Genomic DNA, 72,089 nt, shown 5'->3' with positions numbered 1-72,089 from the left:
ATATATGCATGTAGTGATAGCCTTTATTCATCATTGCTCTATGGTGTGAATTTGCCAGTACATTCAATGTACTGACCCTTTGTGGCTGCAACGTCTCATGTTGCAGGAATCTTACGATGAGTAAGTGATACGTTAGGGTTACGATTTCCACACTCAACTTTGCCGTTAGTGTTGATGGGAATCCACAACCTTGTTGTTACTTCCGCTATTTGGATTGAGGTAATAGTATTTATGTTACTTTATACATGTGATTTACCTCTGTTATAAATCCTCGAGTACTGTGTGTGTCAGCATACCGATCCAGAGATGACACTTAAGCACAGAGACTTGACCGTCTGAGGTCGGGTCGCTACAATATGTGATATCACTAAGGAGGGAAGTCACCTCGTTATTGAGAGCTCTAGCTCGTGCTCATGTCATCGGTCCTCTTGGCACTTGGTGAGACGATGGTAGGTCCATGGGGATGACCATAGGATGCTCCGCATCATCTCCCCTCCCTTGGGAACGATCCGACCTCGGATCGAAATCCTCATCACCATGGTACGGGGAGAGATCTTTGACGTTGAAGATGTCGCTCACGGAGTACTTGTCGCGTGGGATGTCTATCTTGTAGGCATTGTTGCTGTAGCGTGCAAGCACCTTGAAGGTTCTATCGGCTTGTGGTAGAAGTTTGGACTTGCGTTCATTGGGGAAGCGGTCCTTGCGAAGGTGTAGCCACACAAAATCTCCAACGTTGAATATCATGGGTTGCTTGTTGACGTTGAGCTTGGTCGCGAGTCATTGTACGTGGCGCTCGATGGTGTGACTTGTATATTCATGCATCTTCTTGAGGTAGTTGACTCGGGCACTTGTGTCCATGTTTGTGCGCTCTTGTAGCGGTGGAGGAAGAATGTCCAATGGGGACAACGGGTTGAAGCCGTAGACGACCTCGAAGGGGGACTTGCCGGTAGTCGAATGTCTTGCACGGTTGTAGGCGTACTCGGCGATAGGTAGGAACTCTTCCCACTCCTTGATGTTCTTCTTTATCAACACACGTAGGAGAGTGGAGAGTTTGCGGTTCGTCACCTCCGTTTGGCCATCGGTTTGAGGATGGTATGCCGAAGAGAACAAGAGCTTCATTCCGAGCTTGGCGCATAAGGTCTTCCAAAAGTAACTCAAGAACTTGACGTCGCGGTCCGAGACAATCATATTTGGCACTCCATGTAGGCGCAAGATTTCCCTACAAAAAAGATTTGCAACAGGTGAAGCATCGTCTATCTTGTTGCATGGTATGAAATGTGCCATTTTAGAGAATCGGTCCACAACAACAAAGACGAAATCCTTTCCATTTCTAGTTCTAGGCAAACCAAGGACAAAATCCATGCTAATATCTTCCCATGGTTGGTACGGAATTGGAAGAGGCATATAGAGTTCATGAGATTGAGCTTTAGACTTAGCTTTGCGACATGTAGAGCATCGGTTGGCGAAGCGGTTGACGTTGCGAAACATATTGGGCCAAAAATAGTTCTTGGAGAGCATAGAAAATGTCTTGTTGCGTCCAAAGTGTCCCATTAGTCTTCCTCCATGAGATTCTTGCAAAAGCAACAAACAAAGAGAAGACTCGTGGATGCAAAGTTTGTTAGCTCTCATAAGATAATCATCTTTGACGTAATAGCGTTCCCAAGATGTATGCTTGGCATAAGGAATAGCAAAAGTAGGATCATGCGCATACAAGTCTTTTATGTGCTCAAAGAAAATGACATTCAATTCAAGTTGAGTAAAGCATGCATATACGGGAAAGTGCATCCGCCTCAACATTCTCATTACCTTTAATATACTTTATGACATAAGGAAAAGACTCAATGAACTCACTCCACTTAGCATGACGCTTGTTCAACTTAGTTTGACCCTTAAGGTATTTAAGCGTTTCATGATCGGTATGGAGGACAAATTCATGAGGGCGAAGATAATGTTCCCATTCACGCAAAACTCGCACAAAAGCATATAGCTCTTTGTCATAGATGGGGTAATTGAGTTGCGCTCCGGAGAGTTTCTCGCTAAAGTATGCTATGCGGCGCTTCTCTTGCGTTAACACACCTCCTATGCCATTACCACTAGCATCGCAATGAATTTCAAAAGGTTTGTCAAAGTTGGGTAATGCAAGCACGGGAGCATGAGTAAGCAAATTCTTAAGCTCATTGAATGCGCTATCTTGCGATGGTCCCCAAACAAAGGGTGAATTCTTCTTGCTCCAAGCATGTAAAGGAGACGCAATAGTGCTAAAATCCTTCACAAATCTATGGTAGAAACCGGCTAAACCAAGGAAACTACGCACTTGTTGCAAATTGGTTGGTTGGGGCAAAGTTTTAATAGAATTGATCTTGGATTCATCAACATGAACACCCTTAGAAGATACTACAAAACCCAAGAAAACAAGCTTATCAACGCCAAAAAGGCATTTGTCCATGTTAGCATAGAGACACTCTTTTCGAAGAGTTTGTAACACGGTGCGAAGGTGGGTGACATGATCTTTGAGAGATTTGCTAAAAACAAGGATATCGTCGAAGTAGACCACAACGAACTCACCAATGTAATGGCGAAACACATAATGCATAAGACGCATGAAAGTACTGGGTGCTTCCGATAAACCCATAGGCATGACTAACCACTCATACAAACCGAACTTTGTTTTGAAAGCAGTTTTCCGTTCATCACCCTCGTGTATGCGTATTTGATAGTAACCACTTTTGAGATCAATTTTGGAAAAAAATAGTGGCACCGCTAAGTTCATCTAGCATATCATCAAGGCGTGGAATGGGGAACCTATAGCGAACGGTGATAGCATTGATAGATCTACAATCGGAACACATGCGGAAGCTACCGTCTCTTTTTGGCACAAGAATGACCGGTACGGCACAAGGACTCAAACTTTCACGCACATGTCCATGGTCTATGAGATGTTTTACTTGCCTTTGTATTTCTTTGGTTTCTTCGGGGTTGACGCGGTAGGGAGCCTTGTTTGGAAGTGGTGCTCCGGGGATGAGGTTGATGTGGTGCTCGATGCGTCGTAGTGGAGGTAGTCCCGGAGGTAGCTCATCAGGGAAAACGTCTTGGAATTCCTGCAATAGAGAAGATAACACTAAAGGTAGATTGTGAGAGTTGTTAGTTTTTGGTGCCTCATCTTTGCACAATAGGACGTAGTGCATGACACTTGATAGGTTCTCACACACTTCTATCATCTCACTTTTGGTGGCAAATAGGACTAAGTTCTTCTTATCGCTCATCGTGGAGGCACTCAATTTGGGCTTGTGGCGCCCACTCTCTTTTTGGTGGTTCGCTCTCTCACTATTCTCTCCATGATGGGTGGCTTGCTTGTCGGTGATAATCCCCAAGTGCAGGGAATCATCATAGCAATTTCCAAAGGTGGAAGTGATAAGTATGGAGTGTCGAACCCACAAGGAGCTAAAGGTAAGATCAATATTCTTTCAAGCCCTATCTACCACTGATACGACTCTACGTGCACCGAACATTTGCTTCCAACTAGAAATGAGAAATAAAACTACGTTGTGGGTATGAAGAGGATAACTTTGCATGGTATCGGAGAGCTAAAATATAAAAGTAGGTGTTGTTATCATAAAGTTAGAACTAGTGGTGTGACCCGCGCATTTGTGCGGCTAGATTTCTTTATGTTTTCTTCCATTTATATCTTCATTTGTACTATATTAGACTTGATATACTAATTTATATTTTTGATTTAGTCACACGTATTACAGGAGCAATATTTTTTATTACTTTATGGTTTGCCATTATGATATGTTTTTCGCTTTTTGGAACCTTTATCATAAAATATTGGTTATTGACTTGTTGATTAAAATTAGTGAAATAATAATATCTATTGGATTTATTTCAAGTAAGTACATGATCAACCGTTAAGGTATTATAAATATGAAATTTACCCTTTTGTGATGAAAAAACTCATCTATGGTTTTAGGCATATAGATTTTAGTCTGGTTCCGATGAATGCACTGTGGTATGCCTATTAATATTATCATAACATATATACATAGTTAATTTTAAAATTCTACTTTATTGTTTTTAATAATTTCAATATCAGTTGACATTAAATTGTTACATTTTGGTTCTCCCCTTTGCATCAACTTTACATGCGGGTGTGGCACCCTTTTTTGTTTCACTATGGGTTTTGGAAGTCCATCACGCTCGATCGCAATATTTTTATACCCTTCCATTAATTGCGTGGGTTGAGCAGTTGACTGTGAGGTCGGCCATTCTCACTCCCTCGCTGTCTTAACATTCAGTGTCTATGGTTTCCATCTGACATTTTTTTTTGCTTTATTGGTACATGACTCGGCTCACAACAATAAGATTTTGAAATTGATCCAGCTATTTTTCCTAAACAATGCCATGCATGTGGTATATCCAATGCTTATGCATGTATATACTCTATGGTTCTCCCTAGATTTTGTGAAACCTATCTCTCATCACTTATTTTCATTAGAGAGGTTGATCGCTAATTCTGCATGACTCGGCTCATCTTTCTAATGCCAGGTTTTTTTTATTTCCTTGTCTTCTTACGAACCATCGCACATGCCTTTAGCCTGGTCCTCATATGTATATATTTTTTATTCACCAGAAGGTGCCTCCTTTTCCCGCTATAAAACTATGTGTGGCCGCTAATCGTTTTTATTAGGTGCCACATAAAGACACGAACCATCGCATATATTTTTTATTCACCAGAAGGTCCCCTCCTTATTAGTTGTAGTATCCCTTCTTGAATAAAGATCGGTAATAGAGTATAGCTCTATGTTTGGACCCATTTTTTTCTATAGGACAACACCAAAATAAAACATGTGTATTAATATTCTGATCAAACGGTGTAAATAATATTAGCATATGTGGACAAACATGATGGCTTATTTGACTCTAATTTTAATTATATAATAGATATATTACTAAATATTATAAATAGCGAGTGTGGAATAATGGTGGATCGGTGTGCGGAATTGTCCTAGGCAATTGTTAACAAGACCGGTAGTCGTCATTGCAATTTCATATGAGGGAGAGGCATAAGCTAACATACTTTCTCTACTTGGATCATATGCACTTATGATTGGAACTCTAGCAAGCATCCGCAACTACTAAAGATCGTTAAGGTAAAACCCAACCATAGCATTAAAGCATCAAGTCCTCTTTATTCCCATACGCAACAACCCCCTTACTCGGGTTTGTGTTTCAGTCACTCACCAACCCACTATAAGTGAATCATGAACGTATTGCAACACCCTACAGCGGGAATCCCTCACGCTTGCGCGACACGGAGGGCACCATAGGACAGCACCAAAATAAAACATACAACTCGTACCAATCTAGATCATCAATCAACCCAAAGACAAAGGATATCTACTCAAAACATCATAGGATGGCAACACATCATTGGATCATAATATGTGGCATAAAGCACCATGTTCAAGTAGGGATTACAGCTGGGTGCGGGAGAGTGGACCGCGTAAAAGAGATGAGGATTGTGATGATGGTGGTGATGTTGATGAAGACGATCACCGCGGCGATGATTCCCCTCTCGATGGCACTCCGGTGCCACCAAGAGAGAGGAGGAGAGGTTCTCCCCCTTGTGCTTCCTCCTCCACGGCCTCCCCCTAGATGGGGAAAGGTTCTCCCTCTGGTCCTTGGCCTTCATGGCGATGATGGCCTCTCCGGGATACTCCTCCATGGCCCCCGGTGATGATGGCCCCCTCCGGCAGGGTGCCGGAGAGGGCCTAGATTGATTTCTCGTGGCTATAGAGGCTTGCGGCGGTGGAACTTCCGATCTAGGTTTCTTTCTGGAAGTTTGGGTATATATGAGAGATGTTGGCATCGAGAACAAGTCAGGGGGGTCTCCGGGCTGTCCACGAGGCAGGGCGGCGCGCCCAGGGGGGTGGGCGTGCCCCCCACCCTCGTGGGCAGCCTGGGACTCTTCTGGCCCAACTCTTTGACTCCTTGGCCTTCTTCTGGTCCAAAAATAAGCTCCGTCAAGTTTCAGGTCAATTGGACTCCGTTTGGTTTTCCTTTTCTGCGATACTCTAAAACAAGGAGAAAACAGAAACTGGCACTGGGCTCTAGGTTAATAGGTTAGTCCCAAAAACCATACAAAATAGCATATAAATGCATATAAAACATCCAAGGTTGATAATATAATAGCATGAATACTTCATAAATTATAGATACATTGGAGACGTATCAGCATCCCCAAGCTTAATTCCTGCTCGTCCTCGAGTAGGTAAATGATAAAAGAAATAATTTATGAAGTGTGAATGCTAGCAAGTGCACAAGTTTGATCAATGATAGTTCCAATCACTTTTTCTAGCATCATTATATGTCATATCAGTAGCTCATCTTCATAAAACTTTTCATGATCAAGTAACAAGCTATTCACATGTTAAATTATAGATCATAAACTTTCTTGAAAACTAACAAACAGTGCCCTTAGTCATCAAACAATTGCAATTCATCTTATTTTCAGGAAGGGTCTATGTCAGAGCTTTGATTCAGTAAACTCCACATACTCAACTATCATTTAATCTTTCATAATTGCTAACACTCATGTGATATTTATGGGTTCAAAGTTTTAATCGGACACAGAGAAAGATAGGGGCTTATAGTTTCACCTCCCAACCTTTTACCTCGGGGGTAATGTCAACAATAATAACTCATGAAAACCTACATCCAGGTAGATATATATATCCGGATCGCTCCAACACAAAGTGCTTGCCAAAGGAAAAAGTGTAAAAAGGAAAGGTGATAATCACCATGACTCTTGCATAAGGTAGAAGATAAAAGTAAAAGATAGGCCCTTCGCAGAGGGAAGCAGAGGTTGTCATGCGCTTTTAAGGTTGGATGCACAAAATATTAATGCAAAAAAACGTCACTTTATATTGCCTCTTGTGATAGAGACCTTTATTATGCAGTCTGTCGCTTTTATTTCTTCCCTATCACAAGTTCGTATAAAGCTTATTTTCTTCGCACTAATAGATCATACATATTTAGAGAGCAATTTTTATTGCATGCACCGATGATAACTTACTAGAAGGATCTTACTCAATCCATAGGTAGGTATGGTGGACTCTCATGGCAAAACTAGTTTAAGGGATATTCGGAAGCACAAGTAGTATCTCTACTTGGTGCAAAGAATTTGGCTAGCATGAGGGGGAAAGGCAAGCTCAGCATGTTGGATGATCCAAGACAATATACTTTATTTTGGATATAAGAAAGCATAACCCATTACGTTGTCTTCCTTGTCCAACATCAACCTTTTAGCATGTCATATTTTAATGAGTGCTCACAATTACAAAAGATGTCCAAGATAGTATATTCATATGTGAAATCTCTCTTCCTTCAATATTCTTTCATGAATTGTTCAAGTGACCAATTCTACGTTTGCTAACTTTCAATGAGTTTACTACCTATACTTATTATGTGTGAAGTCATTACTCCCCATGTTGTAAGAATATGAAACATATATAAATTCATTTATGACATTCAATTCATTCAACCTTTTACTCATAGGATATACGTGAAGCACGTGAGTTATTAACAAACTACTCCAAAAAGATACGAGTGAAGAACACTGAGTAGTCAAATAATTAGCTAGTCATGGGAGGATTATTTTTCATTCGATAATTCAGACCCAATGATTTTATTCAAACAGCAAGTAAAATTGAAAATACGCTCCAAGCAAAACACATATCATGTGACGAATAAAAATATAGCTCCGAGTAAGGTATACCGATAGTTTTTGAAGGCGAAAGAGGGGATGCCTTCCGGGGCATCCCCAAGCTTAGGCACTTGAGTCTTCCTTGAATATTACCTTGGGGTGCCTTGGGCATCCCCAATCTTAGGGTATTTCCACTCCTTATTCTCCTCATATCGATATTTCACCCAAAGCTTGAAAACTTCAATCACACAAAACTTAACAAAACTTCGTGAGATAGGTTAGTATGATAAAGAGTAAACCATTCACTTTGGTACTTTCAAGGACAAGTTTCATAATTGTTCTCTCACAATGCCTATTGTACCATATCATTTCTACAATTTATATTGAGAAATGTAAGTCATAGAAACTAGAAAACAAGTAAACTATGCAATGAAAACAAAATCTGTCAGAAACAGAACAGTCTGTAATGATCTGAACATAAACCATACTTATGCTACTCCAAAAATTATGAAATAAATTGGTGGACGTGCGGAATTTGGCTATTAATCTTCTGCAAAAAGAATCAACTCAAAAGCACTCTTCTGTAAAAAATGACAGCTAATCCCGTGAGCGCAAAGTTTCTGTTTTTTACAGCAAGATCACATTAACTTTCACCCAAGTCCTCCCAAAGGTCTTACTTGGCACTTTATTGAAACAAAAGCTATAAAACATGATTAATACAGTAGCTTAATCATGTAAACACACAAAAACAGTAAGGGTAAATATTGGGTTGTCTCCCAACAAGCGCTTTTCTTTTATGCCTTTTAGCTAGGCATGATGATTTCAATGATGCTCACATAAAAGATAAGAATTGAAACATAAAGAGAGCATCATGAAGAATATGACTAGCATATTTAAATATAATCCACTTCCTATTCCTAGAGATTTTGTGAGCACATAGTTTATAGGAACAAGAATCAACTAGCATAGGAAGGCAAAACAAGTATAACTTCAAAACTTTAAGCACATAGAGAGGAAACTTGATATTATTGCAACTCCTACAAGCATATATTCCTCCCTCATAATAATTTTCAGTAGCATCATGAATAGCAACTTTGTTCTCATAATAAATTGGAACCTCTTCTGAAATAGTGGAATCATTACTAGCTAAAGTTGACACTCTTCCAAATCCACTTTCATAAATATCACACTAAGATTCAACACCCTCCAAAATAGTGGGATCACTAATTCGTAAAGTTGACACTCTTCCAAGCCCACTTCAAATGATAGTATTATTCATACTCCAAAATATATAAGTGAAGTTCATGGAGCATTCTAAAATTAACATAGACTAACCAATATCCAAGCTCAATATATATAAGTGAAGCACACGAAGCATTCTATAAAACCATACTCAAAAGATTTAAGTGAAGCACAAAGAGCAATTCTATAAGATTGTACTTAAAAGATATAAGTGAAGCACGTGAAGTATTCTATAAATCAATGAAAGGCTATCTCATACTAGCATGGTTCTTAAAGGAAAAACAAAAACACAAAGGACACAAATCATGTGAACAAAACAAAAAACCGAGGTATACCGATATTTGTTGAAGAAGAAAGATGGGATGCCAACCGGGGCATCCCCAAGCTTAGATGCTTGAGTATCCTCTTAAATATTTACTTGGGGTGCCTTGGGAATCCCCAAGCTTGAACTCTTGCCTCTCTTTATTCTTCTCATATTGATAGCTCCTCGATCTTCGAACACTTCATCCACACAGAACTTTAACAAAAACTTTGTGAGATCCGTTAGTATACAAAGCAAATCACTACTATAAGTACTGTTGCAAACCAATTCATATTTTGTTTTTGCATTATAGCTACTGTAATATAAGTTTTCCATGGCTTAATCCACAGATAGAAATCGATAGTTTCATCAAAACAAGCAAGCAATGCATCAAAAACAGAATCTGTCTTAAACAGGACAGTCTGTAGTAATCTGGAAGTTTAGTAAACTTCTGTAACTCCTAAAATTATGAAATAAATTTTACAATTTGAACAATTTGTACAAAAGTAATGTGCAAAAAGTTTCAGACACATTTGACTCTCCAGTAAAAAATGTAAATTCATGCACTACAGCCAAAGTTTCTGTTTTTGTTCTGCACATAGTAAACAAGCAATCTAATCATCCTAAAACCAAAGCTTGGCACATTATTTTTATAATACAATGGATATATACAAGGGGATAATTATTTACAGAGAAACTTCCATGAAAATTTCTACATTGTTTCCGTGAGCATGAACACAAGTGCTCAAGGACGACCCTCACTTCTTCAATGCATAACTTTCCAATCACTTCTCTTTTTGAAAAACTTTTTAGGCATGAGAGGCAAGTAATAATTTTTTTTTGTATTTTCATTCTTTTAAATTTTTTTGTATGTTTCACCCACAACTAAACAGAAACAAAAAGAAAAAACAAAATCTACTTTGTGAAGAAAGCAAACAAGCACACACAAGAATATCAACCCCACGCTATTGCTCCCCGGCAACGGCGCCAGAAAAGAGCTTGATAATCCCCAAGTGTAGGGAATCATCGTAGAAATTTCCAAAGGTGGAAGTGATAAGTATGGAGTGTCAAACCCACAAGGAGCTAAAGGTAAGATCAATATTCTCTCAAGCCCTATCTGCCACTGATACGACTCTACGTGCACTGAACATTTGCTTCCAACTAGAAACGAGAAATAAAACTACGTTGTGGGTATGAAGAGGATAACTTTGCATGGTATCGGAGAGCTAAAATATAAAAGTAGGTGCTGTTATCATAAAGTTATAATATATTACTAAATATTATAAATAGCGAGTGTGGAATAATGGTGGATCGGTGTGCGGAATTGTCCTAGGCAATTGTTAACAAGACCGGTAGTCGTCATTGCAATTTCATATGAGGGAGAGGCATAAGCTAACATACTTTCTCTACTTGGATCATATGCACTTATGATTGGAACTCTAGCAAGCATCCGCAACTACTGAAGATCATTAAGGTAAAACCCAACCATAGCATTAAAGCATCAAGTCCTCTTTATTCCCATACACAACAACCCCCTTACTCGGGTTTGTGTTTCAGTCACTCACCAACCCACTATAAGCGAATCATGAACGTATTGCAACACCCTACAGCGGGAATTCCTCACGCTTGCGCGACACGGAGGGCACCATAGGACAGCACCAAAATAAAACATACAACTCGTACCAATCTAGATCATCAATCAACCCAAAGACAAAGGATATCTACTCAAAACATCATAGGATGGCAACACATCATTGGATCATAATATGTGGCATAAAGCACCATATTCAAGTAGGGATTACAGCGGGGTGCGGGAGAGTGGACCGCGTAAAAGAGATGAGGATTGTGATGATGGTGGTGATGTTGATGAAGACGATCACCGCGGCGATGATTCCCCTCTCGATGGCACTCCGGTGCCACCAAGAGAGAGGAGGAGAGGTTCTTCCCCTTGTGCTTCCTCCTCCATGGCCTCCTCCTAGATGGGGAAAGGTTCTCCCTCTGGTCCTTGGCCTTCATGGCGATGATGGCCTCTCCAGGATACTCCTCCATGGCCACCGGTGATGATGGCCCCCTCCGGCAGGGTGCCAGAGAGGGCCTAGATTGATTTCTCATGGCTACAGAGGCTTGCGGCGGTGGAACTTCCGATCTAGGTTTCTTTCTGGAAGTTTGGGTATATATGAGAGGTGTTGGCGCCGAGAACAAGTCAGGGGGGTCACCGGGCTGTCCACGAGGCAGGGAGGCGCGCCCAGGGGCGCCCTCACCCTCGTGGGCAGCCCGGGACTCTTCTGGCCCAACTCTTTGACTCCTTGGCCTTCTTCTGGTCCAAAAATAAGCTCCGTCAAGTTTCAGGTCAATTGGACTCCGTTTGGTTTTCCTTTTCTGCGATACTCTAAAACAAGGAGAAAACAGAAACTGGCACTAGGCTCTAGGTTAATAGGTTAGTCCCAAAAACCATAAAAAATAGCATATAAATGCATATAAGACATCCAAGGTTGATAATATAATAGCATGAATACTTCATAAATTATAGATACGTTGGAGACGTATCAGTCGGCGATCACTTGGCTTGGAGACATAGGTCGTAGCAGATACTCCTTTCCTTTCATCTTGAAGCTATAGTGGTTTGTACGCCCGTTGTGGATGACACCTCAGTCTAAATGCCATGGCCGTCCAAGAAGGAGGTGGCAAACGGTCATCGGAATGACATCACACTCCAAAGTATCTTCGTAAGCTCCGATCTTGAAAGAAACTTGTACCCTATGCTACTTGCATAGTGCCGGAGTCGCTTAGCCAATGAACCATGTAGGGGTGCGGGTGCTTCACTTTGACCAATTGGAGCTTGGAGCGTAGTTCTTCACTTGCTAGGTTATGGCAACTCCCTCCATCGATGATAACCTTCACGGACCTTCCATTGATGCCGGCCTTGGTGTGGAAGATATGGCATCGTTGGTCTTCTTCTTGTTGATGTTGAAGAGTCAAGACCTTGGAGACAACGAGAGCGGGGCTCGAATCTTCATCACAAAAGACTTGATCATCGTCATCGTCGTTCACTTGAAGTCATAGGTTCCGTCATCGTTGAGGATCATGGTGCGCTTGTTTGTGCACTCAAAGGACTTGTGGCCTCGGCCGCCGCATGTGAAGCATTTGAAGGAACTTGTCTTGATGGTCTCGTCGGTTGGGTTAGATGATGATGAAGCTTTCGGCTTGAAGTTGCTTGAAGTAGGAGGACGACTTGAGGTTGTTGAAGTTTTTTTGTAACTTGACTTGTCGCCATTGCTTGTAGATGGCTTGGTTGAGGTAGAAGGTGTTGGATTCGTTGGAGCTTGATTGTTGGAGAAGCCATAGGACTTGGATGAGAACTTTGCGTACTTGAAGTCATCTTGCACTTGGCGTTCCGCTTTGGTAGCTTGATGCACTAGCTCGATGAGGTTCGGGTATGGTTGGAAGTCGACGATCTTCTTGATAGGATGATTGAGTCCATTCAAGAAACGTGCCATAGTTTGCTCATCATCTTCCGTGACATTGGCTCGTATCATGGCAATCTCCATTTCCTTGTAGTACTCTTCAATGCTCTTGGTTCCTTGCTTGAGTAGTTGGAGTTTCTTGAAGAGGTCGCGGTTGTAGTAGGTTGGCACGAAACATGCTCTCACGACATCCTTCATTTGCACCCAAGTTGTGATGGGTGGTTCACCTTTTGCCGCTCAGCGCTCAATGACTTGTTCCCACCAAATGAGGACATAGTCTAGGAACTCAAGGGATGTCATCGCGATCTTCTTATCTTCTTCATAGTTGTGCAAGCGGAAGATTTTTTTCAACCTTCAATGCCCATGAAAGGTACTCTTCAGGGTCATTGCTTCTGGAAAACTTGGGCATGGTGAACTTTAGCTTGCCGTATCGTTGCTCTTCATTGTGTTGGGGTCGGGGATGATGACGTCCTTGACGAGGAGGATTGTCTCCCTCAAGTTGCTCTTGTCTTGGAGGATTTCCATTGTCGTCTTGCTCTTGTTGAACTTGATGTTCTTGGCGAGCTTGTGGAGGAGCTTGACGAACTTGACGATGGATGCGAGCTTGATATAGTCGTTCTTGAACTTCATCACGAAGCGCTTCTTGTTGCTCATGAGCTTGTCGTTTGCGCGTGGCTACGGCTCGACTTGAATCTCGAAGGGCACGTTGCGCCTCAAGTGCTTGAGCTTCTCACAGTTGTTGTTCTTAACGTTGTGCCTTGGCATCTTGTGCATCTTGGTGTTGTCACGCATGCTCTTCCTCTTGTTGTTGGCGTAGACGTTGCCGTTCTTGTGCTTGCGCGAAAGTAGCTTGATTTTGACGATGTTGATGTTCTTGCGTGCGAGCTTGCTCTTGAGAGTCGTTGTCGTGTAGAGGATTGTGGTTTGCATGACGATCTTAACACGCGGCACGACGAAGAGTGTTCGATGTCGGAGTACTTGAGCCGGAGATAGTGTCGTCCGAGTGTCGACTCGAGCGGCTCCGTCTTGAGTAGGACGAAGTGGTAGAAGAGCGGTTGACCAATAAGGCGCAAATCTCGTCCATTCTTGCATCATCTCTTGTTTGTGTTCGTCGAGCTTGTTGTCGAAGTAGTCTCTTGTACGTTGCTCGGAGAGTCGCAAGTCGATGGCGAGATTATCGATGCGGTCGCTCATTGCTTGTTGCTCTTGATGCAAAGCTCGTTGTGTACCAAAGAGGTGTAGCTTGGTGACGTAGTTGTTCGGGTCGTCGTCTTGATCAAGGAAGAGTGGGTTGGTAGAAGTACTTGGCCTATCCATCATTCCAAACAAAATATGTGAGTGGGAGAAAGAGAAGAACTTATACCAAATGCACCTTGACCGATGTTGAAGATGGATCAATGATCACTCCAATGTGTAACATGGAAATAGCACAATTGGTACCAATTCTTGTCGGTTTCTCACACCTACACAAGTAAAAGCTTATGGTGGAGCTTGGTTAGGATGGTGGCACAAAATGTGGAATCCACGAAAATGCTCTTATTGCACAACACTAGAGAGACGCTAGCACGATTGCACAATAGGCGGATACGAAACTTGTGCACAACCTACTAAGCAAAAATGCAATGACTTCTATCCCAAGTATGCTATATGTATGGTATGCCGATGATATGATCCAAGATGATCGAGTATGACAACCTTAATGTAGTATGATGCTACGGTTCTTGCTTATAAGCTCTTTGCTTGTGTTTCCCTTTTGCTTAAAAGCTTGTTTGGCTCTTTGGTGTTTGAGCTCTTTTCTCATGCAATGCTTCACGAACCAAGATAGCAATTGACTATATGCGATGACAACTTTGTGACACAAGAGATGATACCAAGATATGCACCACGATGGTATAGTATGTATGCTATGGGAAGTATGATCACTAATGTGCACAAGTCACGTTACCGGCAATACTCAAAGGCTAGTCTCGATGGGTAAGGTACGCAAAAATGGTCTAAGGTGGTTATCAATGCAATGGCAAGAATGTAGAATGATATCACGATACCAAGATGAGGTTACCGTTGTTGATGACGAGTCCGTGGCGAAGATGAGCGGCGGTGATGTTGATGTCGAACCGTACCTAAATAGCCGAAACACAATAGGACACGGTTAACCGCAACTCAAATTCTCAAAGCAAAGCGGGTCAAAATTGTCGGAATTGGTAGTGGGTAAGCGGTGGTGGTGTTTGTGGAAAACGGTGGTGCTATGCGGAAGTGGTGGTGGTATGCGGAAGTGGGAATGGGCACCGGATCAAAATTTGACGAAAGTTAGGCGGAAAACAAAGCGGTGGGTGGAAGTGATGCTGTCAAGGGCCAGATGTCCGGGCTGTCGGGCCGGATGTCCGGGCTCTGGATCCGTGGACGAACTCGAAGAACTCCGCGTGGAGAGGTGAAATCCGGGGCAAAATTTGGGAGATTTTGTGGATGGAAATTGGGGAAAAGATGGGGAAAAGCTAGATCTACCTGCAACACACGAAATCCACGGATCAAATCCAACAAAACTTCATCACACCAACAAATCACAAAAAAATTGGGCCTATTTTTGTGGGGAAATTTTTGAATTAGGAACAAAATCAACAAAACTAGGCTAGAAAACAAACAGGGGGGCTCCGAAATCATGATCAACGTGGCTCATGATACCAAGATGATGTAGGGTGGAATCCTATACGGCCGATCTTTCACGAAAGGAGCGGATCCCAACGAGGAACACGAACAACACGAGGGGAAACACGAGGGAAAACATGAGAGAATCACTCAAACCAACAAGAACAATCACACATGTGCTAGATCCTCGAAACACGAGAGGATATACAAGATCCACGATCAACAAAGGATGATACAAAGGTAACCGGTTCTTCTCCGTGAGGAGGTCTTGATGGGGCCACCCAAGAGGGGGTCTTGAATCCAACGTGGATCTTCTTCGAAGAGGGGTCGCGGTCTCTCTCAAGGAGTAGATCCGTATGGATGAGCGAGGCTCTATCTCACAAATGAGCTATCACAACGCTAACCCTAGAAAGAGGGAGGAGGAGGAGTATATATAGTCTAGGTGGGCGAAGGGGTACATGGGCATCGGCCCTTTACTGTGCGCAGACAGTTGGGGCCGGATGTCCGGGCCTTCAGGAGGAGCCGGATGTCCGGGCTGGGGGTCGGATGTCCGGGCTGGTGTGGTTGTCCTTGACGCTCTCTGGATAGACGGGGTTCGGATGTCCGGGCGATGGCCGGATGTCCGGGTTGGCGAGGTCAGCCTCGCTGCTCTCTGGATAGAGGGTGCCAGATTTCCGGGCTTCGGGCCGGATTTCCGGGCTGGGCCGGATGTCCGAGGCCTGTAGGTACTTGTCGGCTTGGCGGCTGCTATTGGTGATGCTTCAGGGGCCGGATGTCCGGGGTCATGGCCGGATGTCCGGGGCCTGGGGGCTGTTCTTGACTCCTTCCATTGGTTCTCTTCGTCCATGAACTTGGGGACTTGTACATCTTCACGTGCATCTTCGAGAGGGTCCTCTTGATACCTAATCATGCACAACATCTCGGACTTAGGTAGTAGCCATGTCTCGAGTGGATCATATGTGATATCACTAAGGAAGGAAGTCACCTCGTTCTCGAGAGCTCTAGCTCATGCTCGTGTCATCAGTCCTCTTGGCACTTGGTGAGACGATGGTAGGTCCATGGGGATGACCATAGGATGCTTCGCATCACTAGCTGTTGGTAACCCTAGTAGGAGATGAGGAGGAGATGACCAACCTTGTTGGTAACCGAGTCGTCTTCATAAGAGCTAGGGAGATCATCCCACGACACCATGGTTGACGCTGGAGGAAGAAGAGAAGAAGGGGAACGAGTGGTGATGGATCTGGTGGTGGAAAAATAGAGAAGAGAGAAAGGATACTTGTGGCTGGGGAGGAAGAAAAGGTGGATCTGGTGGTTGTGGACCAAAGGCACACGTAGAATGCAAGTTGTAGGGTGCCAGTGTGCATGGATGTAAGTTCTTTTACATTTCATACCAATCAAGCTCAATTAACTCAATCTTTGTTCAGTTAAGTTCAGTTGCATTTTGGCTATATCAATCAATCTCATTTAACTGAAACTTTTTTCAGTTAAATTCAGTTAACTGATTTGTTCTCCATATAATGATTTGCTGTGTAAACATAAAATTTTGGCTATATTTGAAGGAAATATGCCCTAGAGGCAATAATAAAGTTATTATTTATTTCCTTATTTTCATGATAAATGTTTATTATTCATGCTAGAATTGTATTAACCGGAAACATAATACATGTGTGAATACATAGACAAACATAGTGTCACTAGTATGCCTCTACTTGACTAGCTCGTTAATCGAAGATGGTTGAGTTTCCTAGCCATGGACATGAGTTGTCATTTGATTAACGGGATCACATCATTAGGAGAATGATGTGATTGACTTGACCCATTCCATTAGCTTAGCACTTGATCGTTTAGTATGTTGCTATTGCTTTCTTCATGACTTATACATGTTCCTATGACTATTAGATTATGCAACTCCCGTTTACTGGAGGAGCACTTTGTGTGCTACCAAACGTCACAACGTAACTGGGTGATTATAAAGGTGCTCTACAGGTGTCTCCGAGGGTACTTGTTGAGTTGGCGTATTTTGAGATTTGGATTTGTCACTCCGATTGTCGGAGAGGTATCTCTGGGCCCTCTTGGTAATGCACATCACTATAAGCCTTGCAAGCAATGTGACTAATGAGTTAGTTGCGGGATGATGCATTACATAACGAGTAAAGAGACTTGCCGGTAACGAGATTGAACTAGGTATTGAGATACTGACGATCGAATCTCGGGCAAGTAACATACCGATGACAAAGGGAACAACGTATGTTGTTATGCGGTTTGACCGATAAAGATCTTCGTAGAATATGTGGGAGCCAATATGAGCATCCAGGTTCCGCTATTGGTTATTGACCGGAGACGTGTCTCGGTCATGTCTACATAGTTCTCGAACCCGTAGGGTCCGCACGCTTAACGTTCGGTGACGATTTGTATTATGAGTTTATGTGTTTTGATTTACCGAAGGTAGTTCGGAGTCCCAGATGAGATCGGGCACATGACGAGGAGTCTCTAAATGGTCGAGACGTAAAGATCGATATATTGGACGACTATATTCGGACATCGGAAAGGTTCCGAGTGATTCGGGTATTTTTCGGAGTACCGGAGAGTTACGGGAATTCGTATTGGGCCTTAATGGGCCATACGGGAAAGGAGAGAAATGCCTCAAAGGGTGGCCGCACCCCTCCCCATGGACTGGTCCGAATTGGACTAGGGAGGGGGCGCCCCCTTCCTTCCTTCTCCTTCTTCCTTCCCTTCTCCTACTCCAACAAGGAAATGAGGAGTCCTACTCCCGGTGGGAGTGTGACTCCCCCCTTGGCGCGCCCTCCTTGGCCAGCCGCCTCTCCCCCCTTGCTCCTTTATATACGGAGGCAGGGGGACACCTCTAGACACACAAGTTGATCTGTTGATCTCTCTCAGCCATGTGCGGTGCCCCCCTCCACCATATTCAACCTCGATCATATCATAGCGGTGCTTAGGCGAAGCCCTGCGTCGGTAGCAACATCATCACCGTCATCACGCCGTCATGCTGATGGAACTCTCCCATGAAGCTCTGCCGGATCGGATTCCGCGGGACGTCATCGAGCTTAACGTGTGCTGAACTCGGAGTTGCCGTACGTTCGGTACTTGGATCGGTCGGATCGTGAAGACGTACGACTACATCAACCGCATTGTGCTAACGCTTCCGCTTTCGGTCTACGAGGGTACGTGGACAACACTCTCCCCTCTCGTTGCTATGCATCACCATGATCTTGCGTGTGCGTAGGAAATTTTTGAAATTACTGCGTTCCCCAACAGTGGCATCCGAGCCTGGTTTTATGCGTAGATGTTATATGCACAAGTAGAACACAAGTGAGTTGTGGGCGATACAGGTCATAATGCTTACCAGTATGTCATACTTTGGTTCGGTGGTATTGTTGGATGAAGCGGCCCGGACCGACATTACGCGTACGCTTACGCGAGACTGGTTCTACCGACGTGCTTTGCACATAGGTGGCTGGCGGGTGTCAGTTTCTCCAACTTTAGTTGAACCGAGTGTGGCTACGCCCGGTCCTTGAGAAGGTTAAAACAACACTAACTTGACGAACTATCGTTGTGGTTTTGATGCATAGGTAAGAACGGTTCTTGCTCAGCCCGTAGCAGCCACGTAAAACTTGCAACAACAAAGTAGAGGACGTCTAACTTGTTTTTGCAGGGCATGTTGTGATGTGATATGGTCAAGGCATGATGCGATATTTTATTGTATGAGATGATCATGTTTTGTAACCGAGTTATCGGCAACTGGCAGGAGCCATATGGTTGTCGCTTTATTGTATGCAATGAAATCGCCCTGTAATTGCTTTACTTTATCACTAAGCGGTAGCGATAGTCGTAGAAGCAATAGTTGGCGAGACGACAACGATGCTACAATGGAGATCAAGGTGTCGCGCCGGTGACGATGGTGATCATGACGGTGCTTCGAAGATGGAGATCACAAGCACAAGATGATGATGGCCATATCATATCACTTATATTGATTGCATGTGATGTTTATCCTTTATGCATCTTATTTTGCTTTGATTAACGGTAGCATTATAAGATGATCTCTCACTAAATTTCAAGATAAAAGTGTTCTCCCTGAGTATGCACCGTTGCCAAAGTTCGTCGTGCCGAGACACCACGTGATGATCAGGTGTGATAAGCTCTACGTTCATCTACAACGGGTGCAGGCCAGTTTTGCACAGGCAGAATACTCGGGTTAAACTTGACGAGCCTAGCATATGCAGATATGGCCTCGGAACACTGAGCCTGAAAGGTCGAGCGTGAATCATATAGTAGATATGATCAACATAGTGATGTTCACCATTGAAAACTACTCCATCTCACGTGATGATCGGACATGGTTTAGTTGATTTGGATCACGTGATCACTTAGATGATTAGAGGGATGTCTATCTAAGTGGGAGTTCTTAAGTAATATGATTAATTGAACTTAAATTTATCTTGAACTTAGTCCTGGTAGTATTAGCATATCTATGTTGTAGATCAATAGCTCGCGTTTAGTTCCTCTATTTTATTTTGATATGTTCCTAGAGAAAACTAAGTTGAAAGATGTTAGTAGCAATGATGCGGATTGGATCCGTGATCTGAGGATTTTCCTCATTGCTGCACAGAAGAATTATGTCCTTGATGCACCGCTAGGTGACAAAACTATTGCAGGAGCAGACGCAGACGTTATGAACGTTTTGACAAAAGCTCGGTATGATGACTACTTGATAGTTTAGTGCACCATACTTTACGGCTTAGAACCGGGACTTCAAAAATGTTTTGAACGCCACGGAGCATATAAGATGTTCCAAGAGTTGAAATTGGTATTTCATACTCATGCCCGTGTCGAGAGGTATGAGACCTCTGACATTACTTTGCCTACAAGATGGAGGAGAATAGCTCAACCAGTGAGCATGTGCTCAGATTGTCTGAGTACTACAATCACTTGAATCAAGTGGGAGTTAATCTTCCAGATAAGATAGTGATTGACAGAGTTCTCTAGTCACTATCACCAAGTTACTAGAACTTCTTGATGAACTATAATATTCAAGGGATAACGGAAACGATTCCCAAGCTCTTGGTGATGCTGAAATCGACGAAGGTAGAAATCAAGAAAAACATCAAGTGTTGATGGTTGACAAGACCACTAGTTTCAAGAAAAGGGCAAAGGGAAGAAGGGGAACTTCAAGAAGAACGGCAAGCAAGTTGCTGCTCAAGTGAAGAAGCCCAAGTCTGGACCTAAGCCTGAGACTAAGTGCTTCTACTGCAAAGGGACTGGTCACTGAAAGTGGAACTGCCCCAAGTATTTGGCGGATAAGAAGGCTGGCAAAGTGAACAAAGGTATATTTGATATACATGTTATTGATGTGTACTTTACTAGTGTTTATAGCAACCCCGCGGTATTTGATACTAGTTCAGTTGCTAAGAGTAGTAACTCGAAACGGGAGTTGCAGATTGAACAGAAACTAGTTAAGGGTGAAGTGACGATGTGTGTTGGAAGCAGTTCCAAGATTGATATGATCATCATCGCACACTCCCTATACTTTCAGGATTAGTGTTGAACCTAAATAAATGTTATTTGGTGTTTGCGTTGAGCATGAATATGATTTGATCATGTTTATTTTAATACGGTTATTCATTTAAATTAGAGAATAATTTGAAGGAAATATGCCCTAGAGGCAATAAAAAGTTATTATTTATTTCCTTATATCATGATAAATGTTTATTATTCATGCTAGAATTGTATTAACCGGAAACATGATACATGTGTGAATACATAGACAAACAGAGTGTCACTAGTATGCCTCTACTTGACTAGCTCGTTAATCGAAGATGGTTATGTTTCCTAGCCATAGACAAAGAGTTTTCATTTGATTAACGGGATCACATCATTAGGAGAATGATGTGATTGACTCGACCCATTCCGTTAGCATAGCACTTGATCGTTTAGTATGTTGCTATTGCTTTCTTCATGACTTATACATGTTCCTATGACTATGAGATTATGCAACTCCCATTTACCGGAGGAACACTTTGTGTGCTACCAAACGTCACAACGTAACTAGGTGATTATAAAGGTGCTCTACAGGTGTCTCCGAAGGTACTTGTTGGGTTGGCGTATTTCGAGATTAGGATTTGTCACTCCGATTGTCGGAGAGGTATCTCTGGGCCCACTCGGTAATGCACATCACTGTATGCCTTGCAAGCATTGCAACTAATGAGTTAGTTGCGGGATGACGTATTACGGAACGAGTAAAGAGACTTGTCGGTGACGAGATTGAACTAGGTATTGAGATACCGACGATCGAATCTCGGGCAAGTAACATACCGATGACAAAGGGAACAACATATGTTGTTATGCGGTCTGACCGATAAAGATCTTCGTAGAATATGTGGGAGCCAATATGAGCATCCAGGTTCCGCTATTGGTTATAGACCGGAGACGTGTCTCGGTCATGTCTACATAGTTCTCGAACCCGTAGGGTCCGCACGCTTAAAGTTTCGATGACAGTTATATTATGAGTTTATATGTTTTTATGTACCGAAGGTTGTTAGGAGTCCCGGATGTGATCACGGACATGATGAGGAGTCTTGAAATGGTCGAGACATGAAGACTGATATATTGGACGACTATATTCGGACACCGGAATGGTTCCGGGGGTTATCGGATATATACCGGAGTACCGGGGGTTACCGGACCCCCCCCCCGGGGGGGGATTAATGGGCCTTAGTGGAGAAGAGGAGGGGCGGCCAGGGCAGGCCGCGCGCCCCCTCCCCCTCTAGTCCGAATTGGACAAGGAGGGGGGCGGCGCCCCCCTTTCCTTCTTCTCCTCCTCCTCTTTCCCCCTTCTCCTAATCCAACAAGGAAGGGAGGGAGTCCTACTCCCGGTGGGAGTAGGACTTCTCCTGGCGTGCCCCTCTCCTGGCCGGCCGCCTCTCCCCCCTTGCTCCTTTATATACGGGGGCCCATAGACACAACAATTGATCATTGATCTTTTAGCCGTGTGCGGTGCCCCCCTCCACCATAGTCCACCTCGATAATATCGTAGCGGTGCTTAGGTGAAGCCCTGCATCGGTAGAACATCATCATCGTCACCACGCCGTCGTGCTGACGAAACTCTCCCTCAACACTCGGCTGGATCGGCGTTCGAGGGACGTCATCGAGCTGAACGTGTGCTGAACTCGGAGGTGTCGTGCGTTCGGTACTTGATCGGTCGGATCTGAAGACGTACGACTACATCAACCGCGTTGTGCTAACGCTTCCGCTTTCGGTCTACGAGGGTACGTGGACAACACTCTCCCATCTCGTTGCTATGCATCACCATGATCCTATGTGTGCGTAGGAAATTTTTTGAAATTACTACGTTCCCCAACAGTGGCATCCGAGCCTGGTTTTATGCATAGATGTCATATGCACGAGTAGAACACAAGTGAGTTGTGGGCGATATAAGTCATACTTCTTACCAGCATGTCATACTTTGGTTCGGCGGTATTGTTGGATGAAGCGGCCCGGACCGACATTACGCGTACGCTTACGCGAGACTGGTTCTACCGACGTGCTTTGCACACAGGTGGCTGGCGGGTGTCAGTTTCTCCAACTTTAGTTGAACCGAGTGTGGCTACGCCCGGTCCTTGCGAAGGTTAAAACAGCACCAACTTGACAAACTATCGTTGTGGTTTTGATGTGTAGGTAAGAACGGTTCTTGCTCAGCCCGTAGCAGCCACGTAAAATTTGCAACAACAAAGTAGAGGACGTCTAACTTGTTTTTGCAGGGCATGTTGTGATGTGATATGGTCAAGGCATGATGCTAAATTTTATTATATGAGATGATCATGTTTTGTAACCGAGTTATCGGCAACTGGCAGGAGCCATATGGTTGTCGCTTTATTGTATGCAATGCAATCGCCCTGTAATGCTTTACTTTATCACTAAGCGGTAGCGATAGTCGTAGAAGCATAAGATTGGCGAGACGACAACGATGCTACGATGGAGATCAAGGTGTCGCGCCGGTGACGATGGTGATCATGACGGTGCTTCGGAGATGGAGATCACAAGCACAAGATGATGATGGCCATATCATATCACTTATACTGATTGCATGTGATGTTTATCTTTTATGCATCTTATCTTGCTTTGATTGACGGTAGCATTATAAGATGATCTCTCACTAAATTATCAAAGTATAAGTGTTCTCCCTGAGTATGCACCATTGCGAAAGTTCTTCGTGCTGAGACACTACGTGATGATCGGGTGTGATAGGCTCTACGTTCAAATACAACGGGTGCAAAACAGTTGCACACGCGGAATACTCAGGTTAAACTTGACGAGCCTAGCATATAACAGATATGGCCTCGGAACACGGAGACCGAAAGGTCGAGCGTGAATCATATAGTAGATATGATCAACATAGTGATGTTCACCATTGAAACTACTCCATCTCACGTGATTATCGGACATGGTTTAGTTGATATGGATCATGTGATCACTTAGAAGATTAGAGGGATGTCTATCTAAGTGGGAGTTCTTAAGTAATATGATTAATTGAACTTAAATTTATCATGAACTTAGTACCTGATAGTATCTTGCTTATCTATGTTGTAGATCAATAGCTCGCGATGTTGCTCCCTGTTTAATTTTTATATGTTCCTAGAGAAAACTAAGTTGAAAGATGTTAGTAGCAATGATGCGGATTGGATCCGTGATCTGAGGTTTATCCTCATTGCTGCACAGAAGAATTATGTCCTTGATGCACCTCTAGGTGACAGACCTATTACAGGAGCAGATGCAGACGTTATGAACGTTTTGACAAAAGCTCGGTATGATGACTATTTGATAGTTAAGTGCACCATGCTTTACGGCTTAGAACCGGGACTTCAAAAATGTTTTGAACGCCACGGAGCATATAAGATGTTCCAAGAGTTGAAATTGGTATTTCATACTCATGCCCGTGTCGAGAGGTATGAGACCTCTGTCAGTACTTTGCCTACAAGATGGAGGAGAATAGCTCAACCAGTGAGCATGTGCTCAGATTGTCTGGGTACTACAATTTCTTGAATCAAGTGGGAGTTAATCTTCCAGTTAAGATAGTAATTGACAGAATTCTCTAGTCACTATCACCAAGTTATTAGAACTTCGTGATGAACTATAATATGCAAGGGATGACGAAAGTAATTCCCGAGCTCTTCGCGATGCTGAAATCGACGAAGGTAGAAATCAAGAAAGGGCATCAAGTGTTGATGGTTAACAAGACCACTAGTTTCAAGTAAAGGGACAAAGGGAAGAAAGGGGAACTTCAAGAAGAACGGCAAGCAAGTTGCTGCTCAAGTGAAAAGCCCAAGTCTAGACCTAAGTCTGAAACTGAGTGCTTCTACTGCAAAGGGACTGGTCACTGGAAGCGGAACTGCCCCAATTATTTGGTGGATAAGAAGGATGGCAAAGTGAACAAAGCTATATTTGATATACATGTTATTAATGTGTACTTTACTAGTGTTTATAGAAACTCCTCGGTATTTGATACTGGTTCAGTTGCTAAGAGTAGTAACTCGAAACGAGAATTGCAGAATGAACAGAGACTAGTTAAGGGTGAAGTGATGATGTGTATTGGAAGTGGTTCCAAGATTGATATGATCATCATCGCACACTCCCTATACTTTCGGGATTAGTGTTGAACCTAAAGTAAATGTTATTTAGTGTTTGCGTTGAGCATGAATATGATTGGATCATGTTTATTGCAATACGGTTATTCATGTAAGATTAGAGAATAATTGTTGTTCTGTTTACATGAATAAAACCTTTTATGGTCATACACCCAATGAAAATGGTTTGTTGGATCTCGATCGTGGTGATACACATTTTCATAATATTGAGGCCAAAAAGATGCAAAGTTAATAAAGATAGTGCAACTTATTTGTGGCACTGCCGTTTAGGTCATATTGGTGTAAAGCGCATGAAGAAACTCCATGCTGATGGACTTTTGGAATCACTTGATTATGAATCACTTGATACTTGCGAACCATGCCTCATGGTAGGCAAGATGACTAAGACTCCGTTCTCCAGAACAATGGAACGAGCAACTGACTTATTGGAAATAATACATACTGATGTATGCAGTCTGATGAGTGTTAAGGCTCGCGGCAAGTATCGTTATTTTCTGACCTTCACAGATGATTTGAGCAGATATGGGTATATCTACTTGACAAAACATGAGTCTGGAACATTTGAAAAGTTCAAAAGAATTTCAGAGTGAAGTGTAAAATCATCGTAACAAGAAAGTTTCTACGATCTGATCGCGGAGAAAAATATTTGAGTTACGAGTTTGGTCTTCAATTAAAACAATGTGGAATAGTTTCACAAATTCGTGCCACCTGGAACACCACAGCATAATGGTGTGTCCGAACGTCATAACCATACTTTATTGGATATAGTGCAATCTATGATGTTTCTTACCGATTTACCACTATAGTTTTGGGGTTATGCATTAGAGACAGCTGCATTCACGTAAAAAAAGGGCACCATCTAAATCCGTTGAGATGACACCATATGAACTGTGGTTTGGCAAGAAACCAAAGTTGTCGTTTCTTAAAGTTTGGGGTTGCGATGCTTATAAGAAAAAGTTTCATCCTGATAAGCTCAAACCCAAATCGGAGAAATGTGTCTTCATAGGATACCCAAAGGAGACAGTTGGGTACACCTTCTATCACAGATCCGAAGGCAAGACATTCATTGCCAAGAATGGATCCTTTCTAGAGAAGGAGTTTCTCTCGAAAGAAGTGAGTGGGAGGAAAGTAGAACAAGTTGAGGTAAATGAACCTACTCCCTTATTGGAAAATAGTTTATCACAGAAACCGGTTCCTCTGACGTCTATACCAATTAGTGAGGAAGTTAATGATGATGATCATGAAACTTTAGATCAAGTTGCTACTGAACCTCGTAGGTCAACCAGAGTAAGATCCGCACCAGAGTGGTACGGTAATCCTGTTCTGGAGGTTATCTTACTAGACCATGACGAACCTACGAACTATGAAGAAGCGATGGTGAGCCCAGATTCCGCAAAATGGCTTGAGGCCATGAAATCTGAGATGGGATCCATGTATGAGAACAAAGTGTGGACTTTGGTTGACTTGCCCGATGATCGGCAAGCCATCGAGAATAAATGGATCTTCAAGAGGAAGATGGACGCTGATAGTAGTGTTACTATCTACAAAGCTAGAATTGTCACAAAAGGTTTTCGACAAGTTCAAGGTGTTGACTACGATGAGAGTTTCTTACTCGTATCTATGCTTAAGTCTGTCCGAATCATGTTAGCAATTATCGCATTTTATGAAATCTGGCAAATGGATAAACAAAACTGCATTCCTTAATGGATTTATTAAATAAGAGTTGTATATGATGCAACCAGAAGGTTTTGTCAATCCTAAAGGTGCTAACAAAATATGCAAACTCCAGCGATCCATCTATGGACTGGTGCAAGCATCTCCGAATTGGAACACACGCTTTGATAAGTTGATCAAAGCATATAGTTTTATACAGACTTGCGGTGAAGTCTATGTTTACAAGAAAGTGAGTGGGAGCACTACAACATTTCTGATAAGTATATGTGAATGACATATTGTTGATCAGAAATAATGTAGAATAATGCTTTAAAGCATAAAGGAGTGTTTGAAAGGAGTTTTTCAAAGAAAGAGCTCGGTGAAGCTGCTTACATATTGAGCATCAAGATCTATAGAGATAGATCAAGACGCTTGATAAGTTTTTTTTCAATGAGTACATACCTTGACAAGATTTTGAAGTAGTTCAAAATGGAACAGTCAAAGAAAGAGTTCTTGCCTGTGTTACAAGGTATGAAATTGAGTAAGACTCAAAGCCGACCACGGCAGAAGATAGAAAGAGAATGAAAGTCATTCCCTATGCCTCAGCCATAAGTTCTATAAAGTATGCCATGTTGTGTACCAGATCTATTGTATACCTTACACTAAGTTTGGCAAGGGAGTACAATAGTGATCTAGGAGTAGATCGCGGAACAACGCTCAAAATTATCCTTAGTGGAATAAGGATATGTTTCTCGATTATGGAGGTGACAAAAGGTTCGTCGTAAACGGTTACACTGATGCAAGCTTTGACACCGATCTGGATGACTCTAAGTCTCAATCTAGATACATATTGAAAGTGGGAGCTATTAGCTAGAGTAGCTCCGTGCAGAGCATTGTAAACATAGAAATTTGCAAAATACTTACGGATCTGAATGTGACAGACCCGTCGACTAAAATTATCTCACAAGCAAAACATGATCACACCTTAGTACTCTTTGGGTGTTAATCACATAGCGATGTGAACTAGATTACTGACTCTAGTAAACCCTTTGGGTGTTGGTCACATGTCGATGTGAACTATGGGTGTTAACCACATAAAGATGTGAACCATTGATGTTAAATCACTTGGCGATGTGAACTAGATTATTGACTCTAGTGCAAGTGGGAGACTGAAGGAAATATGCCCTAGAGGCAATAAAAAGTTATTATTTATTTCCTTATATCATGATAAATGTTTATTATTCATGCTAGAATTGTATTAACCGAAAACATGATACATGTGTGAATACATAGACAAACAGAGTGTCACTAGTATGCCTCTACTTGACTAGCTCGTTAATCGAAGATGGTTATGTTTCCTAGCCATAGACAAAGAGTTTTCAATTGATTAATGGGATCACATCATTAGGAGAATGATGTGATTGACTTGACCCATTCTGTTAGCTTAGCACTTGATCGTTTAGTATGTTGCTATTGCTTTCTTCATGACTTATACATGTTCCTATGACTATGAGATTATGCAACTCCCGTTTACCGGAGGAACACTTTGTGTGCTACCAAACATCACAACGTAACTGGGTGATTATAAAGGTGCTCTACAGGTGTCTCCGAAGGTACTTGTTGGGTTGGCGTATTTTGAGATTAGGATTTGTCACTCCGATTATCGGAGAGGTATCTCTGGGCCCACTCGGTAATGCACATCACTATAAGCCTTGCAATCATTGTAACTAATGAGTTAGTTGTGGGATGATGTATTATGGAACGAGTAAAGAGACTTGCCGGTAACGAGATTGAACTAGGTATTGAGATACCGACGATCAAATCTCGGGCAAGTAACATACCGATGACAAAGGGAACAACGTATGCTGTTATGCGGTCTGACCGATAAAGATCTTCGTAGAATATGTGGGAGCCAATATGAGCATCCAGGTTCCGCTATTAGTTATTGACCGGAGACGTGTCTCGGTCATGTCTACATAGTTCTCGAACCCGTAGGGTCCGCACGCTTAAAGTTTCGATGACAGTTATATTATGAGTTTATATGTTTTTATGTACCGAAGGTTGTTCGGAGTCCCGGATGTGATCACGGACATGACGAGGAGTCTCAAATGGTCGAGACATGAAGATTGATATATTGGACGACTATATTCGGACACCGGAATGGTTCCGGGGGTTATCGGATATATACCGGAGTACCGGGGGTTACCGGAACCCCCCCCCCCCCCCCGGGGGGGATTAATGGGCCTTAGTGGAGAAGAGGAGGGGCGGCCAGGGCAGGCCGCGCGCCCCCTCCCCCTCTAGTCCGAATTGGACAAGGAGGGGGGCGGCGCCCCCCTTTCCTTCTTCTCCTCCTCCTCTTTCCCCCTTCTCCTAATCCAACAAGGAAGGGAGGGAGTCCTACTCCCGGTGGGAGTAGGACTCCTACTGGCGCGCCCCTCTCCTGGTCGGCCGCCTCTCCCCCCCTTGATCCTTTACATACGGGGGCCGGGGGCACCCCATAGACACAACAATTGATCATTGATCTTTTAGCCGTGTGCGGTGCCCCCCTCCACCATAGTCCACCTCGATAATATCGTAGCGGTGCTTAGGCGAAGCCCTGCGTCGGTAGAACATCATCATCGTCACCACGCCGTCGTGCTGACGAAACTCTCCCTCAACACTAGGTTGGATTGAAGTTCGAGGGACGTCATCGAGCTGAACGTGTGCTGAACTCGGAAGTGTCGTGCGTTCGGTACTTGATCGGTCGGATCATGAAGACGTACGACTACATCAACCGTGTTGTGCTAACGCTTCTGCTTTCGGTCTACGAGGGTACGTGGACAACACTCTCCCCTCTCGTTGCTATGCATCACCATGATCCTGAGTGTGCGTAGGAATTTTTTTGAAATTACTACGTTCCCCAACATAATTGTTGTCCTGTTTACATGAATAAAACCTTCTATGGTCATACACCCAATGAAAATGGTTTGTTGGATCTCGATTGTAGTGATACACATATTCATAATATTGAAGCAAAAAGATGCAAAGTTAATAATGATAGTGCAACTTATTTGTGGCACTGCCGTTTAGGTCATATTGGTGTAAAGCGCATGAAGAAACTCCATGCTGATGAGGCTTTTGGAATCACTTGATTATGAATCACTTGATGCTTGCGAACCATGCCTCATGGGCAAGATGACTAAGACTCCGTCCTCCGGAACAATGGAGCGAGCAACTGACTTATTGGAAATAATACATACTGATGTATGCGATCCGATGAGTGTTGAGGCTCGCGGCGGGTATCGTTATTTTCTGACCTTCACAGATATTTTGAGCAGATATGGGTATATCTGCTTGATGAAACATAAGTCTAAAACATTTGAAAAGTTCATATAATTTCAGAGTGAAGTGGAAAATCATCGTAACAAGAAAATAAAGTTTCTACGATCTGATCGTGAAGGAGAATATTTGAGTTACGAGTTTGGTCTTCATTTGAAACAATGCGGAATAGTTTCACAACTCACGCCACCTGGAACACCACAGCATAATGGTGTGTCTGAACATCGTAACCGTACTTTATTAGATATGGTGCAATCTATGATGTCTCTTACCGATTTACCACTATCGTTTTGGGGTTATGCATTAAAGACAGCTGCATTCACGTTAAAAAGGGCCCCATCTAAATCTGTTGAGACGACACCGTATGAACTGTGGTTTGGCAAGAAATCAAAGTTGTCGTTTCTTAAAGTTGGGGTTGCGATGCTTATGTGAAAAGTTTCATCCTGATAAGCTCAAACCCAAATCGGAGAAATGTGTCTTCATAGGATACCCAAAGGAGACAGTTGGGTACACCTTCTATCACAGATCCGAAGGCAAGACATTCGTTGCTAAGAATGGATCCTTTCTAGAGAAGGAGTTTCTCTCGAAAGAAGTGAGTGGGAGGTAAGTAGAACTTGATGAGGTAATTGTACCTGCTCCCTTATTGGAAAGTAGTTCATCACAGAAATCTGTTCCTGTGAATCCTACACCAATTAGTGAGGAAGCTAATGATGATGATCATGTAACTTCAGATCAAGTTACTACCGAACCTCATAGGTCAACCAGAGTGAGATCCGCACCAGAGTGGTACGGTAATTCTGTTTTGGAGGTCATGTTACTTGACCATGACGAACCTACGAACTATGAGGAAGCGATGATGAGCCCAGATTCCGCGAAATGGCTTGAGGCCATGAAATCTGAGATGGGATCCATGTATGAGAACAAAGTGTGGACTTTGGTTGACTTGCCCGATGATCCGCAAGCCATAGAAAATAAATGGATCTTCAAGAGGAAGACGGACGCTGATAGTAGTGTCACTATCTACAAAGCTTAAATTGTCACAAAAAGGTTTTCGACAAGTTCAAGGTGTTGACTACGATGATATTTTCTCACTCGTAGCGATGCTTAAGTCTGTCCGAATCATGTTAGCAAATTGCCACATTTTATGAAATCTGGCAAATGGATGTCAAAACTACATTCCTTAATGGATTTCTTAAAGAAGAGTTGTATATGATGCAACCAGAAGGTTTTGTCAATCCTAAAGGTGCTAACAAAATGTGCAAGCTCCAGCGATCCATTGACTGGTGCAAGCATCTCGGAGTTGGAATATACGCTTTGATGAGTTGATTAAAGCATATAGTTTTATACAGACTTGCGGTGAAGCCTGTATTTACAAGAAAGTGAGTGGGAGCACTACAACATTTCTGATAAATATATGTGAATGACATATTGTTGATCGGAAATAATGTACAATTTTCTGGAAAGCATAAAGGATTTTTTGAAAGGATTTTTTCAAAGAAAGACCTCGGTGAAGCTGCTTACATATTGAGCATCAAGATCTATAGAGATAGATCAAGACGCTTGATAAGTTTTTTCAATGAGTACATACCTTGACAATATTTTGAAGTAGTTCAAAATGGAACAGTCAAAGAAAGAGTTCTTGCCTGTGTTACAAGGTCTGAAATTGAGTAAGACTCAAAGACCGACCACGACAGAAGATAGAAAGAGAATGAAAGTCATTCCCTATGCCTTAGCCATAGGTTCTATAAAGTATGCCATGTTGTGTACCAGATCTATTGTATACCCTACACTGAGTTTGGCAAGAGAGTACAATAGTGATCTAGGAGTAGATCACTGAACAGCGGTCAAAATTATCCTTAGTGGAATAAGGATATGTTTCTTGATTATGGAGGTGACAAAAGGTTCGTCGTAAAGGGTTACAACGATGCAAGTTTTGACACTGATCCAGATGACTCTAAGTCTCAATCTGGATACATATTGAAAGTGAGAGCAATTAGCTAAAGTAGCTCCGTGCAGAGCATTGTAGACATAGAAATTTGCAAAATACATACGGATCTGAATTTGGCAGACCCGTTGACTAAACTTCTCTCACAAGCAAAACATGATCACACCTTAGTACTCTTTGGGTGTTAATCACATGGCGGTGTGAACTAGATTATTGACTCTAGTAAACCCTTTGGGTGTTGGTCACATGACGATGTGAAACTATGGGTGTTAATCACATGGTAATGTGAACTATTGATGTTAAATCATATGGCGATGTGAACTAGATTATTGACTCTAGTGCAAGTAGGAGACTGAAGGAAATATGCCCTAGAGGCAATAATAAAGTTATTATTTATTTCCTTATTTTCATGATAAATGTTTATTATTCATGCTAGAATTGTATTAACCAGAAACATAATACATGTGTGAATACATAGACAAACATAGTGTCACTAGTATGCCTCTACTTGACTAGCTCGTTAATCGAAGATGGTTGAGTTTCCTAGCCATGGACATGAGTTGTCATTTGATTAACGGGGTCACATCATTAGGAGAATGATGTGATTGACTTGACCCATTCCGTTAGCTTAGAACTTGATCGTTTAGTATGTTGCTATTGCTTTTCTTCATGACTTATACATGTTCCTATGACTATGAGATTATGCAACTCCCGTTTACCGGAGGAACACTTTGTGTGCTACCAAACGTCACAACGTAACTGGGTGATTATAAAGGTGCTCTACAGGTGTCTCCGAGGGTACTTGTTGAGTTGGCGTATTTCGAGATTATGATTTGTCACTCCGATTGTCGGAGAGGTATCTCTGGGCCCTCTCGGTAATGCACATCACTATAAGCCTTGCAAGCAATGTGACTAATGAGTTAGTTGCGGGATGATGCATTACATAACGAGTAAAGAGACTTGCTGGTAACGAGATTGAACTAGGTATTGAGATACCGACGATCGAATCTCGGGCAAGTAACATACCGATGACAAAGGGAACAACGTATGTTGCTATGCGATTTGACTGATAAAGATCTTCGTAGAATATGTGGGAGCCAATATGAGCATCCAGGTTCCGCTATTGGTTATTGACCGGAGACGTGTCTCGGGCATGTCTACATAGTTCTCGAACCCGTAGGGTCCGCACGCTTAACATTTGGTGACGATTTGTATTATGAGTTTATGTGTTTTGGTGTACCCAAGGTAGTTCGGAGTCCCGGATGAGATCGGGGACATGACGAGGAGTCTCGAAATGGTCGAGACGTAAAGATCGATATATTGAACGACTATATTCGGACATCGAAAAGGTTCCAAGTGATTCGGGTATTTTTCGGAGTACGAGAGAGTTACGGGAATTCGTATTGGGCCTTAATGGGCCATACAGGAAAGGAGAGAAAGGCCTCAAAGGGTGGCCGCACCCCTCCCCATGGACTGGTCCGAATTGGACTAGGGAGGGGGGCGCCCCCTTCCTTCCTTCTTCTTCTTCCTTCCCTTCTCCTACTCCAACAAGGAAAGGAGGAGTCCTACTCCCATCGAGAGTAGGACTCCCTCCTTGGCGCGCCCTCCTTGGCAGGCCGCCTCTCCCCCCTTGCTCCTTTATATACGGGGGCAGGGGGCATCTCTAGACACACAAGTTGATCTGTTGATCTCTCCCAGCCGTGTGCGGTGCCCCCCTCCACCATATTCCACCTCGATCATATCGTAGCGGTGCTTAGGAGAAGCCCTGCGTCGGTAGCAACATCATCACCGTCATCACGCCGTCATGCTGGCGGAACTCTCCCATGAAGCTCTGCTGGATCGGAGTCCGCGGGACGTCATCGAGCTGAACGTGTGCTGAACTCGGAGGTGCCGTATGTTCGGTACTTGGATCGGTCGGATCGTGAAGACGTACGACTACATCAACCGCGTTGTGCTAACGTTTCCGCTTTGGGTCTACGAGGGTACGTGGACAACACTCTCCCCTCTCGTTGCTATGCATCACCATGATCTTGCGTGTGCGTAGGAAATTTTTGAAATTACTGCGTTCCCCAAAAATATTGTTCTCCACATACATATCCATTAATATAATGATTTGTTGTGTAAACATAAAAGTTTGGCTATATTGTTGGCTCAGAAAAGACAAAGACAAAGTTCAGCTCAGAGAGCTCAGAGAAGACAAAGTTAACTGAATATTGACAACAAATTGGAAGATTGAACATTGACACTGAAGTCTTCATATTACTTGATAGATACATATCCATTACAACCATACAGCCAAAATAACATCATATCCATTACAACCATAGATATATATTCAGCAGAGCCACCTACTAATTTATCAACATCTCACTTCTTCATAATGAAGATGAAAGACATCACACAAAGCACCACAACACTAGCCATAAGAAGCTTTAGCACTAGCAGTATCTCTCTACCTAATCCAAGAAGCATAGCAACTTGCTACTTGGTAGCAAGGTTTTTCTCACTAGGGCTGTCAAAATTCACCCTGCGTGCAATGCCTCTTCCAGCCAAGGCCCTTCCAGCTAAGTTTCTTCCTGCCATCCACTCAGTCCTCTTCCTCTCAAGCTCTTCCCTCCTGTCCTCAGCTACACCAATTGCATCTACAGCAGCATTACCAACAAGAACCTAGTTTGAACCAGATGCTGCACATATTCCATCTCCCAGCGCCAGAAATCACAGGTGGCCTACAACCAAAGCAATGCAATGTGTGAAAATGACTGAAAAAGTTCAGTTAACATGAAAAAATGTTCAGTTAACTTAATAACTGAACTTTTGCAGTAAACTAAGTAACCAGGGCAGATTCATGGCTACTGAGCACATTCAAGACTTCTAAGCACATCATGGCTACTGAACATATATCACAGCTAGTTAACCCATCATGGCTATTGAGCACATTCAAGACTTCTAAGCACATCATGGCTACTGAACATGGCAGATTCATGAATCGAACAGAAAAAGACTGAAGCTTACATTGTCGTGGGTGCACTTGTAGAAAACCCAGCCATCGTGCTCATCGGTGCTAGAGCGGTAGCACTTGACAGGTTCGCCACAATCGGGGCATCCGACCAATGGCACCTCAACAGACCAGAGCGCAGACCGGAGCGGGAGGATCCCGCAGATGACATGTCGTCGACGAGAGGTGGCAGTAGATCCAGGCGGTGGTGGCTGCGGCGTCGGCGGCGGAGACGGCGACTAGGGTTCGAGACGGGAGAGGAGAGGGGAGAGGTGTGGTGGGTGTGGAGAGGTGCGGTGCAGTGCGGTCGGTCCGACCAGGTGTAACGGCCAGGTGAGGCGCGGTCCGACCAGGCAGGGGGACGAACGTAAATTCGACGATTTTGCAAAAAAAAAACCCGCATTCCCCGGAATCGATCGGACCAGGGCGTCTGGTGGTGAGCTGGCGGTCAAAGCCCGCGTGGACGTGCCAGTCAACCGCCAAATCAGCACGTACGTAGAGGAAAACGTATTTTGGACCGTAGATGACCACCTGGGACAAATTGTAGGACTGTATTTTGGGTATTTGTAAGTACGAGGACAAATGCGGCCGACGCGACGAGTATGAGGACATGTAGTGAATTTTTCTCTTTCCTTTTCGACCCATTTGGCACGTGAACATGGGTACATAGGAGTACATAAATTTGGCAAGCCTTCAACTTGGTGTGGCTGTCAACACGGCCAAGCGCAGAGGTACATTTACGCCGCGACGGGATCTAAATTACGATAGAAAGAATCGTGTCCACTTGAGTAAGAAAAAGAAATTTCACGTGCACAGGCTTGGAAAGAGAATTGAATAGTCCGTACATCACGTTCTGCGACCCGGAGTGGCGCCAGCCCCGCGACGTGGCCTCATCGCAGCCGTCGAGAGAGTCAGGATCGGACGAGCAGCGTCCCGCCCGCTTCGCAGAGGAAGGAACGACACACGGACGCGGGTGCCACAACAAACTCCCCGGGATGTGCCGCTGGAACACCGGATCCGCTGCATCGGTGGAGTCAACGGTCCACCCAACGATATTCCAGTTGTTGTTTTTCTCTAGGCCAGGCTACAGAAGAAGGAAAACAAACTCATAACTAACCCAGCGGGATACGTGCTCCTCGATCGCTCACAGTGCATACGGCGCCCCCGCCTGAATCTCCCTCTATAAAAACCACCACGACTCGGCCTCCTCCATACCTGGCTGCGAGCTGCATCTCAATCTCCATCTCCTTCTTTCTCTCCACCTTCTCCTTTGTGTGACTCCGGCCATTGGTGAAGGGAAGCTCCGAGCCGCCGGAAGGGAAGCCAGGCGCCATGGGGACGCAGGCCTCGCCGGACTACACGCCGCCCAAGGTCAAATCTCTCTCTCTCTCTCTCTCTCTCTCTCTCTCTCTCTGCGCTGCGTCTGTTTGTTATGATCTGTTTTAGTTCGCAATGTTATGTCTCTGCATCCACGAACGAAACAATCCATCCATCTTGTTCAAACTCTGTTTCTTGTATCTGGTTTCTTGAGTGGGAGAGAGAAAGAGAGAGGTGTGAAAGAGCGCAAAACAAAAGGTTGGGGGTTTTCGAGTTCCGAAAAGCGGGGAGCGAAATCGACAGGCGCAAAAAGGACAAAAGGAAAACGCTGTTTTCTTTCTTTTTGCGTGGAGGATTCTCTTCTCCCGGCATGTAGCACCGGTTCATCTTCTTCATGTGAAATCCTTTTCTTGGGGGGAAGAACCCGTGTGAAACTGTGGTGGTGTCTAATATCCAATCTCATCTTCTTGGTGCTTTTGGACTAGTACCTTTTGGTTTCTTTTCCTACAAAAGATCAAGAAGAGAAAAGAACGTGTGTACTTAAGTATCAGCTTCATATGATCGGTGTGAGTCCGGATGCTTTGCCTTAACTGCGGAATTTTTACCTTTTTCCTTTAAATTAATCATCCAGTCGAAACAGTGTTCCCTCGCTGTCTTTCCAGCTGTTCTTTTAATTTACAATTATCATCATCCAGTCTGTTTTTACATTATATATATACCTCTATAATTACGTTGTGTTTCTTGTTTCAAATATATATATATATATATATATATATATATATATGGAAAAGAGTACGTAGGAGTATGTTCCACATATTCTTTTCAGAAAAATATATTGAAAGAAATAAGATAGTCTCCAATCTTTTTGCTGCTTCTGTCGCATGGTCCACCTTGTACTTGGACTAACGAGTATGAAAGGTCTTCATTTGTACTTTCAGTCCAGCCTTGTTTTTCTTTCCAAGGCCAGAAATAGCTCACACTTGGCTATACAGAAAAAAAAATCACACTCTTTAAACTCTCCATTAACTAGTTTCCTTTTTACTATTATTTTTGCGGTGGACTACTTACCATTTTAATATAGTTGCATATCCATATCTCGGTGTTAATTGCTACCATCCGATTGATTATTCTATATATAGAATGCAAAATGTCACGTCTCTTGCAAGAACTTCTTATTTGGATTAAGAAATTAATGGAAAGGCGCTTAGCCCTGTTGAAAAAATAATCAACTCAGAATGAGATTCTGGTAATATCATGCCGATGGTGGATTTTCACTAGAGATTGTGAAAATGGATGCTTTATAAAATGAACTTCCGTATTCCAGATTTGCAAACATACTGTAGTATTTTGAGACTAGCAGTATCATGCAACATTGTTAGGTGAACGTGCTTGATAGAAAAATCAAACATGTTTACTGTGAGGTGGCATTGATTGATAAGCATCTGATGATGTATTTGTCTTTGGCGAGCGCGACTACTTGGCCATGTGACAAGTCAACTGCCCGTTAGAAAAGGAATCACTCAACCTCTGAAAATTCAAAGTTGCCAATTATCCGTCTCTTAAGTTTACTAGATGACATCAAAAATGAAAGAAATGCCAGGAGGTTAGAAATTAATTGTTGTTGATAAGTCCCAAATAATTTTGGCACACTAGCTCTTATTGTGTGATATTATAAATTTGAAAGAAAAAAACTCCTGTTATGTGATCATGATATCTATAGCTAACAAAAATACTGAAAACCCACAGGATGAGAGGACTGCACGGGAGAAGGCGATCGATGACTGGCTTCCTATCACGTCGTCGAGGAAAGCAAAGTGGTGGTACTCGGCCTTCCACAATGTCACCGCCATGGTTGGCGCTGGAGTGCTCAGCCTCCCCTACGCCATGTCTGAACTTGGTTGGTATGTACTGCTACCGCCTTGACATCCATACATTGGAGCCATATGCTCTTTCTGCTTCTGAAGCTGTGATTGGCAATCTGAATGGCATGTGGGTCCCAGTGTCATACTCACAGCGGGGCAGTTTTCAAAGCTACAAACTTGCAATGACATGGTTCAAATCATTTAGGGTTCGCTGATGTTTTTGTTTTCGTGCAGGGGTCCTGGCATCGCGGTGATGACCTTGTCGTGGATCATCACGGTGTACACGTTGTGGCAGATGGTGGAGATGCATGAGATGGTCCCTGGGAAGCGTTTCGACCGGTACCATGAGCTCGGGCAGCACGCCTTCGGTGATAAGCTCGGCCTCTGGATCGTGGTGCCACAGCAGCTTGTCGTTGAGGTCAGCCTGAACATTGTGTACATGGTTACCGGCGGCAACTCGCTCAAGAAGTTCCACGACGTGATCTGTGACGGCAAGTGCAAGGACATCAAGCTCACTTACTTCATCATGATCTTCGCCTCTGTCCACTTCGTCCTCTCCCAGCTTCCAAACTTCAACTCCATCTCTGGCATCTCCCTCGCTGCAGCCGTCATGTCACTCAGGTTAATTCCGAATGTCTACACTAGCACTAGCTGTCATGTATTCACTGTAGCAAATCCGACAAATTTCTTTAAAAAAACTTTAGCTAGCAAGGAATTGCCGTTGACAATAACGCATGATGCAGCTACTCAACAATTGCTTGGGGCGCCTCGTTGCACAAGGGGAAGGCAGAGAACGTGGACTACAGCCTGCGGGCATCGACGACTCCAGGTCAGGTGTTCGGATTCTTGGGGGGGCTCGGCGATGTGGCCTTCTCCTACTCCGGCCACAATGTCGTGCTAGAAATCCAGGCTACCATCCCATCGACGCCGGGCAACCCGTCCAAGAAGCCAATGTGGAAGGGCGTGGTGGTTGCCTACATCATCATCGCCGCCTGCTACATGCCGGTGGCATTTATCGGCTACTGGGCGTTTGGTAACAGCGTCGACGACAACATCCTCATCACCCTCAACAAGCCCAAGTGGCTCATCGCCATGGCCAACATGATGGTCGTCGTTCACCTCATCGGTAGCTACCAGGTACGTAGATCCTTACAATCATTTCGTCCAGTTACTTTGGATACTAGGACGATATATCTGACGGTACAACAAAATCTGATTGTTCCTGTGCAGATTTACGCGATGCCAGTGTTCGACATGATGGAGACGTTCCTGGTGAGGAAGCTGGAGTTCGCACCAGGCATTACGCTCCGTCTGATCACCCGGACCATCTATGTTGGTAATGCCCCGTTGACTAATCTCATCTCAAGTTTTGAGGCATCTTGTATACTGAATAACCAACCAAAACACCGACATGTGCAGCCTTCACGATGTTCGTCGGCATGACCTTCCCGTTCTTCGGTGGCCTCATCGGGTTCTTCGGCGGGCTGGCCTTCGCGCCGACGACCTATTTCGTAAGCATTTTCATCAGACACGTTTCATGACAGCAAATTTACATTCAAAGCTTCTGGTGAGATTGGACCATAATGTAACTGGTCATGGCTGCCTGCAGCTGCCCTGCATCATGTGGCTCATCATCTGCAAGCCCAGGAGATTCAGCCTCTCATGGTTCACCAACTGGGTAAGAACCAACCCAAAGATCCAAAGCTTTTACCCCTCTCTTTTCTTCAAAACGATAATCCCATCCTGATTTTCCTTTTGGGTTTCAGATTTGCATCGTCCTTGGTGTGATTCTGATGATCATCGCGCCCATCGGAGGGCTCAGACAGATCATCATTTCTGCCAAGACATACAAGTTCTACTCATAGATCACTACAACCGCCGTTCATCATCATCGCCTCGCGATTTGCGATTCTACTGCCAGATTTTTATTTTATTTTCTGTCCTTGCAAAGAAGAAAGACCATGGTATCACGGCTTGTCGCAGATGCCGGACGGTCTGCTTAGTTTAGACCGGAGGAGGGCTGTGTTTGGGGGGTAAATCGTGAAGGGGTCCAGCCCGCTTGCAGCGCCGGGAGTTTTCATGCATGTACTCGTATTATTTTGCAGAGCACTAGCTATGAAAATAGGCGCAATGATTCATATATACCATGAGACATATCAAATTAAGTGCAAGATCCATACATTTGATTGTTCTTCATAGATTATTCCTGCATATCTGTGTTCTTTTTCTTTCTTTGAGATAATGTCTGTGCTGTTCTTGCTGTAGATTATTCCTGCGATATGTTTAAGCTTTTAATTATGTTTCTCCTTGATGCTGCCTTTTCACATGCTGTTCTGGGAATGTTTATTTTAGTTCGAATATAGCAACGGTCCCAGTTAATCAACCTAAATGCAGCATGGAACAAGTCAGGGAAGATCCTTCCCAAAAAAAAAAAACTTCCTCAAAAAAGTCAGGGAAGATCACTGACGCCTATTCCGAGCGATATAATAGTATCAGCGAACCTCCCCTAGGAGAAGAAAAAGTTTTGCAGCAAAGAAACAGCAGGATTTGCTGCCTCTTACCAACTAAATTTGCCCAAAAAAAGTTATTACGTAACATTACCAATAACATCATCTTTGGTGGAGAAAACAATAATAAATAAATAATAGCCACCCTGGATTACACCGCAAGTGTCTCAGCAGCCAATTAAAGCTTATCTCATCCTACAAAAAATAGTTTACCTCTATATATCCTAATCCGAGGTCCCAAACAATATGAAGAGAGATAAAGTAATGATGAGAGATGCAAGTGCAGAAGAAAAAAGAACGGTTTTCCATCTATCAGGCAACCTCTTTGTACAGTTTCCAGGATTACATTCACAACATGAAATGTCACCGAAACTACCCCAAAACGGCTCACATTAGTTGTTCTAAGAGCCAGGGACGCACCCCACCTCAACCCCACCCATCCCCCCCTAACAACCCCCTTTCCCTCAGTATCATCTTCCAGATATCCATCCAGAAAAGCACAGGGGCGTCCATTACTTCATCATGGCTAACAATGAACCCATACAAAGATGGGCTGACTCCATGGGACCCCGCATGCATGAAGACTGGTTCCAATGCCTGCTACTACATTTGATCAACCATATTTTGCTCCAAAAACTTGTGCAGCTCATAAGTTCTGTAGAGGAATGGAACCGCCAGGGTGATGTGCCCTTCATATATCAAAAACATCAAAAAACAGTTATCCGGTCCAGTCACGCCACAGGCTCCACTCAGATTATCACTGAAAATGCACCATAATCTGTCAGTCTATTTCGCCCTCCTCAACATCAACTGTTGGTTCATCTGCGGACTCGACTTCCTCGTCTTCTTCGTCGTCATTTTTCATATACAATCCAAGCTGTTCTAGGGGGTTGCCCCCAAGTTGAAATCCGAGGGGCTCAGGTGTATGGCTTGGACTCATTTCACCGACCAAGTTGAGATTCTGTTCACCTGTGACTGTTCCAAGCATTTCAAAATCTTTCAGGAAGAGGTTCCCTTCATTGATTTCTACAGTTTTCTCCATCTGCAGGGTCAATGGTATTTGCACTTCAGAGTATGGATACCAAAAGAGCAATCAATACTATCTGCACTTCAGAGTATGGATACCAACAAAGCAAGATGTTGCTTGCCAAATTGCGTCCTAGGTTTACCTGCTGCAAGGCTTTACGAGCTGCTTCTCTTTCACGTTCTCTTTGGCGTTTAGCTTCTGCAGCAGCCTCAGCAGCAGCTGCTGCTTCAGCCCTCTTGCGAGCTTCCTCAGCAGCTTTAGCCTCAGCTTGTAACCGAGCTCTCTCTGTAATGAAGATTGTGCCTCAATAAACAGTATTGCAGCTCGCATACCAGCCCAAATATACCAATTTCATCTCACCTTCCCTTTGTAACCTTTCAAGCTCCTCCCTCTCGCGCCGAACTTTCTCAGGATCCTTCACCTGGTATGAAGGATCATGTGAATCTTACTGGGAATAGCATCCACCAAAGGCAGGCAGCAACGCAATAAACTATTCCAACACATACCTGATCAAGAGCCTTCTCACGAGCTTTGAGAATTGTATCAGCGAAGCGGCTTTTCAAAAGGGCAGCTCGGTATTTTTTATCAGACACGTTCTCCTCTGAAATATTGATCCATTTAATTAACTGTAAAAGAAACGTACCAAACATGCTCTGGGTACTAAGAGACCGCATAAAAGTACAAGCGTACCCTCATCATCAGCAGAAATAGGTACACGGTCAGCACATTGTTCTTGTATATTCAATGTATCCTGTGAATCTGCAAAAATATCAATTGAAAGTAGTAAATATACATAAGACACAAGTAGCTATTCCAAAATTGCAGAAGTACAGCAAAGCCAATCGATAAGCACAGTGATAAGTTTGGGTCTCCACTGAATTCCATATTGTTTCTAAAATTCTATATTAAAAACACATGTTCAAAAGAAGTACAGAGAGTTCAAAGGAAGGTATCAAAGATAACATGTAGACCCAAAAATTGACCCACATGTAAGGAAGTGATGATAAGCCACTTCCTTTAACAGTTTAATATTTAGTGGATTAATATGGCTCTGAAGAGATGGGTTAAACCGGATAACAGGCTCCATTTGAACACAGTCCGGGTTGTAATTAAGTGACAATCCGCCACTTTCTGTAACACTTAAATTTTTAGTGGGTCAATATGGCTCCGAAGAGATGGGTTAAACCGGATACCAGACTCCACTTGAATGCAATTTGGATTTAACACACCTCCAAATATTTTGACGTGTTGTAGGTCAAAATTTGTTTGAAAGAAACAGGTTAGATTTGGCTGAATTGTCCCATCCTATGCAGAATAGTAGACCTCACATGTAATTTAATTTGCCAGTAGTTCTAATGGTTTAATTTTGGCAGGATAAATTGCTCAGATTGTCTATAGTTTGGGTTAGCTTGTGCCAGCCAAACACCAATCCTAACATTATTTTAAGTTTTAAAACTTTGACTGAGTTTAATCCATCAAGTCATATGAGAAATAGGTTACTGGAGCTAACTTGTGAAGGCTGGCTTTGTTACTGAATCAAGTGGTCTAGTTAGTTTGATGATGTGCTTGCAAGAGCTGGTTTGGCTTAAAGAACAATGTATTATGTGCAACCTCTTACCGTTCTCCTGGTCCAAGCTAAACACGGGTAGTACGTTCTCCTGCATGTAAACAGAGAGCAACCATTGAGGACACCGATGTTCAAAATAATCTTTTGGTGAGTAGCACGTCAATTTTGTTTGAGACTTGTATGGTTCTAAAAACTACTCAGAATACAGCAAGTGTGCGGAAGCACCTTAGCCCCGATGTTTGCCGAAGGAACTTTGGCACCCAAATCACTTCCAGAAGAGCTACTCGAATCCGAACCTGAAGATATAAGAAGAAATAAAATGATCACCTTGTTGGGCATGAAAAATCACATGGACTGAACTGGAATGCCATGCACCAATAGATATTGGCTTGTTTCCTCATTTGGGTTTTATCATGAAAGAAAGAAATTTATGGACATCGGGTAGTTCTCTTCATGTTGGTTTCATCGTGTAACACAGTGAAGGAAGGAAATTTACAGACATTCATAATAATGTAGCCCAAGAGACACAGGTTTCAAAAGCAGGTATTCAAAAGTTATAATTCAATGAACCTAAAAAACAGGTCTTAGTTTAATTTCAGACCTACAGAGTGGGCCAGCCAACGGTTCCTGAGAACGGTTGTAAGATACACGGGGTTGTCCAATATAGCAGGAAAATAGTATAGCATTATTAGTGAAACTAGACCATGGTATTAGAGAATATGTTCTACTTCTATATTATTATATTTCGGACACTACACCAATTATCAGTTGAAACTACTATAGTCCAGTGAATTAATTGATGCGAACTTCTGTTTATGGCATTTGGCATTTGGAAACAAGGAATGTTTATAGTACTAAACCTATGTTCTAACATGGTTAACACTGCCATATTATGTCAAAGAGATTTGTACATGGATAAGTAAGGCAAAGTAAATATTTCACAGAAACACTCAGTTTTTGCTCACTCATTCTCCCTTTTTATCCCCCTCAAGGAAATGCGTTTGGGCATTATATATCTCATATTCACAACCATGATTCATGCGAAATGAAATGGAGAAAAGGAATTTCACAAAGGAAGCATAAGTAAAGTTACTACCAGCTCACACATGCTGTGGTATCATAATGCTCTGTACTAAGTGCTACTAGCTGTTAGTCTGCTACAGTTAGCTGGGAATCAATTAAAAAAGGATCCTAAATAAGAAATGATCAGCAGTATGAGCAAAAGTGAACATCAACTGCTGCCCCTCAGATAAGATAAGAACAAAATTCTACAATGTTAACATGTGAGCTACCATCACAACACAAATAGTGAACGCCAATATGTGATTTATCAGCAATAATTATTTTTTTTAAACTTAGTGAGACTGCCCGAAATTGGGCCGGCAGAATCACCTGTTAGCACTGCAAGCACACGCAGGCATACGGGCTCTTTTTGCTGCCATATGGATTCAATAAGATTGCTAGCAAGGCGAGTTGCTATGAACAACATTTAGCATGTTGAACATCTCTTTCTAAGGGCCTGTTTGGGACTGCTCCGCTCCTTGAAATTAAACTCTGCTCTAGAAAAAACGCAAGCCAAACAGGGTAAATCTACGACATGCCACTACACAAAAAAACTAGAATCTGGGGTACAACTCTCTGTTTTTTGTGAAGCTCTTTAGGAGGTGCTCCAAAAAACTTTAGAAGATGGAGTTGTAAGGAAATTTGACACCAGTAAGTGGATACCCCTTCATTTCTCCCCACTCATCCAATCAAATAGATCCTTTCCACCAAATTTCCCATTCTTGAAGCTGGAGCTAGATGAAAGCCAAACATTCTCTTTGGAAGAGTTGCAACTCCTGTATGAAACTGCTCCAAAGTGGATTTGGTGGAGCGGAACTGATTTTGATGGAGCAGAGCAGTCCCAAACAGGCCCTAAAGTTGAATTAAAGTACTCCCTCCGTAAAGAAATATAAGAGTGTTTAGTGATCTAGACGCTCTTATATTTATTTACAGAGGGAGTATCAAACTAGAAACAAACAGGACACTGTTCAATACTACTGATTTCAACTTATCAATACTTGCTGACACTAAAGGCCTGTTCGGTTCCTCTCCGCTCCCTGGACTGCGCTCCCAGAGCGGAGGAAACTGCAGCTTATTTCCACGGAGCAGCTCAAACCGAGCTCCTGGAGCTCCGCGGAGTGGAGCGGACGGGAGAGATTCCGAACAGGCCGTAAGAATCGTTAAGACTATGTCAAATAGGTGAGCACAGGGGAAGAATTTGAACAGCCTTAAGGGGCAAAGTTATCAATTTGTGGCATGCAGCATTGAATGGCATGGAATGGTAAAAAGTAAAACAAAAGAACATATCGCTGGGCCTGGTAACAGTTAAGTCAAGATACAAATTTAGGGAGTGTAATATGTGAAGATAAATGGATAAAAATACATACCACTGGAGGATGATCCTGACTCACTACTAGAACTGCTAGAAGAACTATGCTTGCTGCTTCTGTCTGCCGTTTCACTTTCAAATACCACAGGGGGGTATGTTAAAGGTGGAAGATCGTTCCCACCAATATCAATGTCTTCCTCAACAAGCTCATTGCCTGCTAAGACGTATACAGTATTAACTTAGAACAACAATTAGTGCCACGGAAAAAATAAATGAGGAGAAAGCGACCTTCATGATGCATTGATGAGTTGGCAAGTCCATATTCACTTTGGAACTGTTGAACAGAAGGAAACAATGGTCAGTAAATTAACTAACAAAAATCAATCTCAAAGACAATAGCACCCACCTCAACCTCTTGAGGCTCATCTTTTGTAGGGTTTCCAGACTGATTTACTATATCATAGTCATCAAGAAGCTTCTGTAATTCAAACAGGGTATCATCGCTGAGAGCGTTCATGTCAATAGTCAACTCATCTTCATCAGCATCATTATCATCATTAACATGCCTCTTTATGAACTCAACTACATGTTCTGGAATGAATCCACCATATGATTGTAGTCTTACGCTTAGAGCAACCTTTTGTTCATCTGTCATCATTCCCATAGCAGTTTGTACCACTGGAACCTCCTCAGCCACCTGAGCCATCTGTATCACTGATGCTACTGGAGCATCCTGAACCAAAGGAGAGGCTTTCCTCTTCTTCGGGTGCAAAACTGGCTTGGCAACCACCTCCTCTTTTTGAAAGGTGTTTTTCTTATATGCACCTTTATTTGAAGGTCTTCTATCAAAAGGCTCTTTGTTGTCAACAATATTTTTCTCAACTGCATCATTTTTTGAAGGCTCAATTGCAGAGAGTTCCTCATCTGGTCGAGGAAGCTTCTTTTCGATAGGCTTCCATCTAGGTTCAAAAACACTGCTCATAGTCTGGGCCATTATGTTAACTGCATTACCGACTGGGTTATAAAGTATAGCGTTGCTAAAAGTAAGCCTCACGTCTGCGGCAAACTCCCAAGGTGTAGGGTACACACCTGCATTCAGCTTTTTCTGTATAGTACCCAAATCCATTGGGTGCTTGACTATATCAAAATAATCAGGGATACACAACTTCACAGGATCAACTGGCATAACAAACGGGCTTGCAGAGCGATGCTTCATAAGGTTCTTCAGAAGCTCCTGGCATTTTTTAAACGATGCTGTGTAGTTAATGGAGCTGACTACAGGTTGGGCAACTGATGGCGGTAATCCTCTGCCAGACTGCACTGAATTGCTCCTCCTGAGCTTCCCATCCTTTTTATTGCCGTTGAAATCACCTCTGGGAGCCGACGCAGTCCCACCATTCATGCTCGTCGTAGCCCCTCTTGAAAACAACCTACTCTGGAGGGCCCTGACCTGCTCGAGCTCGTCGCGGAGCCTCATCTCCAGCTCATTCCTATCCGAGGCCGACATCCTCGGCAACTCAAAGACCACACGCGGCACATTAAATCCGGGAGCATCAGCCCCCTCGTCCGTATTCAGGTTGATGCATTTTCTCTTGGCTTCACTTCTTGCAGGATTCCCAAGGCCCTTTGACACCCCCACAGTTTCCACCCCATATCGGTAGTCCGGCACGAAACCGAGCGGGTGCCCCTTGGAGAACTTCTGCGTCTTCCCCATCATTGCGTGGCGGAACACGCAGACCAGTCTGCTCGCGAGCGCAATGCGCCGCCTGGGTCACCCAAATCCACCACAATTCAGCCAAAACCTAACCCTAACCCCCCCGAAGCGAGAGGTTAGTTTATTGCACGGCCGCCAAGAGCAGGAGGCCTCCAAAACCCTCGATTCGGGGGGCGGAGCAGCTCAATTGGAAGCGCCGCGGCGAGAGATCGAGCCAACTCACCGAGCAGACGGCGCCGCACCCACCACAACCACCACACAAAGCCGGCGGCGCCGCCGCGAGATCTCGAGGCCTTCGCGCAGGCACCCGGCGCCGCCGCCGCCGCTGCGGCGCGAGCACTGGAGCTCCCCCTCCTCCTCCTCCTCGAAACGGAGGGCGGCGCGGAGGCGGCGAGGCGAAAGCGGATGAAGGCGAGGCGGCGAGACCTGGGGTTTCTCTCTCCTCTGTCCCCGTCTCTTTCTCTCTCTTCACTGTGCCGCTCGCGAGCTTTAGGCTCGAATCGCGAAGCAAAGGGGCCCCTTGTAAGCGGCGTGCGGGGAGCGCGCCCGGTGGCTGAGATGTGGGTCCCCCGGTCCAAATGGTCCCACCGCGCAGTCTCTTGGACGGAATAGGGTGGGCGGCTCTGACTTGTGAGGGGAGATCCCGGCCGTTGGGTTTTTGGGGCGGACGGTGCGATTATAGGTGGTTGCGTGTCTAGAAAGCCTCTAGGGCTTCGTATGCTAGAATCACGTGTTGATTTGTCCGACCTGGGATGCTATGGAAATAGCATGCGAATCTCCCCCGGAAAAGATATTTAAACGTGAATTTTCAAAATATTATCAAGTTGTGTTAAAAAAACTTATCAAGTTCTTAGAGCAACTCCAACGGGCCGACCCAACGCGCATTTGTCCGCTTTTTGTCTGTTTGGGTCGGCCGCCCGCCCGGCGTCCGCCCAGTTTTGCATTTGGGTCAGCAGCGCGCGCAACGCGCCGACCCATTTCATGTACGCATTCAATTTAAAAAAAGGCTCGCAACCATATATCATGTCAGCAGCCATAGATCAATGCCGGCACCATGCCAACACCGGCATACATTGCCGGCTTCAAAAAATATCACCGCAGTTCATGTTGGCGCACTCGCCAGTGGCCGGCACACATGCTAGCACACAAAAAAAGGTGGGACTTGACTTCGACCACGCCATCGCGGCCCCGTGATCATGCCAGCACACAAGTCGGCATACAAAAAAGGAAGGCCCTCGCGGCCACGAGATCACTCGTCGATGAACTTGAGCATGTCGGCCTGCATCTTCTCGAACCACGGCCTCTTCCTTGGCGACACGATGTTGAGATCCACCTTCATGATTTCCACCCCGGTCATCATGCGCGAGAGTCACTTCTTTCGCCTTGGTCTTGGCGTTGGCGGCCTCGATGTCTAGCATCTTGGCTTGCTTCTCCGCCTCAATCTCAAGCATCTTGCCTTGCTTCTTCGCGCCCATCTCAAGCCTCCTCCTTTGGATCTCTATGAAGGCGTTCATTTCCTCTTTTTTGAAACGCCGGCGCTCCTCCTCCCTTGAATCCTTCTTGTTCATCATGCCCTCCACGCTTGCGATCAAGGCGTTCGATGCCGCATCCCGCTTGTCCTCCTTCTTGGAGTTGGTCTTCCCCCGCGGCCGTGCCGGCTCGCCGTCCCCAACCTCCTCCACGGCTTGCTTCCCCCTACGCGACTTGAGGGCGGCATGTTGCGCCTTGAACTTCTCCTCGTCTTTGATGACCCTAAAGCAATGGGACAGGTTGAAGCACTTGCATTGTGTTGGACCTTGAATGCCTCCAAAGCTTGAAATGCCTACAAATGTTTTCATGCAAGCATATTGACAAATGGTAGGCAAATGAACTTGCAAGCATAAACTTGATGACACAAAAGAGGGCGGCTTGCTAGCATACCATGTCTTGCATGCCGATGCCGCTCACGGGGCGGGTCTTGACGCTCTCAAGGGTGGCACAAAACTTGTTACACTCTTGTTGGATCACCCTCCAACGCTTTGAAATGGACACCCACCCGCGCGTGCTCACAATTTGGTAAGGCGGAAACTTCTTGCGCTCATGAAACTCCCGGTGGACACAAATCCAAAAAGTTGAATGCTTTTGTTCGGCGCCAGTCTTGGGGTCTTGTCCAATGTCTCGCCAACACTCGCAAAGAAGCTTGTCCTCGGCCGCCGTGTATGCCTTCGTCCGCTTGCTCTTGCGCTTCGGCTTCGGCCCAGCGGCTTGGTTGGCGAGCTCGTCCTCGAACAAAGGCTCCACTTCGATGTCGCACTCGTCCTCTTCCTCTTGCCCGTAGTCGTCCAGAAACTCGTGGTCAAGTGGGAAGCCGTCTAGGTCCATGCCGACCTGATCACGCATGAAAGCCACCTGATCGTGATCATAGCCAGCAGCCGGCGTGAACGCCCCGCGGCCGTCCTGGCTTTGTGTCTCGTCGGTCGTAGCCAGCGGCCGGCGTACCGCCCTCGAAGATGAGGTTCTGCATGTTGTCCTCATCGCCGGCGGCCGGCATTCCCTCAAACAGGTTGCGGGCGTCCGGTAGCATGTCGGCCGGCATCTGCCTCGCGCGTTTCCTCGCGCCTCCCGATGACGAGCCACCGCTGTGGCGTTCAGGTCGATGGGCGCGGGCGTGGAAGGCGCCACCACGCTCACGTCGGGCGAGCACTCCCCGGGGAGGCGGGAGGCCTGGGGGTACACGTGGAAGCCGGGCATCGGGTTGCAAGCCGACGCGCGGGGCGAGTCGGGAAGCACCATCCGGGGGAACGCAGATGAGTCGGTGCTGGCTGCGGCGGCCACGGCGGCGTTGACGAGGCCGTGTTGGCTAGTGTTTAACCCTAGCATATAGAGCGCCTCCCTCGTTGCCGCGATGACGCGGGCGTTGGTGACCTCCTGCTGCGCGGCGGCGGCGGCTGCTACCTCTTGAGCATGCGTTGGTTTTCCCTTGAAGAGGATGTTGGAAATATGCCCTAGAGGCAATAATAAAATGGTTATTATTATATTTCCTTGTTCATGATAATTGTCTATTGTTCATGCTATAATTGTGTTATCCGGAAATCGTAATACATGTGTGAACACATAGACCATAACATGTCCCTAGTGAGCCTCTAGTTGACTAGCTCGTTGATCAATAGATGGTTACGGTTTCCTGACCATGGACATTGGATGTCATTGATAACGGGATCACATCATTAGGAGAATGATGTGATGGACAAGACCCAATCCTAAGCATAGCACTAGATCGTGTAGTTCGTTTGCTAAAGCTTTTCTAATGTCAAGTATCATTTCCTTAGACCATGAGATCGTGCAACTCCCGGATACCGTAGGAATGCTTTGGGTGTACCAAACGTCACAACGTAACTGGGTGGCTATAAAGGTGCACTACAGGTATCTCCGAAAGTGTCTATTGGGTTGGCACGGATCGAGACTGGGATTTGTGACTCCGTGTGATCTCTGGGCCCACTCGGTAATGCATCATCATAATGAGCTCAATATGTGACTAAGTAGTTAGTCACGGGATCATGCATTACGGAACGAGTAAAGTGACTTGCCGGTAACGAGATTGAACGGGGTATTGGGACACCGACGATCGAATCTCGGGCAAGTAACGTACCGATTGACAAAGGGAATTGTATACGGGATTGCTTGAATCCTCGACATCGTGGTTCATCCGATGAGATCATCGTGGAACATGTGGGAGCCAACATGGGTATCCAGATCCCGCTGTTGGTTATTGGCTAGAGATCTGTCTCGGTCATGTCTGCATGATTCCCGAACCCGTAGGGTCTACACACTTCAGGTCCGATGACGCTAGGGTTATAAGGAAGATTTGTATGTGGTTACCGAATGTTGTTCGGAGTCCCAGATGAGATCCCGGACGTCACGAGGAGTTCCGGAATGGTCCGGAGGTGAAGATTTATATATGGGAGGTCATCATACGGTCACCGGAAATGTTCGGGGGTATGCCGGTATTGTAGCGGGGCCACCGAAGGGGTTCCGGGGGTCCACCGGGAGGGTCCACCTGCCCCGGAGGGCCCTATGGGATGTATGTGGAAGGGAACCAGCCCCTAAGTTTCGGCTTCGGCCCAGCGGCTTGGTTGGCGAGCTCGTCCTCGAACAAAGGCTCCACTTCGATGTCGCACTCGTCCTCTTCCTCTTGCCCGTAGTCGTCCAGAAACTCGTGGTCAAGTGGGAAGCCGTCTAGGTCCATGCCGACCTGATCACGCATGAAAGCCACCTGATCGTGATCATAGCCAGCAGCCGGCGTGAACGCCCCGCGGCCGTCCTGGCTTTGTGTCTCGTCGGTCGTAGCCAGCGGCCGGCGTACCGCCCTCGAAGATGAGGTTCTGCATGTTGTCCTCATCGCCGGCGGCCGGCATTCCCTCAAACAGGTTGCGGGCGTCCGGTAGCATGTCGGCCGGCATCTGCCTCGCGCGTTTCCTCGCGCCTCCCGATGACGAGCCACCGCTGTGGCGTTCAGGTCGATGGGCGCGGGCGTGGAAGGCGCCACCACGCTCACGTCGGGCGAGCACTCCCCGGGGAGGCGGGAGGCCTGGGGGTACACGTGGAAGCCGGGCATCGGGTTGCAAGCCGACGCGCGGGGCGAGTCGGGAAGCACCATCCGGGGGAACGCAGATGAGTCGGTGCTGGCTGCGGCGGCCACGGCGGCGTTGACGAGGCCGTGTTGGCTAGTGTTTAACCCTAGCATATAGAGCGCCTCCCTTGTTGCCGCGATGACGCGGGCGTTGGTGACCTCCTGCTGCGCGGCGGCGGCGGCTGCTACCTCTTGAGCATGCGTTGGTTTTCCCTTGAAGAGGATGTTGGAAATATGCCCTAGAGGCAATAATAAAATGGTTATTATTATATTTCCTTGTTCATGATAATTGTCTATTGTTCATGCTATAATTGTGTTATCCGGAAATCGTAATACATGTGTGAACACATAGACCATAACATGTCCCTAGTGAGCCTCTAGTTGACTAGCTCGTTGATCAATAGATGGTTACGGTTTCCTGACCATGGACATTGGATGTCATTGATAACGGGATCACATCATTAGGAGAATGATGTGATGGACAAGACCCAATCCTAAGCATAGCACTAGATCGTGTAGTTCGTTTGCTAAAGCTTTTCTAATGTCAAGTATCATTTCCTTAGACCATGAGATCGTGCAACTCCCGGATACCGTAGGAATGCTTTGGGTGTACCAAACGTCACAACGTAACTGGGTGGCTATAAAGGTGCACTACAGGTATCTCCGAAAGTGTCTATTGGGTTGGCACGGATCGAGACTGGGATTTGTGACTCCGTGTGACGGAGAGGTATCTCTGGGCCCACTCGGTAATGCATCATCATAATGAGCTCAATATGTGACTAAGTAGTTAGTCACGGGATCATGCATTACGGAACGAGTAAAGTGACTTGCCGGTAACGAGATTGAACGGGGTATTGGGACACCGACGATCGAATCTCGGGCAAGTAACGTACCGATTGACAAAGGGAATTGTATACGGGATTGCTTGAATCCTCGACATCGTGGTTCATCCGATAAGATCATCGTGGAACATGTGGGAGCCAACATGGGTATCCAGATCCCGCTGTTGGTTATTGGCTAGAGATCTGTCTCGGTCATGTCTGCATGATTCCCGAACCCGTAGGGTCTACACACTTCAGGTCCGATGACGCTAGGGTTATAAGGAAGATTTGTATGTGGTTACCGAATGTTGTTCGGAGTCCCAGATGAGATCCCGGACGTCACGAGGAGTTCCGGAATGGTCCGGAGGTGAAGATTTATATATGGGAGGTCATCATACGGTCACCGGAAATGTTCGGGGGTATGCCGGTATTGTAGCGGGGCCACCGAAGGGGTTCCGGGGGTCCACCGGGAGGGTCCACCTGCCCCGGAGGGCCCTATGGGATGTATGTGGAAGGGAACCAGCCCCTAAGTGGGCTGGGCGCCATCCCCCCTAGGGCCCATGCGCCTAGGGTTGGGGGAACCCTAAAGGGGGCGCCCCCCTTGCTTGGGGGGCAAGCCCCCTCCCCCTTGGCCGCCGCCCCCCTCTAGATCTCATCTAGAGGGGCCGGCCCCCTTCCCCCTTCCCCCTATAAATAGAGGGGTGGAGGGAGGGCTGCAGTACCACATCCAAGGCGCAGCCGCTCCCCTCCCCAACACCTCTCCTCCTCCGCGTGAGCTTGGCGAAGCCTTGCCGGAGAACTGCCACTCCATCACCACCACGCCGTCGTGCTGCTGTTGGAGCCCTCTTCCTCAACCTCTCCCTCCTCCTTGCTGGATCAAGGTGCAGGAGACGTCACCAGGCTGCACGTGTGTTGAATGCGGAGGTGCCGTTGTTCGGCGCTAGGATCGGAATCTACCGCGATCTGAATCGCTACGAGTACGACTCCCTCATCCGCGTTCTTGCAACGCTTCCGACTCGCGATCTTCAAAGGTATGAAGATGCACTCCCCTCTCGTTGCTAGTAAACTCCATAGATTGATCTTGGTGATGCGTTGAATTTTTTTTAATTTCTGCAACGATCCCCAACAGTGGCATCATGAGCTAGGTCTATGTGTAGTTTCTATGCACGAGTAGAACACAAGTTGTTGTGGGCGTCGATTTTGTCAATTTACTTGCCGTTACTAGTCTTATCTTGATTCGGCGGCATCGTGGGATGAAGCGGCCCGGACCGACCTTACACGTACGCTTACGTGAGACAGGTTCCACTGACTGACATGCACTAGTTGCATAAGGTGGCTAGCGGGTGTCTGTCTCTCCCACTTTAGTCGGATCAGATTCGATGAAAAGGGTCCTTATGAAGGGTAAACAGAAATTGGCATATCACGTTGTGGTTTTGGCGTAGGTAAGAAACGTTCTTGCTAGAAATCTATAGCAGCCACGTAAAAATTTGCAACAACAATTAGAGGACGTCTAACTTGTTTTTGCAGCATGTGTCATGTGATGTGATATGGCCAGAAGAATGTGATGAATGATATATGTGATGTATGAGATTGATCATGTTCTTGTAATAGGAATCACGACTTGCATGTCGATGAGTATGACAACCGGAAGGAGCCATAGGAGTTGTCTTAATTTATTTATGACCTGCGTGTCAACTGAAACATCATGTAATTACTTTACTTTATTGCTAACCGTTAGCCATAGTAGTAGAAGTAATAGTTGGCGAGACAACTTCATGAAGGCACGATGATGGAGATCATGGTGTCATGCCGGTGACGATGATGATCATGGCGCCCCGAAGATGGAGATCAAAAGGAGCAAAATGATATTGGCCATATCATGTCACTATTTGATTGCATGTGACGTTTATCATGTTTTACATCTTATTTGCTTAGAACGACGGTAGCCTAAATAAGATGATCTCTCACTAAAATTTCAAGAATTGTGTTCCCCCTAACTGTGCACCGTTGCTAAAGTCCGTTGTTCAGAAGCACCACGTGATGATCGGGTGTGATAGGTCCTAACGTTCGCATACAACGGGTGTAAGCCAGATTTACACACGCAACACACTTAGGTTGACTTGACGAGCCTAGCATGTACAGACATGGCCTCGGAACACGGAAGACCGAAAGGTCGAACATGAGTCGTATAGAAGATACGATCAACATGAAGATGTTCACCGATGATGACTAGTCCGTCTCACGTGATGATCGGACACGGACTAGTTGACTCGGATCATGCATCACTTAGATGACTAGAGGGATGTCTGTCTGAGTGGGAGTTCATTAATAATTTGATTAGATGAACTTAATTATCATAAACTTAGTCTAAAATCTTTACAATATGTCTTGTAGATCAAATGGCCCACGCTAATGTCAACCTCAACTTCAACGCGTTCCTAGAGAAAACCAAGTTGAAAGACGATGATAGCAACTATATGGACAGGGTCCGGAACTTGAGGATCATCCTCATAGCTGCCAAGAAAGCATATGTCCTTGAAGCACCGCTAGGTGAAGCACCCGTCCCATCAAACCAAGATGTTATGAATGTTGGAAATATGCCCTAGAGGCAATAATAAAATGGTTATTATTGTATTTCCTTGTTCATGATAATTGTCTATTGTTCATGCTATAATTGTATTAACTGGAAACCGTGATACATGTGTGAATACGTAGACCACAACATGTCCCTAGTAAGCCTCTAGTTGACTAGCTCGTTGATCAATGGATGGTTATGATTTCCTGACCATGGACATTGGATGTCATTGATAACGGGATCACATCATTAGGAGAATGATGTGATGGACAAGACCCAATCCTAAGCATAGCACAAGATCGTGTAGTTCGTTTGCTAAGAGCTTTTCTAATGTCAAGTATCATTTCCTTAGACCATGAGATTGTGCAACTCCCGGATGCCGTAGGAATGCTTTGGGTGTACCAAACGTCACAACGTAACTGGGTGGCTATAAAGGTGCACTACAGGTATCTCCGAAAGTGTCTGTTGGGTTGACACGAATCGAGACTAGGATTTGTCACTCCGTATGACGGAGAGGTATCTCTGGGCCCACTTGGTAATGCATCATCATAATGAGCTCAATGTGACTAATGAGTTAGCCACGGGATCATGCGTTACGGAACGAGTAAAGAGACTTGCCGGTAACGAGATTGAACGAGGTATTGGGATACCGACGATCGAATCTCGGGCAAGTAACATACCGATAGACAAAGGGAATTGTATACGTGATTGATTGAATCCCCGACATTGTGGTTCATCCGATGAGATCATCGTGGAACATGTGGGAGCCAACATGGGTATCCAGATCCCGCTGTTGGTTATTGGCCGGAGAACGTCTCGGTCATGTCTGCATGGTTCCCGAACCCGTAGGATCTACACACTTAAGGTTCGGTGACGCTAGAGTTGTTATGGGAAATAGTATGTGGTTACCGAAGGTTGTTCGGAGTCCCGGATGAGATCCCGGACATGACGAGGAGCTCCGGAATGGTCCGGAGGTGAAGATCGGTATATTGGACGAAGGGTATTGGAGTCCGGAATTGTTCCGCGGGTACCAGGCTATGGCCAGCATGTCCGAAAGGGGTTTCGGAGGCCCCGGCAAGCGTTGGGGGCCTTATGGGCCAAGGGGAAGGGGCAAACCAGCCCACTAAGGGGCTGTGCGCCCCTCCCAACCCGTCTCACGTAACCAGGAGAGGTGGGGGCGCCACCCCTAGGGCAGCCGCCCCTCCCGGCTTGGGGGGCAAGTTTCCTAGGGGGTGGGGGCGCCCAAACCCATCTAGGGTTTCCCCTGGCCGCCGCCTCCTCCTCTAGATCCATCTAGAGGGGCCGGCCCCCTCTCCCCTTCCCCCTATATATAGTGAGGGGGTGGGAGGGCAGCCACACCCTTTCCTTGGCGCAGCCCTCTCCTCCTCCAACTCCTCCTCCTCCTGCGTAGTGCTTAGCGAAGCTCTGCCGGAGAACCACGAGCTCCATCGCCACCATGCCGTCGTGCTGCTGGAGTTCTCCCTCAACTTCTCCTCCCCCCTTGCTGGATCAAGAAGGAGGAGGCGTCCCTGGGCTGTACGTGTGTTGAACGCGGAGGCGCCGTCCGTTCAGCGCTAGATCGGATCTTCCGCAATTTGAATCGCCGCGAGTACGACTCCATCAACCGTGTTCTTGTAACGCTTGCGCTTAGCGATCTTCAAGGGCATGAAGATGCACTCCCTCTCTCTCGTTGCTAGCATCTCCTAGATTGATCTTGGTGACACGTAGGAAAATTTTGAATTATTGCTACGTTCCCCAACAGTGGCATCATGAGCTAGGTCTATGCGTAGATTCTATGCACGAGTAGAACACAAAGTAGTTGTGGGCGATGATTTGTTCAATTTGCTTGCCGTTACTAGTCTTATCTTGATTCGGCCGCATTGTGGGATGAAGCGGCCCGGACCGACCTTACACGTACACTTACGTGAGACAGGTTCCACCGACTGACATGCACTTGATGCATAAGGTGGCTAGCGGGTGTCTGTCTCTCCCACTTTAGTCGGATCGGATTCGATGAAGAGGGTCCTTATGAAGGGTAAATAGCAATTGGCATATCACCGTTGTGGCTTTTGCGTAGGTAAGAAATGTTCTTGCTAGAAACCCATAGCAGCCACGTAAAACATGCAACAACAATTAGAGGACGTCTAACTTGTTTTTGCAGGGTATGCTATGTGATGTGATATGGCCAAAAGGATGTGATGAATTATATATATATGTGATGTATGAGATTGATCATGTTATTGTAATAGGAATCACGACTTGCATGTCGATGAGTATGACAACCGGCAGGAGCCATAGGAGTTGTCTTAATTTATTGTATGACCTGCGTGTCAATGAAAAACGCCATGTAATTACTTTACTTTATTGCTAACCGTTAGCCATAGTAGTAGAAGTAATAGTTGGCGAGACAACTTCATGAAGACACGATGATGGAGATCATGGTGTCATGCCGGTGACGAAGGTGATCATGCCGCACCTCGAAGATGGAGATCAAAAGGCGCAAGATGATATTGGCCATATCATGTCACTTTATGATTTGCATGTGATGTTTGTCATGTTTACATCTTACTTTCTTAGAACGACGGTAGCATAAATAAGATGATCCCTCACTAAAATTTCAAGAGATGTGTTCCCCCTAACTGTGCACCGTTGCGAAGGTTTGTTGTTTCGAAGCACCACGTGATGATCGGGTGTGATAGATTCTAACGTTCGCATACAACGGGTGTAAGCCAGATTTACACGTGCGAAACACTTAGGTTGACTTGACGAGCCTAGCATGTACAGACATGGCCTCGGAACACAAGAGACCGAAAGGTCGAACATGAGTCGTATAGTAGATACGATCAACATGGAGATGTTCACCGTTGATGACTAGTCTGTCTCACGTGATGACCGGACACAGTCTAGTTGATTCGGATCATGTATCACTTAGATGACTAGAGGGATGTCTATCTAAGTGGGAGTTCATTAAATAATCAGATGAACTTAATTATCATGAACATAGTCAAAAGGTCTTTGCAAATTATGTCGTAGCTTACGCTTTGGTTCTATTGTTTAAGATATGTTCCTAGAGAAAATTTAGTTGAAAGTTGATAGTAGAAATTATGCGGACTGGGTCCGTAAACTGAGGATTATCCTCATTGCTGCACAGAAGGCTTATGTCCTTAATGCACCGCTCGGTGTGTGAACCTCGAGCGTCGTCTGTGGATGTTGCGAACATCTGACATACACGTTTTGATGACTACGTGATAGTTCAGTGCGTAATGCTAACGATTTAGAATTGAGGCACCAAAGATGTTTTTGAAACGTCGCAGAACATATGAGATGTTCCAAAGACTGAAATTGGGATTTCAGACTAGTGCCCACGTCAAGAGGTATGAGACCTCTGACAAGTTTCTTAAGCCTGCAAACTAAGGGAGAAAAGCTCAATCGTTGAGCATGTGCTCAGATTGTCTGAGTACTACAATCGCTTGAATCGAGTGGGAGTTAATCTTCCAGATGAGATAGTGATGGTTCTCCATAGTCACTGCCACCAAGCTATTAGAGCTTCGTGATGAACTATAACATACCAGGGATAGACATGATGATCCTTGAGCAACTCGCGATGTTTGACACCGCGAAAGTAGAAATCAAGTAGGAGCATCAATTGTTGATGGTTAGTAAAACCACTAGTTTCAAGAAGGGCAAGGGAAAGAAGGGATACTTCATGAAACGACAAATCAGTTGCTGCTCTAGTGAAGAAACCCAAGGTTGAACCCAAACCCGAGACTAAGTGCTTCTGTAATGAGGGGAACGGTCACTGAAGCAGAACTACCCTAGATACTTGGTAGATGAGAAGGCAGGCAAGGTCGACAGAAGTATATTGGATATACATTATATTAATGTGTACTTTACTAGTACTCCTAGTAGCACCAGGGTATTAGATACCGGTTCGGTTGCTAAGTGTTGGTAACTCGAAATAAAAAGCTACGGAATAAATGGAGGCTAACTAAAGGTGAGATGACGATATGTGTTGGAAGTGTTTCCAAGGTTGATGTGATCAAGCATCGCATGCTCCCTCTACCATCGAGATTGGTGTTAAACCTAAATAATTGTTATTTGGTGTTTGCATTGAGCATAGACATGATTGGATTATGTTTATCGCAATATGGTTATTCATTTAAGGAGAATAATGGTTACTCTGTTTATTTGAATAATACCTTCAATGGTCTTGCACCTAAAATGAATGGTTTATTGAATCTCGATCGTAGTGATACACATGATCATGCCAAAAGATATAAGATAGTAATGATAGTACCACATACTTGTGGCACTGCCATTTGAGTCATATTGGTATAAAACGCATGAAGAAGCTCCATGTAGATGGATCTTTGGACTCACTCGTTTTTGAAAAGATTGAGACATGCGAACCATGTCTATTGGTATATATGCATGAAGAAACTCCATGCAGATGTATCGTTTGGACTCACTTGATTTTGAATCACTTGAGACATGCAAATCATACCACATGGGCAAGATGACTGAAAGGCCTCGTTTTCAGTGAGATGGAACAAAAGAACAACTTGTTGGAAGTAATACATTTGATGTGTGCAATCCAATGAGTGCCGAGACATGCAGTGAATATCATTATGCTCTTACTTCACAGATGATTTGAGTAGATTCTAAGTATATTTACTTGATGAAATACAAGTCTGAAGTAATTTCAGAGTGAAGTAGAAGATCGTCAGGACAAGAGGATAAGATGTCTATGATATGATCATAGAGATGAATATCGGAGTTACGAGTTTGGTACACAATTAAGACATTGTGGAAATTGGTTCACAACTAATACCGCCTGGAACACCATAGTGTGATGGTGTGTCCGAACATCATAAATGCACCCTATTGGATATGGTGCATACCATGACGTCTCTTATCGAATTACCACTATCATTTATGGGTTAGGCATTAGAGACAACCACATTCACTTTAATAGGGCATCACGTAATTCCGTTGAGATGACACCGTATGAAATATGCTTTAGAGAAACCTAAGCTGTCGTTTATTAAAAGTTTGGGGCTGCGACGCTTATGTGAAAAAGTTTCAGGCTGATAAGCTCGAACCCAAAGTGGATAAATGCATCTTCATAGAATACCCAAAACAGTTGGGTATACCTCCTATTTCAGATCTGGAAGCAAAAGTGATTGTTTCTAGAAACAGGTCCTTTCTCGAGGAAAAGTTTCTCTCGAAAGAACTGAGTGGGAGGATGGTGGAGACTTGATGAGGTTATTGAACCGTCACTTCAACTAGTGTGTAGCAGGGCACAAGAAGTTGTTCCTGTGGCACCTACACCAATTGAAGTGGAAGCTTATGATAGTGATCATGAAACTTCAAATCAAGTCACTACCAAACCTCGTAGGACGACAAGGATGCGTACTACTTCAGAGTGGTACGTAATCCTGTCTTGGAAGTCATGTTGCTAGACAACAATGAACCTACGAGCTATGGAGAAGCAATGGTGGGCCCAGATTCCGACGAATGGCTCGAGGCCATAAAATCCGAGAGAGGATCCATGTATAAAAACAAAGTATAGACTTTGGAAGAACTACTTGATGGGTCATAAGGCTGTTGGGTGCAGATGGATTTTAAAAGGAAGACGGACAATGATGGTAAGTGTCACCATTAAGAAAGCTCGACTTGTCGTTAAGATGTTTTCCGACAAGTTCAAGGAGTTGACTACGATGAGATTTTCTCACTCGTAGCGATGCTAAGAGTCTGTTGGAATTATATTAGCAGTTACTGCATTATTTATGAAATCTTGCAGATAGGATGTCAAAAACATTGTTTCCTCGACGATTTTCTTGAGGAAAGGTTGTATGTGATACAACCAGAAGGTTTTGTCAATCCTGAAAGATGCTAACAAGTATGCAAAGCTCCAGCAATCCTTCTAAGGACTGGAGTAAGCATCTCGGAGTTGGAATGTACGGTTTGATGAGATGATCAAAGATTTTGGGTTTTTACAAAGTTTATGAGAAACTTGTATTTCCAAAGAAGTGAGTGGGAGCACTATAGAATTTTTGATGAGTATATGTTGTTAACATATTGTTGATCAGAAATGATGTAGAATTTCTGGAAAGCATACAGGGTTATTTGAAAAGTGTTTTTCAATGGAAAACCTGGATTAAGCTACTTGAACATTGAGCATCAAGATCTATAAGGATAGATAAAAAACGCTTAATAGTACTTTCAAATGAATACATACCATGACAAGATTTTGAAGGAGTTCAAAATAGATCAGCAAAGAAGGAGTTCTTGGCTGTGTTACAAGGTGTGAGTATTGAGTAAGACTCAAGACCTGACCATGGCAGAAGAGAGAGAAAGGACTAAGGTCGTCCCCTAAGCTTTAGACGTAGGCTCTACAATATGCTATGCTGTGTACCGTACCTGAAGTGTGCCTTGCCATGAGTCAGTCAAGGGGTACAAGAGTGATCCAGGAATGGATCACATGACAGCGGTCGAATTTATCCTTAGTAACTAGTGGGCTAAGGAATTTTCTCGATTATGGAGGTGGTAAAAGAGTTCGTCGTAAAGGGTTACGTCAATGCAAACTTTGACACTAATCCGGATGACTATGAGTAGTAAACCGGATTCGTATAGTAGAGAGGTTATTTGGAATAGTTCCAAGTAGCGCGTGGTAGCTGCATCTACAAGATGACATAGAGATTTGTAAAGCACACACGGATCTGAAAGGTTCAGACCCGTTGACTAATAACCTCTCTCACAAGCGAGATATGAACAAACCCCATGGGTGTTGGATTCATTACAATCACATAGTGATGTGAACTAGATTATTGACTCTAGTGCAAGTGGGAGACTGTTGGAAATATGCCCTAGAGGCAATAATAAAATGGTTATTATTGTATTTCCTTGTTCATGATAATTGTCTATTGTTCATGCTATAATTGTATTAACTGGAAACCGTAATGCATGTGTGAATACGTAGACCACAACATGTCCCTAGTAAGCCTCTAGTTGACTAGCTCGTTGATCAATAGATGGTTATGGTTTCCTGACCATGGACATTGAATGTCATTGATAACGGGATCACATCATTAGGGGAATGATGTGATGGACAAGACCCAATCCTAAGCGTAGCACAAGATCATGTAGTTCGTTTGCTAAGAGCTTTTCTAATGTCAAGTATCATTTCCTTAGACCATGAGATTGTGCAACTCCCGGATGCCGTAGTAATGCTTTGGGTGTACCAAACGTCACAACGTAACTGGGTGGCTATAAAGGTGCACTACAGGTATCTCCGAAAGTGTCTGTTGGGTTGACATGAATCGAGACTAGGATTTGTCACTCCGTATGACGGAGAGGTATCTCTGGGCCCACTCGGTAATGCATCATCATAATGAGCTCAATGTGACTAATGAGTTAGCCACGGGATCATGCGTTACGGAACGAGTAAAGAGACTTGCCGGTAATGAGATTGAACGAGGTATTGGGATACCGACGATCGAATCTCGGGCAAGTAACATACTGATAGACAAAGGGAATTGTATACGGGATTGATTGAATCCCTGACATTGTGGTTCATCCGATGAGATCATCGTGGAACATGTGGGAGCCAACATGGGTATCCAGATCCCGCTGTTGGTTATTGGCCGGAGAACGTCTCGGTCAGCTGCATGGTTCCCGAACCCGTAGGGTCTACACACTTAAGGTTCGGTGACGCTAGAGTTGTTATGGGAAATAGTATGTGGTTACCGAAGGTTTTTCGGAGTCCCAGATGAGATCCCGGACATGACAAGGAGCTCCGGAATGGTCTGGATGTGAAGATTGGTATATTGGACGGAGGGTATTGGAGTCCGGAATTGTTCCGGGGGTACCAGGCTATGGCCAGCATGTCCGAAAGGGGTTTCGGAGGCCCCGACAAGCGTTGGGGGCGTTATGGGCCAAGGGGAAGGGGCAAACCAGCCCACTAAGGGGCTGTGCGCCCCTCCCAACCCCTCTCACGTAACCAGGAGAGGTGGGGGCGCCACCCCTAGGGCAGCCGCCCCTCCCGGCTTGGGGGGCAAGTTTCCTAGGGGGTGGGGGCGCCAAAACCCATCTAGGGTTTCCCTTAGCCGCCGCCTTCTCCTCTAGATCCATCTAGAGGGGCCGGCCCCCTCTCCCCTTCCCCCTATATATAGTGAGGGGGTGGGAGGGCAGCCACACCCTTCCCTTGGCGCAGCCCTCTCCTCCTCCAACTCCTCCTCCTCCTCCGTAGTGCTTAGCGAAGCTCTGCCGGAGAAGCACGAGCTCCATCGCCACCATGCCGTCGTGCTGCTGGAGTTCTCCCTCAACTTCTCCTCTCCCCTTGCTGGATCAAGAAGGAGGAGACGTCCCTGGGCTGTACGTGTGTTGAACGCGGAGGCGCCGTCCGTTCGGCGCTAGATCGGATCTTCCGCGATTTGAATCGCCGCGAGTACGACTCCATCAACCGCGTTCTTGTAACGCTTCCGCTTAGCAATCTTCAAGGGTATGAAGATGCACTCCCTCTCTCTCGTTGCTAGTATCTCCTAGATTGATCTTGGTGACACGTAGGAAAATTTTGAATTATTGCTACGTTCCCCAACAATGAACGCTTGGCAAACACGTGTTGATGATTACTCCCTGATTCAGTGCGGCATGCTTTACAGCTTAGAACCGGGGCTCCAAAAGCGTTTCGAGCAGCACGGAGCATATGAGATGTTCCAAGAGCTGAAAATGGTTTTCCAAGCTCATGCCCGGGTCGAGAGATATGAAGTCTCCGACAAGTTCTACAGTTGTAAGATGGAGGAGAATAGTTCCGTCAGCGAACACATACTCAAAATGTCTGGGTTGCACAACCGCTTGTCTCAGCTGGGAGTTAATCTCCCGGATGACACGGTCGTTGACAGAATCCTTCAGTCGCTCCCACCTAGCTACAAGAGCTTTGTGATGAACTTTAATATGCAGGGGATGGAAAAGACCATTCCTGAGGTATATTCAATGCTGAAATCAGCGGAGGTGGAGATCAAAAAGGAACATCAAGTGTTGATGGTGAATAAAACCACTAAGTTCAAGAAAGGCAAGGGTAAGAAGAACTTCAAGAAAGACGGCAAGGGAGTTGCCGCGCCCGGTAAGCAAGCTGTCGGGAAGAAGACAAAGAATGGACCCAAGCCTGACACTGAGTGCTTTTATTGCAAGGGAAGCGGTCACTGGAAGCGGAACTGCCCCAAGTACTTAGCGGATAAGAAGGCCGGCAATACCAAAGGTATATGTGATATACATGTTATTGATGTGTACCTAACCAGCGCTCGTAGTTGTTGGGGATCGTAGCAGAATTTTAAAATTTCCTACGCATCACCAAGATCCATCTATGGAGTATACTAGCAACGACGGGAAAGGAGTGCATCTACATACCCTTGTAGATCGCGAGCAGAAGCGTTCCAATGAACGAGGTTGATGGAGTCGTACTCGCCGTGATCCAAATCACCGATGACCGAGTGCCGAACGGACGGCACCTCCGTGTTCAACACACGTACGGAGCAGCGACGTCTCCTCCTTGATCCAGCAAGGGGGAAGAAGAGGCTGATGGAGATCCAGCAGCACGACGGCGTGGTGGTGGATGTAGCGGGGTCTCGGTAGGGCTTCGCCAAGCTTCTGCGAGAGGGAGAGGTGTTGCAGCGGAGGAGGGAGGCGCCAAAGGCTGTAGTATTGCTGCCCTCCCTCCCCCCCTTTATATAGGCCCCCTGGGAGGGGGGGCACCGGCCAAGGACCCATCTATGGGGGGGGGGGGCGGCGGCCAAGGGGGGGAAACTTTCCCCCCAAGTCAAGTGGGGCGCCCCCCACCCTAGGGTTTCCAACCCTAGGCGCAGGGGGAGGCCCATGGGGGGCGCCCCAGCCCACTAAGGGCTGGTTCCCTTCCCACTTTAGCCCATGGGGCCCTCCGAGATAGGTGGCCCCACCCGGTGGTCCCGGTACAATACCGATAACCCCCGAAACTTTCCCGGTGGCCGAAACTGGACTTCCTATATATAATTCTTCACCTCCGGACCATTCTGGAACTCCTCGTGACTTTCGGGATCTCATCCGGGACTCCGAACAACTTTCGGGTTTCCGCATACTCATATCTCTACAACCCTAGCGTCACCGAACCTTAAGTGTGTAGACCCTACGGGTTCGGGAGACATGCAGACATGACCGAGATGCCTCTCCGGTCAATAACCAACAGCGGGATCTGGATACCCATGTTGGCTCCAACATGTTCCACGATGATCTCATCGGATGAACCACGATGTCGAGGATTCAATCAATCCCGTATACAATTCCCTTTGTCAATCGGTATGTTACTTGCCCGAGATTCGATCGTCGGTATCCCAATACCTTGTTCAATCTCGTTATCGGCAAGTCTCTTTACTCGTACCGCAATGCATGATCCCGTGACTAACTCCTTAGTCACATTGAGCTCATTATGATGATGCATTACCGAGTGGGCCCAGAGATACCTCTCCGTCATACGGAGTGACAAATCCCAGTCTCGATCCGTGCCAACCCAACAGACACTTTCGGAGATACCCGTAGTGCACCTTTATAGTCACCCAGTTACGTTGTGACGTTTGGCACACCCAAAGCACTCCTACAGGAAACCATGACTATCTGTTGATCAACGAGCTAGTCAACTAGAGGCTTACTAGGGACACGTTGTTGTCTATGTATTCACACATGTATTACGATTTTCGGATAACACAATTATAGCATGAACAATAGACAATTATCATGAACAAAGAAATATAATAATAACCATTTATTATTGCCTCTAGGGCATATTTCCAACAGTCTCCCACTTGCACTAGAGTCAATAATCTAGTTACATTGTGATGAATCGAACACCCATAGCATTCTGGTGTTGATCATGTTTTGCTCTAGGGAGAGGTTTAGTCAACGGATCTGCTACATTCAGGTCCGTATGTACTTTACAAATATCTATGTCTCCATTTTGAACACTTTCACGAATGGAGTTGAAGCGACGCTTGATATGCCTGGTCTTCCTGTGAAATCTGGGCTCCTTCGCAAGGGCAATAGCTCCAGTGTTGTCACAGAAGAGAGTCATCGGGCCCGACGCATTGGGAATCACCCCTAGGTCAGTAATGAACTCCTTTATCCAGACTGCTTCTTGTGCTGCCTCTGAGGCCGCCATGTACTCCGCTTCACATGTAGATCCCGCCACGACGCTTTGCTTGCAACTGCACCAGCTAACTGCCCCTCCATTCAAAATATACACGTATCCGGTTTGTGACTTGGAGTCATCCAGATCTGTGTCGAAGCTAGCATCGACGTAACCCTTTACGACGAGCTCTTCGTCACCTCCATAAACGAGAAACATATCCTTAGTCCTTTTCAGGTACTTCAGGATATTATTGACCGCTGTCCAGTGTTCCATGCCGGGATTACTTTGGTACCTTCCTACCAAACTTACGGCAAGGTTTACATCAGGTCTGGTACACAGCATGGCATACATTATAGACCCTATGGCTGAGGCATAGGGGATGACACTCATCTTCTCTCTATCTTCTGTCGTGGTCAGGCATTGAGCCGTGCTCAATTGCACACCTTGCAATACAGACAAGAACCCCTTCTTGGACTGATCCATATTGAACTTCTTCAATATCTTGTCAAGGTATGTACTCTATGAAAGACCAATGAGGCGTCTTGATCTATCTCTATAGATCTTGATGCCTAATATATAAGCAGCTTCTCCAAGGTCCTTCATTGAAAAACACTTATTCAAATAGGCCTTTATACTTTCCAAGAATTCTATATCATTTCCCATCAATAGTATGTCATCCACATATAATATGAGAAATGCTACAGAGCTCCCACTCACTTTCTTGTAAACACAAGCTTCTCCATAAGTCTGTGTAAACCCAAACGCTTTGATCATCTCATCAAAGCGAATGTTCCAACTCCGAGATGCTTGCACCAGCCCATAGATTGAGCGCTGGAGCTTGCATACTTTGTTAGCATTCTTAGGATCGACAAAACCTTCCGGCTGCATCATATACAATTCTTCCTTAAGGAAGCCGTTAAGGAATGCCGTTTTGACGTCCATCTGCCATATCTCATAATCATAGTATGCGGCAATTGCTAACATGATTCGGACGGACTTCAGCTTCGCTACAGGTGAGAAAGTCTCATCATAGTCAACCCCTTGAACTTGTCGATAACCCTTAGCGACAAGTCGAGCCTTATAGATGGTCACATTACCATCCGCGTCTGTCTTCTTCTTAAAGATCCATTTGTTTTCTATGGCTCGCCGATCATCGGGCAAGTCAGTCAAAGTCCATACTTCGTTTTCATACATGGATCCTATCTCGGATTTCATGGCTTCTAGCCATTTGTCGGAATCCGGGCCCGCCATTGCTTCTTCATAGTTCGAAGGTTCACCGTTGTCTAACAACATGATTTCCAGGACAGGGTTGCCGTACCACTCTGGTGCGGAACGTGTCCTTGTGGACCTACGAAGTTCAGCAGTAACTTGATCCGAAGCTTCATGATCATCATCATTAACTTCTTCCCCAATCGGTGTAGGCACCACAGGAACATCTTCCCGCGCTGCGCTACTTTCCGGTTCGGAAGGGGTGACTATCACCTCATCAAGTTCCACTTTCCTCCCACTTAATTCTTTCGAGAGAAACTCTTTCTCCAGAAAGGACCCGTTCTTGGCAACAAAGATCTTGCCTTCGGATCTGAGGTAGAAGGTATACCCAATAGTTTCCTTAGGGTATCCTATGAAGATGCATTTTTCCGATTTGGGTTCGAGCTTTTCAGGTTGAAGTTTCTTGACATAAGCATCGCATCCCCAAACTTTTAGAAACGACAGCTTAGGTTTCTTCCCAAACCATAATTCATACGGTGTCGTCTCAACGGATTTCGACGGAGCCCTATTTAAAGTGAATGCGGCAGTCTCTAAAGCATAGCCCCAAAATGAGAGCGGTAGATCGGTAAGAGACATCATAGACCGCACCATATCCAATAGAGTGCGATTACGACGTTCGGACACACCATTTCGCTGAGGTGTTCCAAGCGGCGTGAGTTGTGAAACTATTCCACATTTCCTTAAGTGTGTACCAAATTCGTGACTTAAATATTCTCCACCACGATCTGATCATAAGAATTTTATTTTCCTGTCACGTTGATTCTCAACCTCACTCTGAAATTCCTTGAACTTTTCAAAGGTTTCAGACTTGTGTTTCATTAGGTAGACATACCCATATCTACTTAAATCATCAGTGAGAGTGAGAACATAACGATATCCTCCGCGAGCCTCAACACTCATTGGACCGCACACATCGGTATGTATGATTTCCAATAAATTGGTTGCTCGCTCCATTGTTCCGGAGAACGGAGTCTTGGTCATCTTACCCATGAGACATGGTTCGCACGTGTCAAATGATTCGTAATCAAGAGACTCCAAAAGTCCATCTGTATGGAGCTTCTTCATATGCTTGACACCAATGTGACCAAGGCGGCAGTGCCACAAGTATGTGGGACTATCGTTATCAACTTTACATCTTTTGGTATTCACACTATGAATATGTGTAACATCACATTCGAGATTCATCAAGAATAAACCATCGACCAGCGGGGCATGACCATAAAACATATCTCTCATATAAATAGAACAACCATTATTCTCGGATTTAAATGAGTAGCCATCTCGAATTAAACGAGATCCAGATACAATGTTCATGCTCAAAGCTGGCACTAAATAACAATTATTGAGGTTTAAAACTAATCCCGTAGGTAAATGTAGAGGTAGCGTGCCGACGGCGATCACATCGACCTTGGAACCATTCCCGACGCGCATCGTCACCTCGTCCTTTGCCAGTCTCCGCTTATTCCGCAGTTTCTGTTTTGAGTTACAAATATGAGCAACCGCACCGGTATCAAATACCCAGGAACTACTACGAGTACTGGTAAGTTACACATCAATTACATGTATATGACATATACCTTTGGTGTTGCCGGCCTTCTTGTCCGCTAAGTATTTGGGGCAGTTCCGCTTCCAGTGACCACTTCCCTTGCAATAAAAGCACTCAGTCTCAGGCTTGGGTCCATTCTTCGACTTCTTCCCGGCAACTGGCTTACCGGGCGCGGCAACTCCCTTGCCGTCCTTCTTGAAGTTCTTCTTACCCTTGCCCTTCTTGAACTTAGTGGTTTTATTCACCATCAACACTTGATGTTCCTTTTTGATTTCTACCTCTACTGATTTCAGCATTGAATATACCTCAGGAATGGTCTTTTCCATCCCCTGCATATTGAAGTTCATCACAAAGCTCTTGTAGCTTGGTGGAAGCGACTGGAGGATTCTATCAATGACCGCGTCATCCGGGAGATTAACTCCCAGCTGAGACAAGCGGTTGTGTAACCCAGACATTCTGAGTATGTGCTCACTGACGGAACTATTCTCCTCCATTTTACAGCTGAAGAACTTGTCGAAGACTTCATATCTCTCGACCCGGGCATGAGCTTGGAAAACCATTTTCAGCTCTTCGAACATCTCATATGCTCCATGTTTCTCAAAACGCTTTTGGAGATCCGGTTCTAAGCTGTAAAGCATGCTGCACTGAACGAGGGAGTAATCATCAGCACGTGATTGCCAAGCGTTCATAACGTCTTGGTTCTCTGGGATTGGTGCTTCACCTAGCGGTGCTTCTAGGACATAATCTTTCTTGGCAGCTATGAGGATGATCCTCAGGTTCCGGACCCAGTCCGTATAGTTGCTGCCATCATCTTTCAGCTTGGTTTTCTCTAGGAACGCGTTGAAGTTGAGGACAACGTGCCATTTGATCTACAAGACATATTGTAAAGATTTTAGACTAAGTTCATGATAATTAAGTTCATCTAATCAAATTACTCAATGAACTCCCACTCAGATAGACATCCCTCTAGTCATCTAAGTGAAACATGATCCGAGTTAACTAGGCCGTGTCCGATCATCACGTGAGACAGACTAGTCAAGATCGGTGAACATCTCCATGTTGATCGTATCTTCTATACGACTCATGCTCGACCTTTCGGTCCTCCGTGTTTCGAGGCCATGTCTGTACATGCTAGGCTCGTCAAGTCAACCTAAGTGTATTGCGTGTGTTCCGAGGCCATGTCTGTACATGCTAGGCTCGTCAACACCCGTTGTATGCGAACGTTAGAATCTATCACACCCGATCATCACGTGGTGCTTCGAAACAACGAACCTTCGCAACGGTGCACAGTTAGGGGGAACACTTTCTTGAAATTATTATAAGGGATCATCTTACTTACTACCGTCGTTCTAAGCAAATAAGATGCAAAACATGATAAACATCACATGCAATCAAATAGTGACATGATATGGCCAATATCATTTTGCTCCTTTGATCTCCATCTTCGGGGCACCACGATCATCTTCGTCACCGGCATGACACCATGATCTCCATCATCATGATCTCCATCATCGTGTCTTCATGAAGTTGTCACGCCAACGATTACTTCTACTTCTATGGCTAACGCGTTTAGCAATAAAGTAAAGTAATTTACATGGCGTTATTCAATGACACGCAGGTCATACAAAATAATAAAGACAACTCCTATGGCTCCTGCCGGTTGTCATACTCATCGACATGCAAGTCGTGATTCCTATTACAAGAATATGATCAATCTCATACATCACATATATCATTCATCACATCTTCTGGCCATATCACATCACATAGCACATGCTGCAAAAACAAGTTAGACGTCCTCTAATTGTTGTTGCAAGTTTTTACGTGGCTTGTATAGGTTTCTAGCAAGAACGTTTCTTACCTACGTAAAACCACAACGTGATATGCCAATTTCTATTTACCCTTCATAAGGACCCTTTTCATCGAATCCGTTCCGACTAAAGTAGGAGAGACAGACACCCGCTAGCCACCTTATGCAACTAGTGCATGTCAGTCGGTGGAACCTGTCTCACGTAAGCGTACGTGTAAGGTCGGTCCGGGCCGCTTCATCCCACAATACCGCCGAAACAAGATAAGACTAGTAGCGGCAAGAAGAATTGGCAACATCTACGCCCACAACTGCTTTGTGTTCTACTCGTGCATAGTAACTACGCATAGGCCTGGCTCATGATGCCACTGTTGGGGATCGTAGCAGAATTTTAAAATTTCCTACGCATCACTAAGATCCATCTATGGAGTATACTAGCAACGAGGGGAAAGGAGTGCATCTACATACCCTTGTAGATCGCGAGCAGAAGCGTTCCAATGAACAAGGTTGATGGAGTCGTACTCGCTGTGATCCAAATCACCGATGACCGAGTGCCGAACGGACGGCACCTCCGCGTTCAACACACGTACGGAGCAGCGACGTCTCCTCCTTGTTGATCCAGCAAGGGGGAAGGAGAGGTTGATGGAGATCCAGCAGCACGACGGCGTGGTGGTGGATGTAGCGGGGTCTCGGCAGGGCTTCGCCAAGCTTCTGCGAGACTGAGAGGTGTTGCAGGGGAGGAGGGAGGCGCCAAAGGCTGTAGTATTGCTGCCCTCCCTCCCCCCTTTATATAGGCCCCCTGGGAGGGGGGGGCGCCGGCCAAGGACCCATCTATGGGGGGGGGGGGGCGGCGGCCAAGGGGGGAAACTTTCCCCCCAAGTCAAGTGGGGCGTCCCCCCACCCTAGGGTTTCCAACCCTAGGCGCAGGGGGAGGCCCATGGGGGGCGCCCCAGCCCACTAAGGGCTGGTTCCCTTCCCACTTCAGCCCATGGGGCCCTCCGGGATAGGTGGCCC

The 72,089-nt window shown here is 45.1% G+C and overlaps 2 protein-coding genes across 2 annotated transcripts; one reads left to right on the top strand and one right to left on the bottom strand.

Moving 5' to 3' along the window:
- The first annotated feature begins 36,021 nt into the window (after positions 1-36,021).
- Positions 36,022-40,303, top strand: LOC123166203 (lysine histidine transporter 2). The gene is made up of 8 exons (XM_044583969.1): positions 36,022-36,299; positions 37,992-38,146; positions 38,342-38,728; positions 38,851-39,244; positions 39,338-39,443; positions 39,527-39,618; positions 39,717-39,785; positions 39,874-40,303. Exons 1-8 carry the CDS (start codon positions 36,261-36,263, stop codon positions 39,970-39,972), a joined length of 1,341 nt encoding a protein of 446 aa, XP_044439904.1. The 5' UTR covers positions 36,022-36,260; the 3' UTR covers positions 39,973-40,303.
- Positions 40,304-40,895: 592 nt separating this feature from the next.
- LOC123166202 (transcription factor GTE9) lies at positions 40,896-47,771 on the bottom strand. The gene is made up of 10 exons (XM_044583968.1): positions 45,986-47,771; positions 45,868-45,913; positions 45,638-45,793; positions 43,434-43,504; positions 43,260-43,299; positions 42,332-42,400; positions 42,148-42,242; positions 42,002-42,062; positions 41,784-41,926; positions 40,896-41,656 (listed from the first exon to the last, which is right to left on the bottom strand). The coding sequence occupies exons 1-10, from the start codon at positions 47,294-47,296 to the stop codon at positions 41,396-41,398; spliced, it is 2,253 nt and encodes a 750-aa protein (XP_044439903.1). The 5' UTR covers positions 47,297-47,771; the 3' UTR covers positions 40,896-41,395.
- Positions 47,772-72,089: the final 24,318 nt, after the last annotated feature.

Source organism: Triticum aestivum, chromosome 7D (genome assembly GCF_018294505.1).
Source record: "Triticum aestivum cultivar Chinese Spring chromosome 7D, IWGSC CS RefSeq v2.1, whole genome shotgun sequence".
NCBI lineage: Eukaryota > Viridiplantae > Streptophyta > Magnoliopsida > Poales > Poaceae > Triticum > Triticum aestivum.
The sequence above is the reverse complement of the archived record's forward strand: the minus strand, read 5'-3'. Positions and strand labels throughout refer to the sequence as shown.

Bases quoted from the DNA above. Each gene is read 5' to 3' on its own strand.
- LOC123166203 (XM_044583969.1), top strand. From the start codon at position 36,261: ATGGGGACGCAGGCCTCGCCGGACTACACGCCGCCCAAG. The intron at 36,300-37,991 runs GTCAAATCTCTC...GAAAACCCACAG, and splicing joins CGGACTACACGCCGCCCAAG to GATGAGAGGACTGCACGGGA. The intron at 39,619-39,716 runs GTAAGCATTTTC...GGCTGCCTGCAG, and splicing joins TCGCGCCGACGACCTATTTC to CTGCCCTGCATCATGTGGCT.
- LOC123166202 (XM_044583968.1), bottom strand. From the start codon at position 47,296: ATGATGGGGAAGACGCAGAAGTTCTCCAAGGGGCACCCGCTCGGTTTC. The intron at 43,505-45,637 runs GTATGTATTTTT...TTATATCTTCAG, and splicing joins GTCAGGATCATCCTCCAGTG to GTTCGGATTCGAGTAGCTCT. The intron at 42,063-42,147 runs GTATGTGTTGGA...CCTTCATACCAG, and splicing joins GTGAGAAGGCTCTTGATCAG to GTGAAGGATCCTGAGAAAGT.